Here is a 72089-nt window from a genome sequence, read left to right on the forward strand (position 1 = left end):
ACAGATGGAGGTTTTTGATGTACTTGGAGGTTTTTGCATCTGAACTCTTCATATATATATATATATATATATATATATATATATATATATATATATATATATATATATATATATATATATACAATTTTAAAGTTGATTATTAAATATATTTAATTAAAGTAGTTTTGACTTATATTGCGCAAATTTAATTATTAAATAAAAGAAACAAATGAGTAATTGAAAAAAAATGGTAATGTATCTTCTCTTTTGTTTAGCAACAGGTGGAATATCGGACTGTATTTTTCTGAATATAACTATATGGTTGTAGAAACTTTTAAAACACTAGTTTAGATCTTTTTATTGACCACTTTTCTATAAAAAAGTCTCTTTTAAAGCTTTCCATTTTTGTGCTCTGAAATTCTCCGCCAAAAAAAAAAGTCAATACAATAGACTGCTTTAAAATAAAAATAGCATAAAAATACGTATAAAATACGTGTAAAATTTATACAATTGTTATCCTTTAATACCACAAGTAGATAATTGTGTAGCCTTGTTAATTGTTTAGTGACAATTTAAAGTTACATGTTGCCTTTGTAGGTAGCCTATGTTAACGAAGTTAGATATTACTATTTCTATATAGCCTAACATTGCGTTATCCATTTTAGTAATGTCAATTAGAATAAAAATATCGACGATTATCCAACAACATACATGGTGCAAATTCGCCATACGCAGAAATTTAATGAGAAACCCTCAATCAAAAAAATGGCGTTTGCTGTTTGAAGTGAGCGGCGACAACACAATTCTTGGTTTGTTTTGGAAGACAACTTAATTGTTTAAAGTCCAATCCACTTAAATTTGTAAAAATGAATAATTTAACTTATTTCCTCCATGCTGTCCCAGTGCAAATCGTTTGTGTGGAACCCACCATTTTTTACAGTGAATCTCATCTTGTCATTAATGCCATTAGTCTGTTGCAAGTGCCATTAATGCGCGATTTATTGACTGAGTGCTTTCTGCGTGTGTCAGATCTGCTGGAGGAGATGGTGGAGAGCCGGGAGTGCGTAAACTGCGGCTCCATGTCCACCCCGCTGTGGAGACGCGACGGCACGGGACACTTTCTCTGCAACGCCTGCGGGCTGTACAGCAAAATGAATGGACTCAGCCGACCATTAATTAAACCTCAGAAGCGCATGGTAAGTGAGCACCGGCTCGACGAGCTACTCAACCACTCAATTTCCTGCCTATTTATTTCAAACAATAGCCAGAGGTTATCTGGGAACATCTTCACAGCTCTACTCCCATAATAAACGCTATTTTTATTGGACACGTTTGCAGGCGTTAAGCGTTTATTGTTTATATACTTGGGGGGAAAAAAGATACTGCGCACGTACTTTGTTTTATGTGATCTGCACCACAAAACCAGCAATGTGTCATTTTATTGCCTGACAACTATTCAAAATTAAATAAATGAATAAATAAATAAATAAATATTAAGTGAAATGGCCTTTTATTTTTCCGATTAAGTGCTTAGCGATGCATAATATTAATCAAAAATTAAGTTTTGATATATTTACAGTAGGTAATGTACAACATATTTTAATGGAACATGATCTTAACTTAATTTCCTAATGATTTTGGCACAAAAGAAAAATCTATAGCCTTCATTTGATGTTACAACGTACTTTCGGCAATTGTTAAAAATATACCTGTTCAACAAAAGACTGATTTGGTGGTCATATATTAAAAATAGAATATTTTCAGAAAAAATCATATTTTTATTGTTTAAATATTGATTTTTTTGATGACCCATGTAGCCTAATAAACAAATTAAAACATGGTATAGAAAAATTAACACATTTGACCCATACAATGTACTTTTGGCAATTATTTTTACAATATACCTGTGCAACATGAGACTGGTTTGGTGGTCACTTTTTAAAAATAGATCATATTTTTATTGTTTAAATATTTGTGGAATTGCTTCTAAATCAACACTTTTAACCCATACATTCTACTTTTGGCAATTGTCAAAATATACCTGTTTTATACCTGTCAATTCTGCTTTATACTTTATTATTTCATGAAAATAAATCTTATTTTTATTGTTTAAATATTTGTGGAAGTGATAATCCATCTAATAAGTTTAATCAAATAAAATATTGCGTATCGTCTAGAAAAATTAAGACTTTTGACCCATACAACCAAACCAATGGCGGTTTAAATGGCACACTGGGCAAACCACCCCATATACATCCCGCCCCGTTAATAATTTGTTATAAATATACTTATATTTCTTACAAATGAATGACATTACTATTATTATTATTATTATTATTATTATTATTATTATTATTATTATTATTATACTCTAAATCAGGGTTTCTGCAGGTTTCACCAAGGTAAATTTAAGACTTTTTAAGACAATTTTGAATGAAATTTAGGATTTGTTTTCAAATATCCCAGTTATAAAAGATTTTCACTTTCCCTATCAAAAAATGATAAAAAATTAATCCATTTAATAATACAGCAAGAATAATAATTTAATTAGAATTGTTTTTATTAATTTTCAAATATATCCATTCACAAACCCTATAACCCTTACCAAGAATAGAACAAAACATTACTGTCAATTACTCTAGTATATAGTATAGGTCAGGTCAGTATCCCTAGCAGTAAACAAATGAAGAACTTTAAAGCAAATGTTACTGTATGGAAAGTAATTAAATGCTGTATTTAAATAAAATGTTAAACGTTTTATATACATGAACAAAGAAAAAAATAAGACCTGTTTAAAAAAACACCTAACACAATATTTCAGACTTTTTAATGCCTAAAATATAGCTTTGGATATTTAAGAGATTTTAAGACCCCGCGGACACCCTGTAAACAGGTTAAATAACATAAATGAATGGACTGATATGCTAAGATCACTTTTGCATAAAATTTTGCATGAAAATTAATGACAATTCTATAGAATACAACAGAAATATGCTTTATGGAATTATCTGTTTTCTTAGACCCGACTCGTGGCCGAGAATTAATGTTATTATTACCTCCCTCCCTGACTCATTAACCCTCCTTTCTGCTTCATGCTTAGTCAAAATAAGATCACCATCATATTATATAAACTTTAGTTTTGTCGACTTGGAAAACACACCTCTGCATAAAAGTTACTCCGGTTTCACAGCGCATGAGCGGCGCATATTTTATTGAATCACATGTGAACAACCGGGATTCACACCGGGAGCAGAGCAGGGAATGGTTTGCACCAGCTTTGTTTTGGTTGCAGATAGAGAGTAATTCATTCCAGAATTCCAGAATTTTTGCATCGTCTTTCCGTGCTGCCCCCCAGCAAGATGCCACACTGGGCGATCGGCCATATTGCCCATAATCCACCACTGCATACAAGATACTTTTGGCTTTTGTTAAGCAAGACTGGTTTGATGGTTACATATAAAAAATATATTTAAATAAAAAAACGTTTTTTATTGTTTAAATATTTGTGGAATTGATGATCCATTTAATAAGTAAAATAAATACAATTATTCGACAATATTGATTTATTCCGCCAGTAATTGATCACAATAACACGATGAATGCATGCCTGGACACTTTTTAAAAAATATATAAATCGCTGTCAATTAATGTCATTGTAATTCCTTTTATCTCCAGTCTTCCTCCCGGCGGATCGGACTGTCATGCGCAAACTGTCAGACGAGCACCACAACACTGTGGCGCAGAAACGCGGAGGGAGAGCCCGTGTGCAACGCCTGTGGTCTTTACACCAAGTTACACGGGGTAAGTCATATTGGAGACACTCAAAAAAGCAATGTTTTCTTGGTTAACTTAATTTGTGTAGGGACAACTTGAAGGAATTGTGTGAATCCCTGTATGTTTTATAGTGTATTATAGCCTACCTGCTCTATTTCATGCAGGTTAAGAAATGGCTGACTTTAAAGCGTCAAACATCCTTGTATTTAACACCAACTTAGTTCTGTTTTATACATATGCCAAAATAATTGGCGGTTCATTCCACTGTGGCGACCTCTGATAAATATTTTACCAAGCCGAAGGACAATCAACGAATGAATGAATATGTTTTATGTTGATGGTTTAGCTTATTACACATTGTGAATATAGTTTCATTGCTAAATATCATGTGGAGAGACTCTCCCTTTGCTTTGAACATTTTTAAATGAGTTTAAGCTACTTTAGTCCTCACTGAGATTACTTAAACATTGTCGTGCTCAGAAATATCATGTCTAAGTTTCTTGTGCTTCAATTTTTAATTTATTATTATTTTTTTTATCTCCTTACTTAATAAATCCCCTTAAGGATGTATGCTTACTGTTATTGTACTTGGTTTGATACTATGTTTTACCTCTATGAGATTTTGTATTCTTTGTTAAAGTAAATAAAAAACTTCTGTTAGATATTACACAAAACAACATTTGTATTCAAATGATTCAAATGATAAATCAAATAACACTGTAAATGAAATCAATAGAAACCGTTCAAACAGTTTCCACAACAAATGCTATTAAAGCTTGTACACTTTCAGAAATAAAGGTACCAGATCTGCCACTGGGGTGGAGCCTTTTTAAAAGCTCATTTTTGTACAATACAAGTGGACGTTAGCATCTTTTTTTGTACCTTTAATGTACTGTGAGGTATTTAGGTAAAGTTGGTATTACACTTGCACAATCAGTGACAACTTGTGACATGCTCCCTATGTTGTTTTTTACCATGGTATTTTGAATATTCGGTCTGAAATCACATAGAAGTATGACCTGAAAAACAACATTAGCACTATTTATTTAACTGTGGACGATGTTGTACTTTGATTGTCGTTAACTGCTAATATGATTTCCCTATTTAGAATAGCGAAGACAACTTGATGATACAATTAAGGAGAAAGTCAGAATGTGTGAATATAAAACTAACTTGTCCTCAACCTGTGGTAAAAATGTGTACATTTATCTATTAATATGTTCCTTTAAGGACCTTTTGGGAACAAAAATGTACCTTTTGAAAAGTGACAGTGTATTTAAGAGTGTATTTATATGGTTTCTAGTTTATTCTGCATATATTTTATTGGTTATGTTGGCTTTAAATTCACAAATTCATTCAGACAACTTGTGACATGCTCCCTATATTGTTGTTTACCATGGTACTTTGAATATTCAGTCTGAAATTACATGCAAGATGACTCAAAACAACTTTAGAACTATTTATTTAACTATGAACAACGTTGTACTTTGATAGTCATAGGCTGCTAATATGATTTCACTTTTCAGAATTTGCAGAATCTGAACTTGTATAATTATGGGGAAAGTCAGAATGTGTGAATATAAAACCAACTTTTCCTCAACCTGTGGTAAAAATGTGAACATTTATGTATTAATATGTTCCTTTAAGGACCTGTTAGGAACAAAAATGTACCTTTAGAAAAGTGACAGAGTATTTAAGAGTGTATTTGAATGGTTTCTAACATATTCTGCATATATTTTATTGGTTACAGGTTGGCTTTAAATTCGCACATTCGTTCAGTGACAACTTGTGACATCCTCCCTATATTGTTTACCATGCTACTTTGAATATTTGGTCTGAAATCGCATGCAAGCATGACCTCAAAACAACATTAGCACTATTTATTTAACTGTGGACAATGTTGTACTTTGATAGTCATTAACAGCTAATGTGATTTCACTTTTCAGAATTAGTAAAGACTTCTTATCTGAAATGATATAATTAAAGAGAAAGTCTGAATGTGTGAATAGAAAACCAACTATTCCTCAACCTGTGGTAAAAAAAAAGTGCACTTTTTATGTATTAATATGTTCCTTTAAGCACCTGTTAGGAACCAAAATGTACCTTTAGAAAAGTGACAGTGTATTTAAGAGTGTATTTGAATGGTTTCCTGTGTATTCTGCATATATTTTATTGGTTAGGTATGTTTTAAATTCACACATTCATTCAGTGACAACTTTTGACATGCTCCCTATATTGCTGTTTACCATGGTATTTTAAATATTCGGTCTGAAATCACTTGCAAGTATGACTCAAACAACATTAGCACTATTTATTTAAGTGTGAACAATGTTGTTTGATAGTCATTAACAGCTAATATGATTTCTCTATTTAGAATTAGCAAAGACTTCTTATCTGAGATGATATAATTAAGGAGACAGTCAGATTGTGTGAATATAAAACCAACTGTACCTCAACCTGTGGTAAAAATGTGTACATTTATTTTTTAATATGTTCCTTTAAGGACCTGTTAGGAACAAAAATGGACCTTTTGAAAAGCGAGAGTGTCTTTGAATGTTTTCTAGTGGATTTTCGATATATTTTATTACAATTAATTGAATTTAACATGCCTTTAAGGGAATAAGTACACATAGAGGATCATTATAGATTCAGTTAAATATAATATAATCAATATATGAACAATATCATCTTTATTAAGGGGCATCATAGTGGCGCAGTGGGTAGCACGATTCGTTTGCATGTTCTCCCTGTGTTCGTGTGGGTTTCCTCCAGGTGCTCTGGTTTCCCCCACTGTCCAAACACATGCGCTACAGGTGAATTGAATAAACTAAATTGGCCGTAGTGTATGAGTGTGTATAGGTGTTTCCCAGTACTGGGTTGCAGCTGAAAGGGCATCCGCTGCGTAAAACATATACTTTATGTTATTTTATACTTTATGTATACTTTATGAATAGTTGGTGGTTCATTCCACTGTGGTGACTTCTGAAATAGAAACTAAGCCAAAGGAAATGAAATGAAATGAATATTTTAAACAAAATAACATCATGTTTTAGGTGCCTCGGCCCCTTGCCATGAAGAAAGAAGGCATTCAGACAAGGAAAAGAAAACCAAAGTCTTTGAGCAAAGTGAAAGGATCATCTGGTATGTTTAATAATGTTCATTTAAAAGCATTCCTTCATGTGTGGTCAAATGCAGATTAACTGACTGTAAAATAAAATGATCCACAGGCAGCAGCTCGGTCCCCATGACTCCAACTTCTTCATCGTCTTCTAACTCAGAGGAGTGCACAAAAAACAGTCCTTCGTCAACACAGGTGCCTGTAACATCAGTGAGTGTATAATCTTAGGTTTTTAAAATCCGCATTTATCAGCATGAAGTCTCATAATACATTCAGGATGAGTCAGAGGAGACAATATTCTATAATGACAAAAATGTGTACACTGTAAAAAAATATGACAAAAAGTAACAACAACAATTCTTAAGGGCACACTGTATTTTGATGGTCCGTTTGTTGAGTTTAAGTTACATGGCATCTACATGCTCAATAATTCTTATTAGATTATAAGTAGACTGTTAGGTTGGGGTTAGGATTAGGGTTGAGGTTGGGATTAGTGTTAGTTGACATGTACTTGCAAAGTTTCTTATAGTCAGTTAAATGTCTGTTAAAGGAGCAGTATCAACAATTATTAAGCAGACAGTCTACTAATACTCAAATAGACCATCAAAATAAAGTGTTACCATTTAACTTACTATTTTAGTTACTTTGACTGATGTAATTTGAAATGACTAGAAAAGTTAATTTGATTCAACTAAGAATTGTAAACTAAAAACTAATAAGACTAAGAAACTTCAACATTGTTTGTTTAATAACACACGGACATTCTCTGCTCTGATCCAGGTCAACTCTTCAACACTTGTGGGCCAAGTTGATGTCCCGGGCACGACCGGCTCCATGGTAAAGTTCCCCGGCCAGGAGAGCCTGTACACCAATGTAGGCTTGACGTCCAGCGCTGACGTGGCCAGTTCTGTCAGAGGGGACTCTTGGTGCCCCATGGCCTTGGCCTAAAGCCTGGCATCACGGGGACCATTCGCCGTCCTTCAGCTCTCTAGGGCATGTTTTTCGGTGTGTGTTGGTGATCTTGAGGCTGATTCCTTTCAAATACTCCACTTTTGTTTTGTTTTAATTCACCAATGGGAATACGGGACGTCCTTGATGGAGATTATCAATGCTTCTCTTGAGGATGACGCCTTAGAAGAGTCTACTTTTTTGGTACTTTTGGAGCACCGTCAGTGTTGGAGGAAGTAGATTTGTACATATTGATGCCAACGGATACTTCGGCTATCTGGAAACACACACGTGAGGTTTTTGATTGGATTGTGGTGATCTGAAGAGAGAGAGAGAGATAATAAAGAAATAATGATTGATCGTTCTGAAACTGGAAGATGTCAAGGAGTTCTTGACAAACGCAAACATATTTATGAAGCTACGGTTGTTCTAATAATGCATATATTTGTCAATAAAGTAATAGGACTGAAGCCTTGCCCTTCCTCTAAGATCTTTTTTGTTTGTTTGTTTGTTTGTTTTATAAGCGCGTGGACGTCGCTCACTAAACCTGCACGCCTTTTATGTGAAGTTTGAAAAGAAAATGCAAAAAAAAAAGCTCTTATAAGGTTGAACTGATTTGTGAACTGATTCGTGATGGTTTAACACAGGGTATCAAATTATTGAATCACGGTCCAATCAAGCAAAAGTTGTGTTCAGATTTTGTGTGAACTGTTTGTTTTTGAAAGTGTAAATCTGGCGTAGATGATCAGCAAAACATGAAAAATAAAATGATTATCATCCCATGTAGAAATCTAATTTATGCAAATTTATGCAAATGACCAATTTGGCATACAAGTTCGTATTTGGATTTTGCATTTACAAGATATGTCAAATATGCAACATATTTTTCAAAGATGAAAAAATGGGGCATATTAATTCATTTTCAGTTGGCTCAGTCCTTTATTTATTAGGGGTTGCCACAGGGGAATGAACCACCAACTATTCCAGCATATGTATTACGCAGCGGATGCCCTTCCAACTGCAACCTGACGCAAAAAGACACACACGTGTGTGTGTGTACGTATATATATATGTATGTATATATGTATATATATATATATATATATATATATATATATATATATATATATATATATATATATATATATATAAAGTGACATTTAAAGACATAATTAGGTTAACTAGGCAGGTTAGGGTAATTTGGAAAGGTATTGTACAACGATGGTTTGTTCTGGACTATTGAAAAAAAATATAGCTTAAAAAGGCTAATAACTTTGACCTTAAAATGGTGTTTAAAAAAAAATTAAAAACTGCTTTTATTCGAGCCGAAATAAAACAAATAAGACTTTCTCCAGAAGAAAAAATATTATCAGACATACTGTGAAAATTTCCTTGCTCTGTCAAACATCATTTGGGAAATATTTAGCAAAGAAAAAAATTCAAAGGGGGGCTAATAATTCTGACTTCAACTGTATATGCTCATTCCCAAAATTATTCATTCCTCTAGTAAATTCTGATATAATTTTCAGTTCAAATGTGTATATATATATTTTTTTTTTCAGTGCTTCTAATATGACATTTTTCTCAGGCACTTGTGGCTAGGTTCAGTAAATTTACTTTTATGTTGATGAATCGGGCATTTTTATCATCTGTAAGGTCAAAAAATTTCATAGGATAATTAATAATAAACATAGGAGGTTGAGAAAACTGCAAATTTTTTGCACATTTTAGATGGCATTTAGAGGTTTTTGTATCTGAGCTATATTATATTATATACACACACACACACACACACACATACATATGTGTGTGTACATACATGTACATGTACATACATATACTGTATATCTGTGGCTGGAAGGGCATCCGCTGCGTTAAACATAGGCTGGAATAGTTAGTGGTTCATTACATGGTAATGCTTCTTTTACATTATATATATATATATATATATATATATATATATATATATATATATATATATATATATATATATATATATATATATATATATATATATATATATATATATATATATATATACCGTGCTCAACATAAATAAATACACCCCATTGTGAAAATGAATATTTTTCTCTATTTCTCACTGAATATAGGTAATGTATTTTGGTGCATTTAGAGTAAACAGATTTTTAAATGTATTATTTATATTTATTAAAATTGAAAGTTAAAACAAATAAATTCAAGCACAATATTGCAAAAAAAAAAAAAATACAACACAATATTTCAACAAGTTTTTTTTTTTTTGCTTTTCTTTTTTTCCCTTTAAATTATTTATTATTTTTCTATAACATATAAATTTGGGTGTACTAGTTTTGTACCGTTATCGTAAGTTAGTTTGTTAGATAAGCTCCAGATCTGGCTTTAATACTGACTAATCTAATCTAATCTAATATATATATATATATATATATATATATATATATATATATATATATATATATATATATATATATATATATATATATATATATATATATATATATATTTCATTTTTGCAATATTTTGAAATATATGTTGAATATATGGCATAAATAAAAAACACGAACTTGTAATTATATGTCAGTGAGGTTGTATATATTTTCATTGATAGTTTTTCTGTATGGGATATCTTTGGTAGAACAAACGGCACTCAGGATTTCTTTTCTGATGCATATTTTGTTACACGAAAAAAAACTGCAAAATAATAATAATAAAGAAGAGGTTTTGCTGCAATGATTTTATTTTATTTTATTTTGGATGTTAAACTACCTAAAGCTGTGCCATTGATGTGTGTATCAGTGCACGCTGCTGTTTATGTTATTTCTGTCTTTCGGGTGTGCTACACCCCTGCGGTCGCTACTTCAGCGGATCCTGCTTTCACAATTATTGAATGTTTTAGAGAGTCAGTCGTGTGCCAGAATCCACCACAGTCAAAGCTTCTTGTATAAAAACCACAAACATAATGAACCACGACAGTCGTTAATGAGATATGAAAAACTCATTGGTGATTTACTGCCTGTTAAACAGTCAAACTACAAGCTTCCCATGTAAACATTTTATAGATTAAACCAGTGTTTCTCAACCACGTTCCTGGAGGACCACCAACACTGCATGTTTTGGATGTCTCCTCTGCCTGTCACTCCCATTACAGGTCTTTCAGTCACTGCTAATGAGCTGTTGACCTGAATCAGGTGTGTTTGGTTAAGGAGAACTAGTAAATGTGCAGAGCTGGTGATCCTCCAGGAATGTGGTTGAGAAACACTGGAGTAAATGAGCAGATGATGGAGACTTTTATTTTGGAAATGTTTTGTGTGTCATAGAGAAACAGTTTGCCGTTTTTGTGATTCTCCACCTTTATGACCTCTAGAATTATTTATTTCTGCATTGTGGTGTGTTTGTTTTATTTGAATTAACGTATTTGTATTTTTGGTTGTGTTTTAGTTTTGTTTTGGGGCTTAATTTCAGTTCTGATTATTAATTTAGTAAAAAATGCAAGATGTGTTTTCTTTTGTTATTGTTATTATTTTTTAGATCTTTAAGCGTAAAACCTTCCATTTATTATGAAAGGTTTGTCGTCCTCATCATGTGAACCACTGGAACCGCGTCATTTTGTAATTATGATGAATTTAATTCAAATTATTATTATTTTTTTGGTATTGTCAACAGCAGTCAGTAAGCAATTTTGATAACAATCCCTACTGTTTTCCAGTGTATAGAGTATTGAGAAGGATGTCAATGTTAGATTATTATTATTATTATTATTATTAACACTGGAACAATAAATAAGAGCCGTGACTAAGTGAATTGTGTTTTTTTCCTCTCATTTACCTTTAAAAGTTATCTATGCAATTCAATTATGTATATACAGTTGAAGTCAGAATTATTAGCCCCCCTTTGAATTTTTCTTTTCTTTTTTAAATATTTACTAAGTTATGTTTAACAGAGCAAGGAAATGTTCACAGTGTGTCTGATAATATTTTTTCTTCTGGAGAAAGTCTTATTTGTTTTATTTTGGCTTGAATAAAAGCAGCTTTGAATTTTTTAAACACTATATTAAGGTCAAAATTATTAGCCCCTTTAAGCTATGCTTTTCTCGATAATCTACAGAACAAACCATCATTATACACTAACTTGCCTAATTACCCTAACCTGCCCAGTTAAGCTAATTAACCTAGTTAAGCCTTTAAATGTCACTTTAAGCTGTATAGAAGAGTCTTGAAGAATATCTAGTCTAATATTATTTACTGTCATCATGACAAAGACAAAAGAAATCAGTTATTAGAGATGAGTTATTGAAACTATTATGATTAGAAATGTGTTGAAAAAATCTGCTCTCTGTTAAACAGAAATTGGGGAAAAAAATAAACAGGGGGACTGATAATTGCGGGGGGCTAATAATTCTGACTTCAACTGTATATATAGCGCGATTGTGTCAAAGCAGCTTAACATGGAAGTTCTAGTAGATTGTATCAGTGTCAGTCCAGTTTTCAGAGTTGAAGTTCAGTTTAGTTCAGTTCAGTGTGGTTTCATTTTCACACTGAAGAGCAAATCCATCGATGCCCAGCTCCACAAGTCCCAAACCAAGCAAGGCAGTGGCGTCAGTGGCGAGAAACAAACTTCACCGAATGGCAAAAGTGAAGGTAAAACCTTCAGGGCTCTTTTGACGATCCATGCGCAAAGTTCAAAGCGCAGGGCGCAAAAGCATTAAGGCCATGTCTGAATCCACTTTTGCAATTTTAAGGATGGAAAAATACTGCGGCGCATGGTCTAACAGGGTTGAGCTAATTCTCCTAATGAGTTACAGGTGTGTTTTGAGAATAAACCAATCAGTCTCATCTCCCATTCCCTTTAAGAGTCAGTTGTGTCGCACCACAGTGCATTTGCTATTTACACGGCGGACTTTGTAAATGGAAAAACTGAACACTTCACTAGTGAGAAAACAGTTAAACAGAGCGTCTGCAGCGCGAGGATAAGAGATGAGCCTCCTCGGTCTTTACTTTCACTTTCACTCTGGTAGATAGGGAAACGTGTTGTACGCACATCAATTAGCCTATAAAATTAATTGTGTTTGTTAAGGGCAAAGATTTGTTTCAAAACTATTTCTAAATTCAGTTTTAATTTCCAGCAAAGGAATAAATGAACAATATTAACGAAGTGTGCTCAAAAACCTGAGTTATATCCTAAAACACATGCTGTGCCCCATATGGTCTAAAACCTGACAGGTGGACAAATCTAAGCTTGTTTTTAATAAAACAAATATAAATATGCATATCATAAATAATACTGCTAATAATGATAGCATTATAAAAAAGCAAATTGTCATGAATGAACTGAAAAAGCCCCCCGAGATGAAGAGGGCATGAAGGCAGTGGTTTTTATATTTATGTATGCTAGAAAATGATATTTTTTGTAATATTTTAATTCTTTAATTCTTTTTCATTTGTAAATATATTTGTGAGGCCCACAAATAACTGCTCTGCGCTGGACTTTAGAGACTTGCTTTGATCTGGTCTATTGTGCAGTCGATTACAGTTCCTCAAAATAGCAGCGAGCCTGCAATGCGCCTCAACACGCCTCCTTTTTTAGACCAGAATGCCTAAGGGCGCACATATGAGTGCAAATGCATTTTAAACAAATAAGACTTTCTCCAGAAGAAAAAATATAGTCAGACACACTGTGATAATGTCTTTGCTCTGTCAAAAATTATTTAGGAAATCTTTAAAAGGGAAATAAAAAATTTAAAGGGGGGCTAATAATTTTGACTTTAACTGTATTTATATGTATGTATATTTTGCACTAATGGGCGGAATGGTGCTTTATTATTTAAATCTTATTAATCAAGGGCAAAATAATAATAAAAAAAAATTCTTGATTATTTTACAGGAGAAAAAAGCCACACCTTAAAGGGATAGTTCACGCAAAAATTAAATTCTGCCATTATTTACTGATCCTGAACTTTTGTTTGTTCTGTTGCACACTAAAGAAGATATTTTGAAGAATGTTGGAAACCTGTAACCATTGACTTCCATAGTAAGAAAACACATTCTATGGAATTCAACGGACACTGTACATCACACAGGACTACAAATCTCATTTGGGAGCATTCAGATGATCCCCTGTTCAAACTTTATATATAGAAGCAAAAGAATCATCCCTTGAACGACGACGTTTAAAATCGGCATTCCAATAGGCTGTCAAATTGAAATCAAAACGCGGTAACCCAGCTTATCCTTCAGTCTTCCACCCTGAATATTTAGATCTGTATGAAGGCAGACCCCAATATATCAGTGCTTTTGAAATTCATTTGAAACCCCACCTAAAGAATATGGGTGTTAATATGGAAAAGCTTTCCTCACCTGATTTAAGCCATATTCCTCCTTGGTCAGGGCCGGAGCAAGCTGAACTGCCACTCTAGGCAAAGGACGATCACGCCGCCCTCAAACCAGAAGTGATAACGAAAGTGACCGGTTAACACAGAGGACAGGGGGAGGGGGGTTTACGCAAATATAACTGAGTACCAGGGTGGTGAGGGAGGTCTCGCGGACGCCGCCCTCTCTATTCTGCCACCCTCTCTAATCTGCCACCCTAGGCAGCTGCCTAGGTCGTCTCTATAGACGCGCCGGCCATGTGCCTGGTGCAACTCAAAAATAAGAATCTTATGGAACTTAACCAAACAGAAGAAGCCCTTGACTCACCCAAATGAATGCAAACAAGAATTCAAACAAATAACAGACAGTCTCCCTCATCATGAACCCATATGCAGACGGATCAAAAACAGACAAAGGAGTAACAGCAGCAGTATGTTTTTAAAGATGATGTTTTTGGTACTCGGATTCGAGGAAGAAGCTCAGTTTACACCGCAGAAGCTTATGCATTAGACATGGCTTTAGAACAAATGGAAAGGACACAGCATCGTAACTTTTTAAGTATGATCACCCATAGTGTCCTCGATTATAAAGAAAATGGCAACACTAGAAAATCAGAGGTTCAACATTATCTTCTGATTGGATTCCAGGTCATGTAGGACTACAATCTGAGCTGCTTCCAATGCTTTTTAATGGGCTCACCTAACCCCACCCCTAAACCTACCTGTCATAGGGACGTCACTCCATTGAATGCATTGTGTCTGACATTGCATAGATGAGTGATGCAATCTCAGCTTGCATCATAAAGGCTGCATCCAGATCCTATTGGATGAAGCAGCAAAACAGGCTAAACTCCTTGAAAGTGACAGAATGTTTAATTCCTACTGAGGACTTGAAACCCACAATCAAAAACATGGCAAAGAGAATGGGACAACTGCATAAATAATAAATTACATGAAATTAACCCCCCAATATATGATCAAAGTGTCTATTAGATGTCGAATTGGACATTCTAGGTTGACTCATTTGTATTTACTGAATAATGAAGCACCACCTAAATGTACTTACTGCCACGCTGCTCTTACCATGAAACATGTTTTGTTGGAATGTGGAAGTTTGAATACCATTAGACCAGTGGTTCTCAAACGGTGGTACACGGGCTTCCTTCTAGTGGTACGTGGAGGAATCAAATATGTAATATGTACATGCTACATATAGTTCAAAAATTTTCTAACAATTATTTAAATAAGAATATGACATATAATAATATTCATTATATGACATATAGCCTATATCTCTGAGGTCCAGGCAACATTTTCAGGTGTTGATGAATTGTCTACTATATGTTCATACTTTACATTTAAATACAGCACTTTTTACCTTTTACACATTTGAATTTAAATGTTGACTTTTTTTAGTTTGTTTGCTTTTCACATATAAGCATAGTACAGTCAGTGTTAACGTTCAGACTATTTATGGATGACAGTAATTAATATTCTTAATAATTGGAATTAATCTGCCCTGTTTTTGGACTGTGCAGAACTGTAGCTGCTTCACTGGGCTTACTATGCCACTGTATTTCAATACTGCTCATTATTGTGGTACTTGGAGAGACATTTTTTTTCTGAGGTGGTACTTAATGTAGAAAGTTTGAGGACCACTGCATTAGACAATTTTTTTTATAAGGAGAGTACTTTGATGGACATTTTTAAAAAGGTTCCTGCAGGAAGAGTTTTAAATTATTCATCAAACATTAAATTGAAAAATCTTGTTTAACTTTGAATATATTTTTGTATGAATTTGATCTATTTCTATTTTATATACTTTTCTAAGTACCTTTTTTATTGTAATACGAATTTGTTTTTATCATGTAATATTTTATGTATATCCGTTTGGCCATGAAATAGCCATAACTTGCTGATATTGAAATTGAAATAAATAAATAATAAATAAATATGGAATTCAACAGTTACAGGTTTCTAACATACTTTAAACTATCTTCTTTAATTTTCAACTGGAGGAAAAAAAAGTCAAACATGTTTTGAACAAGTCAAGTGTGAGCAATCGATGGCAGAATTTTCATTTTTGCCTGAACTATCCCCTAACAGACACATTTATTTATTTATTTATTTATTTTTGGTGAACGTTCTCTTTAAGGCAAAGCTCAGCCCCTAAAAGTGAATGATTGCTTGATGTGAACTCTGACATTTGAATGTGCTGATCTTTGCCTCAAGGTTGCACTTTGATTTACAACTGATTGATGACGTCTCGGCTCAACAGATTGGAGTCCCTGATGTAATTTCTTGCACTCTTTGTGACAATGGTGAGACAAACAAACAGACAGATGTTTTGACTTAATTACACATCACTATCAGCACTTGTTTTGCTAAAAAAAAATCTGAATGCAAAACTTTATAGCACTCATTTATTCACTTTTCAAAAGCTATTTGAGCTTCTTCTGTAAACGAAAAAGGAGATGTTTTGATGAATGTTAAAAACTAGTAACCATTGATTTTCATTCATTCATTCATTTTCTTTTCAACATAGTCCTTTTATTAATCTGGGGTCGCCACAACTCCTATCAAGCGGTGGACGTCTTCGTTCTGATTGCTTGCCGCTGAACTGCGTCATAGCTCATTACCATAAACTTTACTTGATTTTAACTCTCCTCGACGCCCACGCCGGAGAAGACGCGCCACGCTGCTCCTCGCCTCTCATTGAAAATGAATGACTTCCGGCTACTGTGACGCTCTCGCCGCTTTCTGTGTGAACGTACGGTAAGGACAATGTTATTTCGACATCCAGTAACAACGTTGGATGACGTTGATATTTTGCTGATTTTAGGTTGTTTTGGAAAGTAACCAAAATCCAACGTCTTGCCAACATCTTAAAACTACGTCATATTGACATCAAATGCTGACATTTATTTGTCAGGTATGGCAACCAAAATTCAACATCTGATAGACGTCATATTGGTAACGTCCACACAACATCAAGCTGTAACATCACTGATATTTTGTGTTGGAAAATCTGTCCAATGTTGGACATTGACGTCGGTCTGATGTTGTGTTCCGAGGTCAACCCCATTTTCCTTTCCAAACAAAATGCAACATCCCACAATGTTGGGGTACAACGTCAATCTGGCGTCATGTTGACGTCCTGTGTCTGCTGGGATAGTTCAAAAATTCATTCATTCATTCATTTTCTTGTTGGCTTAGTCCCTTTATCAATCCGGGGTCGCCACAGCGGAATGAACCGGCAACTTATCCAGCAAGTTTTTACACAGCGGATGCCCTTCCAGCCGCAACCCATTTCTGGGAAACATCCACACCCATACACTACGGACAATTTAGCCTACCCAATTCACCTGGAAACCAGAGCATCCGGAGGAAACCCACGCGAAGGCAGGGAGAACATGCAAACTCCACATAGAAACACCAACTGAGCCAAAGTTGGAACCAGCGACCCAGCGACCTTCTTGCTGTGAGGCGAACGTGCTACCCACTGCGCCACTGCTTCGCCCAAATTGAATAATGTCTTATTAAAAACCCAAAGTCATGCTTGTTAACATTAGTTAATGCACCGTGAGTTAACACAAACAACTTTATTTACATTAACTAACATGAACAAATACTGTGATAAATGTACTCTTCGTTGCTTGTAAATGTTGGTCAATACATTAACTAATACAAGTGTTACCAATTCTTTTTTAAAATCTTAACCTTTTTTTTTATTAGTCTCTTTTCTCGCACATGGTCTGCTTTCGTCAGTTGCAACACCACAAACTCGCATTTCCACAGAGCAGAAGTGTCTCCCTGCTGCCCTTTTGAACCACATCTGAACCACCCTCTTTCCTTCAGAGAGAAGTACCAGCCACAACATAAAGCTCAGTAACTCAGAAGCACACACCATTAATAACAGCTTTGGCACGGGCCGACAGAATTCACTTAGACCTCGGCAACGTCACATTACATTCCAGCTCCTCTAGTCCTGTCACCTACTGCTCCAGCGCTGATGAAGATTTATCCCGATGCGTTCTGGTTATCTGCCCGGGCTCTATGACGGATCGCTATGAGGGTTTATTGGGGGGCTGGGATCTCTGAAGGAGTTCAGCAAATTCTTCTCTTTGTGATTGAGGGCGGGGATGTGGCTGCGTTTGCCAAGTGAACTTTAAGTAGTACATGGTGGTATTGCATCTGACGGATGCAATCCCTTTATTAATCTGGGGTCGCCACAGCGGAATGAACCGCCTACTTGTGTCTACTACTAGCATATGTTTTATGACCCTCCAGCTGCAACCCGTCCCTAGGACATATCCATACACACTCATTCACACACATACACTAAGGACAATTTAGCCTACCCAATTCACCTGTACCGCATGTCTTTGGACTTGTGGGGGAAACCGGAGCACCTTGAGGAAGCCCAGGCGAACACAGGGAGAACATGCAAACTCCACACAGAAACGCCAACTGAGCCAGCTGAGGCTCGAATCAGTGATCTTCTTGCTGTGAGGCGAACGTACTACCCACTGCACCACCGTGCAGCCCCATATGAACATCACTCTGTCGAACAAACCGTTTTTTACATAAAGATTTTAGTTTAAATACCTGAAAATTACCGTGGCCGACAGAGCTTAACGGGCTGCAGTTAAGGTACACTGTAAAAAAATAAATCCGTAAAATTTACGGTATGAAAGCGGCAGCTGTGGTTGCCAGTACTTTACCGTAAAAACACGGTACAAACCGTAAAAGTAATTTTTCATTATACGGTAAACTACCGTATTTTATTAGTTAATAGAGGTAATATATCTGTATTTTGAGTGATCAACTTCTACACATCTTTTGTTACACAGTTAGACATGTTAGCAAACCCACATGCAGGTGGTGATGAAGAAGTTACATAATTAACCAATGCTCATCACAAACAACATTTCCCATTAGCAGAAAAGAGTGTCAGCATATTGAAGGTGCTCAGTGTCATTCACACAGCTACTAAACACCAGTGTGGTAACACGCATAAAATTAAAGTCATGAAATAAACATTGTTTATCAACATTAGATGTATTATAAATCTCTAATGTACATAACTGATGGGGAAACAACTAAAAAGATCCATAATAATGTTAACAAAATGCATAAAAAGTGACGTGCCATGCAGGGAATTCTGGGAAAGTCAATGTACGGTTATTCGCTGTATATATTAAGTAAACATATCGTTAACCAGGTTACGGATTTGTAATGTAGCATTTTTACAGATTTTTACCGTTGAAATCACGGCCATTTTTAACAGTGTACAAATGAAATAAAAACTAACCATATGATTTTGTTAGCTCACATTCGCTTGAATCGCACGTCAGGACGTCAATTTGCGTCTTTGCATCGACTTAACATGTAAATCACTCTCGCATGGCGCTTCATCTGGTTCTTATGTGAATGCAGCATAAGGCTGTAATCTCTCCCCATACTCTTTTCCCCCGATCTTTCTGAATGAAATGCCTACTTTACCACATCCACAGCAAAATCCAGTGAGTAAAATCTACTCAGCTCAGAGAGTATTTGGTCCCTCTTTATAGTAAGGTTAACTTTATTTTACTTTATAGTAAGTAAGGTTAGTAATAAGTAAAGCTGCTGTTTGTGTAGTTGATAATTGATCAAGTTGATCTTCTGCTCAGATTTTGAGAGATTCAATCTATTATATTTCAGCTGATTTCATTCAGGCTGTAATTTCATCTGAAGTCAGTTGTAGTTTTGAGTTTCTCTTCTGTGTTCCTGCTTAATAACAACAGGTGTTCATTATCAGTCCTCAATCATCATCTCATCAATACTTTTCATTGTTTTATTAGCCGAAGTAACATTACCTCAATTCAAAGAGGGACCAAATACTATCTATACAAATAAAAATACAAATACTAGTAAATTTTACTCAGTGGATTTTGTCCAATCAGCGCACAGAAGAAAAGACAAGCCACACCTATTATTTTCTCAATGAATATCCTGTTTCTCTAGGAATCGCTTCACTAATACAAAAAAAAAGGGAAGTTACGGATAAGTTTTACGAAAACTGTGACTGTTATTTTTTTTTTATCGATTGTGACGCAGTACCTTGAAAAAATGAATATTAAATGAGAAAACAGAGGGCGTGGCTTGTCTTTTCTACTGCAAGCTGATGTGTATACTAGTGGTGTAAAGTAACTAATTACAAATGCTCAAATTACTGTAATCGAGTACTACTTTAGTAAGTAGTTTTAAAAATGTGAACTTTTACTTTCCCTTGAGTACATTTTTACTGCAGTATTGGTACTTTTACTCCACTACATTCCTTCAACCTGCAGTCACTACTTCTTTCTTGTCAGTGGGGATTAGAAAAATCAGTCTTGTGATTCCTGTCCAGTCAAATCACACATAGAAGGTAAATCACATCATAATGAACTCCCTTAAGACATGGGTGATTTATAATTACAGCAAACTGTTTGGAGGCATTAAAAACATCAAAGAAGATGTCTAAAATCTTTACATGCATTGACCAAGAGACTGTTTAGATGCATGTCACTGATGAGATGACGGATGTTTACTGTATGATGACCGAAATGGCCTTAAACATTAACATAAACATTGGCAGGACACAAGACGTCAAAATGACGTTAGATTGACGTTGTACTCCAACGTCGTGGGGACGTTGCGTTTTGTTTGGAAATGAAAATCAGGTTGACATCAGAATTCATCGTCAGACTAACATCAATGTCCAACCTAAAATCAACCAAATATTACCGTCTAATGGTGTTACAGCTTGATGTTACCACTATGACGTCAGTCAGATTTTGGCACGATGCACGCTCGCGAGAGGCGCGATCGAGACGTGAAAAAGAGCACATAGTGGCCTCTCGCGGATTCGCGAAAACAAAAACTGCATAAATACGTACCTCCCGGGACATATCCGCAGGGCTACGTTTCCAGAATGAGCCTGGGTTAGACATGTCTTATGACATTGTGTGCCATCTGGTAACAATAACTAAATGCACTACAGAATGTTACGTTTACACACACATCCACAAATTACATGTAAATGCATCAGCTTTTCCCAGCATAATACTTACTGCTCACTACTCTTTAGTACTTTTGAAAGGTCTTCTTTTTACTCAAACTTTGAGTAATATTTACAACAGATACTTTTACTCGCTCTACATTTTTAGACAAGTAATGGTACTTTAACTGAAGTGTAAATTTTTAGTACTCTCTCCACCCCTGTTCAATTCTACATCAAGGTTCACTTTGATTTAAGAGATCTCTCCAGCTGTCACTACCATCTTTTACTTATTTTACTACATTTGCATGTCCTGGCATTACCAAAAGCAAAAAAAAATAAAATAAATTATGCTCCCGTAAAGATCTGTTCAATGCTTATTAGAAAAAAGCATGTAGTGCTCAAATATACACACAGCATTACTCTCAATATGCCAGCGCTAAAGAATGTTCCTGCTCCAGCTTACAGATGAGGACATGGTCTTCACAATACCACACATGCTCTGAATATTTCTTAGTCTGTGAACTTGTGGAGTGCCTTCGTTTAGGACAAGACACAGTGCTCCTACAAATAAATACACTACACTGGGAAACAAATCAGTAAATTAGCGGTTTTCTGAATTTTGTGACTCATGTTTTTATTTATTAATGCTTTTAAATTGCATTGTGGGACACTGATCTTTCTTCCAAAAACTTTTATCCTTGAAAAGTTTGAAAAAGGGAGCATCGCAGTGGCGCAGTGGGTAGCACGATCGCCTCACAGCAAGAAGGTCGAGGCTGGGTCAGTTGGCGTTTCTGTGTGGAGTTTGCATGTTCTCCTCGTGTTCGCATGGGTTTCCTTCGAGTGCTCCGGTTTCCCCCACAATCCAAAGATATGTGGTACAGGTGATTGGGTAGGCTAAATTGTCTAGTGTGTGTGTGAATAAGAGTTTATGGATGTTTCCCAGTGATGGGTTGAAGATAATAACATATGCTGGATAAGTTAGCGGTTCATTTCGCTGTGGCGAACCCTGATTAATAAAGGGACTAAGCCGAAAAGAAAATGAATGAATGAATGAATAAATAAATGAATGAATGAATTAATGAATGAATGAATGAATGAATGAATAAATAAATGAATGAATGAATGAATGAATAATTGAACGAATGAATGAATGAATGAATAAATGAATGAATGAATGAATGAATAAATGAATGAATGAATGAATAATTGAATGAATGAATGAATGAATGAATAATTGAACGAATGAATGAATAAATGAATGAATGAATGAATGAATAAATGAATGAATGAATGAATGAATAATTGAATGAATGAATGAATGAATAATTGAATGAATGAATGAATAATTGAACGAATGAATGAATAAATGAATGAATGAATAAATGAATGAATAATTGAATGAATGAATGAATGAATAAATGAATGAATGAATGAATTCATTTTCTCGTCGGCTTAGTCCCTTTATTACTCTGGGGTTGCCACAGCGGAATGAACCGCCAACTTATCCAGCACGTTTTTACGCAGTGGATGCCCTTCCAGCCGCAACCCATCTCTGGGAAACATCCACACATACACACACTCATACACTACGGACAATTTAGCCTACCCAATTCAGCTGTACCGCATGTCTTTGGACTGTGGGGGAAACCGGAGCACCCGGAGGAAACCCACGCAAACGCAGGGAGAACATGCAAACTCCATACAGAAACGCCAACTGTGCCGAGGATCGAACCAGCGACCTTGTTGCGTGCTTGAACGTGCTACCCACAGCTCCACTGCGTCGCCTGAATCAATGAATAAATGTGTAAATTCAAAACACATTTCATAAAGGCACGCATCCAAGTCATTTGGGGAAATATTTATGATTTTTACTCCGAATTCACACATTGTGTTTTGAATTCACCAATTGGATCTTGTAAATGTGAATTGTGTGAGTTTTGCTTTCGTAAATGTATTATTTTTGAAACTGATCTGGCTGCGTATGATAACAAAACTTTATTTTAAAGAATAGGAATCTCGTAATCAACACTGAATGAAGATTTAGCTCCTCGGTCTGTGCAGTCCGGCGCTGAACTCTGTGTTTGGACAGTGAGTAAAAGGGTCAGTGTCACCCTCTCCTCTCTCTGGGGTGGAGTTGAAAGTCCGGTCCGTGCCAGAGTAAACATGGAGGAGGTCTCCAAGCCTGAGGCTGTTTGAACTGGGTAAAGAATGGTTTTCCCTGAGGAGGAGTTACCCAACGCTTTAGTGAGGCACTGTCTGCTTTAACAGCCTCCGGAAGAGATGCGATCACTGACGCAGACCATCTAGTAAAATCCAGCCCAATTTCCAACTGATCTTTCCCTAAACAAACAGGCCTGCTATTCAGAAGAGGAAATCCTGTGGATATTTCCTTAGGAATATGTGTAACAAATTTCTGTTATCAATGAATGATTATATGGTGGAATCTGTTGGGTTTTCTGTTATGACGTATTATTAATGTGCTTTTTTATTCAATGTGTGACGAAATCTCAACTGAAACAGGAAAAGGGGGTGGGACATACCCACTTTATTAGGTACACATTATTAGTATCAGGTTGGACCCTCTTTTGCCTTCAGAACTGCCTTAATCCTGTGTGGCATAGATTCAACAAGATACTGGACTTATTCCTCAGAGATTTTGGTCCATATTGACATGATAGTAGCTGCGTCCCAAATGGCATTTTATACACTATGCACTCATGCACTATGTACTTATGCACTTACACACTCAACAGGACAGTATATGTATGTAGTGGCATCCCAAATGGCACACTAATGTTTTTTTACTAAGCGGAAATTCAAACCGTTTCCCTGATGACGTTTGACGATTGCCAAATCAGTGAAATAAACGACCGAATTATCAAATAATACCTGCCGTGAGTATAACCGCATTCACCATCGGGAGGTGCTATAATCACTATCATTGGAGAATTTTGCTTTCACTATCCAAAATAAATAAAGTTATCCAACATGTGCGTCCGATAGCTCCGCCCCTTCTGCTACGTAAGCAAACCTGCGGTCGTTGAGTGCGTGAACTGTCCATCATTCCACACTTCAATTTAGCGGCTGAATGAGTGCATCATCCTGGTAATTAAAGTGCACTTATTATTTTTAGAGTCTTCAGTGTGAACACACTACTTACACTATTTATACTACAAAATGGCGTAGAATAGTGCACAAGTATGCGATTTGGGACGCAGCTAGTGTCATGCAGTTGCTGCAGATTTGTCAGCTGCACATCCATGATGCGAATCTCCTATTCCAGCACATGCCAAAAGTGCTCTATTGGATTGAGTTGTGGTGACTGTGGAGGCCATTTGAGCACAGTGAACTCATTTTCATGTTTAAGAAACCAGTCTGGGATGATTCGCTAAGAAGAAGCAGCCATCAGAAGATGGGTACTCTGTGGCAATAAAGGGATGGACATCGATAACAACAATACTCAGGTAGACTGTGGTGTTGACATGATGCTCATTTGGTACTAATGTGCCCAAAGTGTGCCAAGAAAATATCCCCCACACCACTACACCACCACCACCAGCCTGAACCGCTGATAAAAGGCAAGATGGATCCATGCTTTCATGTTGATGATGCCACATTCTGACCCGACCATCTGAATGTCGCAGCAGAAATCATTTGACCAGGCAACGTGTTTCCAATCATCTATTTTCTATTTCGGTGAGGTTGTGTGAATTGTAACCTCAGTAGCTGACAGGAGTGACACCGGGTGTGATCTTCTGCTGCTGTAGCTCATCCGCCTCAAGGTTGGACGTGTTGTGTGTTCAGAGATGCTCTTCTGCAGACCTCAGTTGTAACGAGTGCTTATTTGAGTTACTGTTGCCTTTCTATCAGCTGATACCAGTATGGCCATTCTCCTCTGGCTCTGTAAACCCTAGAGATGGTTGTGCGTGAAAATCCCAGTAGATCAGCATTTTCTGAAATACCCAGACCAGCCCATCTGGCACCAACAACCGTGCCATGTTCAAATTCACTTAAATCACCTTTCTTCTCCATTCTGATGCTCGGTTTGAACTGCAGCAGATCGTCTTGACCATGTCTACATGCCTAAATACATTGAGTTGCTGCCATGTGATTGGCTGATTAGAAATTTAAGTTAACAAGCAGTTGGACAGGTGTACCTAATAAATTGGCCGGTTAATGTAGATATCCTTGAAACTTACATCTAAAACCTTGTTTTTAACAGTATGTTACTGTGTTTTAAAGTTGCATTGTGAAAATGACTGTACATAGTTCTGTAAATACATATACAGTGATGGCAGCTTAAAGACGCATCAAGTCACATGCATTGCTCAGGGGTGAGTTCTTCACAGACTTCAACAAAGTGTCAAAATCTTGATGGCTCTCGGAGTCTTATCTATCAAATCTGAGCTTTATTTTGTATTTTCTATATTGGATTTAGGTCAGGTGATTGGCTGGGCCATTCTAGAGCTTGATTGAAAGCATTGAGATGCTGCCATTGGCTGATTACAAATTTGCGAGCAGTTGGATAGGTGTGCCTAATAAAGCGGCCAGTGAGTGCAGATATCCTTTATAACTAACAGACTGAAACTAACATCTAAAACTGTTTCTTTTAATTTCACATTTAATTCTTTTAAATATCTCCAATTTCTTTGACAGAAAAACTCTTTTTTTGACGGATAAGAGCGAGTGATTGAAGAAGACGCAGGAAGCTGAGGAATTGGTTCTGTTTTTGTTTTCGTTGCTTCTTTACAAATGTGGAAAATGAGGAAGTGCAGAGGAAGGGGAATTCAGATCAGCGCAGAAAGATCTAGGTATACAGTGAAACACGAGGGAAGGGCAAAAGTACAGGTCCTTAGTCTTGAAGAACGGAAACGCACGCATTAGTCATAACTGACAACTGACTCCTGCATGGCCTCCAATAATGATCTGGAGGATGTGACACGCACACTTCCACCAGCTCTGCCTGCATGGGCAATTGCGTATAGAATTTGTCCCATGGGGAATGCTAACCGTCCCATTAGCATTTATTCGATTAGTGTTTTTCTTTTCTCTCTTTCGGGAGTCTTCAAAAGAGTGACTGCTGAAAAATCTGATGTAGTTGTGCTCGTTAAGTCATCTTTTTTATTTTTTTACAGCAATGTAATTTGTGTCAAAGCAGCTTTATAAAGAAGAAAAGAAAACATTTTTTCAGATTGTGGAAGATATTCAGCATATCAGCTATTCAGCAAGTATTAATTACACAGTATTTATCTGTAGGATAGTTATGCAGTCTGTTACTGTGTTTTAAAGGTGCATTGTGAAAATGACTATATTCTACAGCATTGGCTCTCAAACTTTTTTCCTCAAGTACCACCTCAGAAAAAAAATTGTCTCTCCAAGTACCACCAAAATTAGCAGTATTGAAATACAATAGCGCAATAGGCCCAGTAAAGCAGCTACAGCTCTGCACAGTTAAAAAACGTGGCAGATTACCTCAGAAATATAGGCTATATGTCATATGACATATTATATACATCATTTTTGATATATTTTGAAAAGTGTGTAGCATGTACATGACATATTTCATTCCTCCGCGTACCACTAGGAGGAAGCCTGCGTACCACTAGTGGTACACGTACCACAGTTTGAGAAACACTGTTCTACAGCATTGGCTCTCAAACTTTTTTCCTGAAGTACCACCTCAGAAAAAAAATTATCTCTCCAAGTACCACCAAAATGAGCAGTATTGAAATACAATAGTAGCCCCAGTAAAGCAGCTACGCCTCTGCACACTTAAAAAAATGTGGCAGATTACCTCAGAAATATAGGCTATATGTCATATATGGCACATTATATAGATCATTTTTGATTTTTTTTTAATGCGTGTAGCAGGTACATGACATATTTCATTCCTCCGAGTACCACTAGAAGGAGGCCTACGTACCACTAGTGGTACACGTACCACAGTTTGAGAACCACTGTTCTACAGTAAAGATATAAACACAATTCTGTAAATACATTTACAGTGATGGCAGCTTAAAGATGACTCTCATATGGAGAATGTAGTCACATGTAATGCTCAGGGGTGAGTTTCTCACAGACTTCAACAGAGTCAAAATCTTGATGGCTCTTTGGGTCTCGTCTATCAAATCTCAGCTTTATTTCGTATTTTCTCTTGGATTCAGGTGACTGGCTGGGCCATTCTACTGCTTGATTTTCTTTCTCTGAAAGCATCTGAAAGTTTCCTTGGCTGTGTTTTGGATCATTGTCTTGCTGAAATGTCCACCTGGTTTCATCTTCATCATCCTGCTAAGGTTGGATTCATGTACACTGAGGAAGGGCAGAGGGCTGCTGAAGAACTACTGAGAGATTTCAGCTGCTGTCTGGCCGTTCACTGCCTTTCTATACCTTCCTTTCTTCGTGTGTTCAAGACTTTTTTCCGATGTCATTTAATTTTATTACACATAACTTAATTTGTAAACTAATTAGATTTGTTTTCTTTGCATATATGGATTTCTTTGGTTGCAATCAACATCTGGTGAAACACCTTGTTTTCTAAGAAAAATGTTGACATTGAATACTTATTTTCTCCACTGTACAATTATCCTGCATCAGCATTTAATCACGATTATATGCCATATTATGAAGAAATTATGTTTCCAAGCGCAGATTGAGAGCTACATTGGCAAACACACAACTTTATGATGATGTTTGTACAGTTGAAGTCAGAATTATTAGCCCCCCATTGTATTTGTTTTTTATATATATTTCCCAAATGATGTTTACAGAGCAAGGAAATTTTTTCACAGTATGTCTGATAATATTTTTTCCTTCTGGAGAAAGACTTATTTGTTTTATTTCAGCTAGAATAAAAGCAGTTATACATTTTTTAAAAGCCTTTTTACGGTCAAAATTATTAGCCCCTTTAAGGTATATATTTTTTCGATAGTCTACAGAACAAACCGTCATTATATTAATTACCCTAACCTGCCTAGTTAACCTAATTAACCTAGTTAAGCCGAACCAGCCACCCTCCTCCTCCTCCTTCTTCCCTAAACCCAAGCGACGATTTACAAAAGCCGTCGAGAAAAAGAAAAGCCCTTGTACGATTTTGACCGCGTTTTCAGATTTCACCGTATTCTCGGCCCGTTACGAACTTGTTCGACTTAGTGAAGTTTATTCATAAACTAATTTCGAGAGGATCACGTGCTTATGATTTATCACGTCCAGTCTCGCATTTGCTAATCACTAGTCTTCCAATCATATGAGCCCTAAGGCACCATAAATAGTCTAAGTTTTCAGTTCACTTTATCTTCGTTTGGAAGAAACCCCCCTCCTCCCCTATTCTCCTCCTTTACCTGTAATTGGGCGGCACGGCGGTCCAGTGGTTAGCACTGTGAACCACACAGCAAGAATACTGCCGGTCCTAGTTCGATAGGACCGGTGAGTGTTTCTGTGGGGAGTTTGTATGTCCTTCCCGTGTCCGCGTGGGTTTTCCCCGGGCTCTCCGGTTTCCTCCCACCATCCAAAGACATTCAACATACTTAACAATCAAGCTGGTCTAATTCCTTACGTTCCCTTAGCTACAGCGGCAGGGGAGTTCTGAGATCCACCGAGCTCAGGCTCCCTTCTTGCTCTGCCAACGGGAGGAAGCCCCGGGCTCGAGGAGCCCTTGAGCTCGGGGCTCTCTCCCGGGACAGCATGCCAAATAAGCTTTGTAAATCATCAGCTAAGTGTGAACTCTTGAAATTTTTGGATTCTGTTTTTTGTATTCCCTGATTTCTGAAACCACTCTTCTATAGACTCGAACCCGGTTGTTCAACGTGGCCGGCTTCTCCTCCTCCAGGCCTCCGCTCTGCCGACACAACACGACAAGCTAACCGGACAAACTGGCTGTGGCGGAAGAACCCTACACATGAAGGAGGTCAGCCGTCAGCCCAGCTGGTGAGCGTGAAGAGGAGCGCCGTCACACCACCCTGTAGCGTTCGCTTGAAAAAACGAAATGCAGCCATAGGTACCTCAGGCCACGTATATTGCAGTCTCCAGAAACGTCCGCGTGGCTACGTGTTCAGAATGAGCTTGGGTTGATAGTATTTGTGGTGATTGAGATGCAGTCCAAACATATGCTGTGTAAAGTGAAGTTTATTCATAAACTTATTTCGAGAGGATCACATGCTTATGATTTATCACGGCCGGTCTCGCATTTGCTAATCAGTATCTTCCAATCATATGAGCCCTAAGCTACTATAAATAGCCACAGTTTTCAGTTCACTTTATCTTCGTTTGGAAGAACCCCCCCTCCTCCCCTATTCTCCTCCTTTACCTCTGATTGGGCGGCACGGTGGCCCAGTGGTTAGCACTGTGAGCCCCACAGCAAGAACACTGCCGGCCCTGGTTCCACAGGACCGGTGGGTGTTTCTGTGAGGAGTTTGTATGTTCTCCCCGTGTCCGCGTGGGTTTTCCCCGGGTTCTCCGGTTTCCTCCCACCATCCAAAGACATTCAACATACATAACAACCAAGCTTTGTCTAATCCCTTGTGTTCCCTTAGCTACCGCAGCAGGGGAGTTCTGAGATCCACCGAGCCCAGGCTCCCCTCTTGCTCTGCCAACGGGAGGAAGCCCCGGGCTCGAGGAGCCCTTGAGCTCGGGGCTCTCTCCCGGGACAGCATGCCAAACAAGCTTTTATAAATCATCAGCTAAGTGTGAACTCTTGAAACATATGCAGGATAAGTTGGCGGTTCATTCTGCTGTGGTGAACCCTGATTAATAAAGAGACTAAGCCGAAGGAAAATGAAATGAAATAAATCTATAGAATTTCTTACGGTGATGTTGTCTTCTAGTTTCAGAGTTTTCTAGTTGTGTTTTTCCTCAAAGATTGCCCATTGCAATGAAAACAATGTTGTTGTTGTTTTGCTTTCTCAGCATTGTGCCAAACTAGACAAGCTATTTCCGAAAGCAAACACACGCTAAAAGCGTGAATCATAGATTACAGTCATCTGTGACTAAAGTCTGAAGTCTCTGACCACTTTTAGTTTGGAAACGTTCTCACAAGTCAAAGTTCAGCAGTTTGACAATCAGATTCACAAGCGTCTGTGTTAGCAGTCTCTTTTCCCAGTTTCCTTTTCACCTTTTTCCCTCTTATTTCAGAACAGTGTCTGCGAGCCGCCCCACTAAATCACGAAGCTCATTTAAGTATTTTCTCCGAATACTCCAGACATAATCCAAGTTTTTGCAGGGGTTCAGAGCGAGGTCACCGCTATCTCTCCTCTCCCACTAGCTCAACAGTCATCTCACATCCAAGAGGCTTGGAGCTGAGTTCAACACTTCGGTCTATGGGAAACTGTGCTCGCCGCCAATTGCAATACTTCCCGGCGTATTTCTGTCAAAGCTCAGGCCTTTTCAAAACAACACAATCACTGAACTCATTGGAGCCCCATTTGAATCAATTACCTATGTGTCAACAAAGCAAATTCTAATCATTCTTAGCAGGGGAAAAGGGGATTGTTGTCGTATGCAAGCCATGCATGAGCAGCAGAAAATGAGATCAATTAATCAACTCAAGTTTGCCTTTATTTCATATGTTCATGTGTCGTCATCAGTGCTGTGCTAATAATAGCTTTAGTCTGAAATATATTATTTAGTTGCTGAAAATGAAAAGGTTGACTAAAGTCACTAAGGCTTGTTTAAGCAAATCAGTGTTGTGGAAGAAGCTTCATGCATTTATTATAAGATTTTAAATGCAATATGGCTTTATTATTAGACAGAAAGAATAAATTATGATGTGGAAGTAAACGAAATCAGCATGCATGGCTAGTCTATTTTTGGACTACTGTTAGATATTTGTTGGATATTCTGATAGTCCAAATTTTACCTGGTTTTAGATGTTGCCTTGTTTATCCTGCTGAAAAATCCAGCTTAAACCAGCCTAGGCTGGTTTTAGCTGGTCAACCAGGCTGGTTTTAGAGGGGTTTTGGCCACTTTCAGGCTGGTTTCCAGCCATTTCCAGCCTGGTCTTAGCTGGTTAGGCTGGGAGATGACCAGCTAAAACCAGCTTGACCAGCCTAGCAGGCTGGGACCCCAGCCAAAACCAGCTATGTCCAGCCTTAACCATGCTGGTCAAGCTGGTTTTAGCTCGATTTAGCTGGAAATGGCTGGAAACCAGCCTGGAAGTGGCCAAAACCCCTCTAAAACCAGCCTGGTCGACCAGCTAAAACCAGCCAACCAGCGTAGGCTGGTTTAAGCTGGATTTTTTAGCAGGGTAGACATCTATTAGATGTCTTTTAAACACAAAGGGCCCTATCATACATCCTGCGCAATGTGGCGCAAGGCGTGGCGCAGTAGTCTTTTGGTAGTTTCAGCTTGGCGCAAGAGTGGTTTTGAGGCGTTGCGCTACGCTGTTTAAATAGCAAATGCATTAGCGGTCATATGTGCACCCATAGGCGTTCTGGTCTAAAAAGGAAGGCGTTCTGAGGCGGACCGCTGGCGCGTTGCTATTTTGAGAAACTATAATAGATTTTTCATTAGACCAAAACTAACCCGGTCTAAACTCCAGCGCAGAGTTGCGCCTCGCTTACACACAACTTAATACGCACAAGAGAGCAATAGGCAAATATCTTTACATATGAAAAAATTTTAATATTACGGATATATATAGGATATAATAAGAATATATATAGAATATAAATATAAAGGTTTAAAATATTACAAAACATATTATTTTCTAGCCTACATAAATATGAAAAATCACTGCTTTTATGTCTTCTTCATCTCGGGAGGCTTTTTCAGTTCATTCATAACAATTTGCTTTTGTATAATGTTATTATTATTAGCAGTATTATTTATTATATCCATATTTATATTTGTTTTATTAAAAACAAGCTTAGATTTGCCCACCTGTCAGGTTTTAGACCTGCATGTGTTTTAGGATATAACTCAGGTTTTTGAACACACTTCGTTATTATTGTTCATTTACTCGTTTGCTGGAAATTAGAACTGAATTTAGAAATAGTTTTGAAATGAATATTTGCGCTTAACAAACGCAATTAATTATTTATAGACTAATTGATGTCTGTGCCTAAAGGTTTCCCTATCCAAGAGAGAAAGTGAAAGTAGATCCATTATCTCTCATTCTCACGCAGTAGATGCTCTGTTTAACAGTTTTCTGTTCAAAAACTGTCAACTGTCTGTTAGTGAAATGCTCAGTTTTTTCACTTAGACTTACTTTACGTCCTGTAAAAGCGAATGCGCTCTTAAAGGGAATGGGAGATGAGACTCTAATTGGTTTATTCTCAAAACACACCTATAACTCATTAAGAAAATAAACTCAACCCTTTTAGACCATGCGCCCCGGCGCAAAGCGGATTTTCCCGTCCTTAAATTAGTAAAAATGCGTTCTGACACGCCCTGTAAGCGTTTGCGCCCTGCGTTTTGCGCTCTGCGCATGGACCGTCAAAATAGAGCCCAAAACATGCTTGCTGGGAAGTATCTATCAGCTTCCGGTGCCTAGAATTTCAATCATTCCTTCATTTTCCTTCAGCTTAGTCTTTATTTTAGAGGTCACCCAAGGGCGTAGATTTAGGGTGGACAAAAGTGACTTGTCCCCGCCATTACCCACCGATATCCACTGACGCTACCTACCGAGTGCGTCTAAGTTACTGAGAAATGCAGAGCTTTTTTTCTCTCATACGCCATGCAGCATCAAACATTCCTTTAAAACTGCACTCTTCCAGCAGTTCCTCACATCCAATATCTCGTTTGTCACGGGGGGCATGAATAAATTGTTCCTTGAAAGTAAACGCAAAAAAGCCAAACTGCAGTTAAAATCCACAAATGAATAATTTGTCAAATAATTTGATTACTGATGTCCATGTAAACAGTCACTGTCTTTCTCCCCCTGCGTCTGTGTGTTTGTTTTGCTTCTGTAAAATCAATGCTTGCCCAAACGTAAACTCCCATTTTTTATCCAAAACCTTCCCTCAGGTCACTCCCACCTAATCAGACCTGGACTCACCCCCTTTCCAGACTTTTTCCAAGCCGGGAGGGTGTGGAAACAGGAGGGTTTCGTGGCCCTTTAATACAGCATTTCCAACACAATCTCATGCTTTAGTGGCTAATTCATATGAATTCGTACAATCTAATTCGTACAATTTAGAACGATTTGCTCACCACCCAATGACGGTTAGGGTTAGGGGTGGTGTTAGGCGCCACGCCTCCTTTTTAAAATCGTAAATTTTCGCACGACTGAACTCCCCCCACTAAACTGACCAAACGTAAAATACTAATGTTTCCTTGTGAGATCAGGCTGGCATTTCTTGTGCAATGTGTAAATGTTAATTGTTTTGAAAACATTGCCATGTACATGTGAAACTTTCTAAACATTCAAAGGAAAACCATTTCAGTTTTTGACTGTATTTATTGTTGGGTAAATGTAAACTAAGGGTGCTTTAACACCTACACTTTTGTTTCGGAACGTATCTCGTTTGCCCAGTTAGCGCGGTTCGTTTGGCATATGCGAACAGGGCAATCGCGCTCTGTTCCGCGCCAAAGTAATCGCTCTGAGATCGCTTGAATGAGGTGGTCTTGGCTTGATTGAAACGAACCCTGGAGCGGTCTATTAGAGTGAGAAAGCGATCCGATCCGAGCGAGGTTATATCACAGTGTTTTATGGATATGTAATAGGCTTACGGCTATATGAAGAGAGAATTATGAGTAGGGCGGGAAGTTTCGCGAGTCTCTGGATGCCCGCAAATGAGTGATGATCTCCCGGTAATCTCGCGTCTCCCTCCCGGTCCTCAAATAGGCATCGTCGCGCACCTTTCTCACCCCTCCCCACCGCATCTCTCCTCAGACACGTCGCGCGCGCACCCTGTCAATCACCACCAAACCACCACCTCTCCTGACAGCTTAGCGGTACGCTGCAAAATAAACCCTGACACTCTGACCAATGTGAGGAGAGTTTACTCGCACGTGACTTGTTTTAGCTCTTTTGGTCCGATTAGAAACTTTGCAGTGTGAAAGCGAACCGCTCCAAGAGCAAAGAGCAACAATGTAACAATTGTAATCTCTGTTTCGGAACAACTGAATCGATTCACAGGTGTGAAAGCACCCTAACTCACCAGAGCCACTACATGTTTTGAAAAATCTCTTGAAATTAAGATTTACAATTAACAATTTAGATCTTAGTTTCAGTCTGTTGTTTTTTTAAGAATATCTATTAGCTAGTGTGCTCTAAAATTGGCATTTAGAAAATATAAAACTGATATAAACATCAAAACAGTTCGTCACTTCCGCCTAAATGGATCAACAGTTTGTTTGACATCACCTCATACTTCAGTTTCTCATCAAATCTTCAGACCAATCAAATGCTCTCTAGTGTTTGACATGATCCGCCCCCTTTAAGACGCTTCTCATTTGATGCGCTTGAGTTCAACCACTCTCATTGGCAGAGCTGTGATAAAACAAAACACTATTGGCTGTTTTTTGAAAAGGGGGAGGGGCTACTATATGCCCCACCCCCTGCTCATTGTTCAGTTGAGATTACTTCAAACATTGATTAAAAAATGCACATTTCAAAGCACTTCACGAGACCTTTAACTAGTTCATGAGCTGTTTAAATCAACTCTACAAGCAAACATGAGGGCATCCACTGTGCTCTGCTTACACACTTTTATCACAATGCCAATTACACAAAGAGCAGCTGTGGTTATTTGTGGCTGTAGCGATAGTGTCTGTGTGTGAGAGTTGTTCTAGGACAGCCTTTCTAAGCTATCAGCAGTCCCCCAGGAGCCAATAATAAACTGATAACAAGACAAGAAGCCAGAGTAAATCAGGGATGACGTAAGGCAGGATACAGTTCAGATAGAAACAAGTCAGGAACTATAGCAGGACATGGCAGACAACCTAAAGTTTGCTCACTTCTACAACCCTCTACACCAGGGGTTTTCAGTGTCTACATTAAAAGGTCCAAATCTGAATTTTTATTAAGGACAAATTTACAAAGGGCTGGAACAATTGATATTACATACCTTGTTTTTAATAAACATCCATAACATGCATCACGAGTCAACACTATTTATTCTTTAAAGAAAGTATAATTTGCAGTTAAAACACATTAAATACAATGCAAATTATATTATATTAGTGGCAAAACCACTAATATAAGTGCATTCTTGTACAAAACACAGCAAAAGGTAGGACCAATAGTATCTGGATGCAGCCATGATGACTGCATGCCTCAGAGATGCAATGCCAGACACAACGCACATCACTGTGAGGGGTAGGGTTAGGTGTGGGCATTAAAAAAGCATTGCATGCAGCTCCGATTGCAACTGCAGACCTCTTTCAAAAGGTGAAAATACAAAAGGTGTGTAATGAAAACTTAGTTGTTGTAGGTTTTGCGGTCCTTATATCTGTATTTTGTGGATACTACCATTTAAAATGTCCATGTTTCACTTCATAGTGGCGTTTCACATTTCCACTCTTTACAACACCAATTGTCTCATTACAAATCCAGCAGAATGTGTTTGTGCTGGATTGTGGCAACATAAACGTATACTCATCTGCCTTTTCCGTGAGACCGATATCTTCATCCATTCAAATGATCGCTTTGTTGTGGTGTGTTAAAGCTGGCGCGTGCGCTTTTAGCCCGCTTGATCATGTGACGCCTTGTATGATCATTGGATGTCATGACAGAGTCACACAGAAAAACATTTAATATTTTGCCTTTGATTGTTATCGACCTATATATATTCATTAATTTGTTTTCTTGTCGGCGTAGTCCCTTTATTAATCCGGGGTCGCCACAGCGGAATGAACCGCCAACTTATCCAGCACGTTTTTACGCAGTGGATGCCCCTCCAGCCGCAACTCATCTCTGCACAGGGAGAATGCAGGGAGAACATGCAAACTCCACACAGAAACAGCAACTGAGCCTAGCCGAGCCAAGGATGGAACCAGCGACCTTCTTGCTGTGAGGTGACAGCACTACCTACTGCGCCACTGCATCGCCATATATATTATATATATAAATATATATATATACATATATATAATATATATATATATATATATATATATATATATATATATATATATATATATATATATATATATAATATATATATATATATATATATATATAATATATATATATATATATATATATATATATATATATATATAATATATATATATATATATATATATATATATATATATATATATATAACATATATATATATATATATATATATATATATATATATATATATATTATATATATATATATATATATATATATATATATATATATATATATATATATATATATATATATAATATATATATATATATATATATATATATATATATATAACATATATATATATATATATATATATATATATATATAACATATATATATATAATATATAATATATATATATATAATATATAATAATATATATATAAATATATATAAATAATATATATATATATATATATATATATATATATATATATATATATAAATATATATATATATATATATATATATATATATATATACACAGCAAAATATGGGGACCCAAAACAACTCTATGGGTGTTAATTTCAACACTTTGAAAGTGTCTCATGGGGTCCACTCAAAACAGAGTTAAATCAACACTTTCAAAAGGGTTGGCACATTGACACCGAAGTAAGGGTTAATTTTAACTCTGGGCAGAGTTAAAAAATGTAACTATATTTAACACCGCCTGGTGTAATATATTGTTATTTTATTCAACTCTCTTGAGTGTAAATATGGTAAAAAGGTCAAATAGACTGTAAATTACAAAATGAAAAAACATTTTATTTGAAAACATTCACCACTTCAACAATTCATTTAGTTTTTTAAAATGCAACAATGACAAATATGCTTTAAATGTTTTATTAGTACAGACAGTATCAATATGTATGACCAGTGCTCAAAAAGGCTGCTTCAGTCCTTTGGTCCAAACTTGATGTGTTATCAGAGCAATTTGAAAGTTCAATATAGCGTCACTCATAGTTTACTTCTGAACTCATAGTTTTCTTGTGAAATTACATTTTAAACTTGGCGTGCAAATCTTTCACTTCGGGTGTTTCCTTGGTCCTCCATATCAAACACAGCAGTTTAAATGAAGGTATAAATGCTGTAAACTTGTGTGAAAACAAACTGGAGCAAGGAAATCTCATCAAGCATGTCCTGTGAATGAAGTGCTTCCCAGCCACAGGATGACCTTTTTATCCATGACGATGTAGCAGCTGCTGATCACTCGTCTGGTGGTTCCTGATGCACAGATATAGGGTGATGCTCATCTAAGAACTCTTCAAGACTCCAGCATGACTAAGAAAAATGTTTAAAAAACAAATTGCAATCAAATTCTATGATATATTTAAAAGAACATTTAAAGTAAATAAAACATTCAAGAAATCTAAACTCACCTTTTGAAAATCTTCATGATGATCCACAACTTGACTCTCCCAGCTGGTTGAGGTGACAGGATATGGAAAAGTAGAAAAAACACATATATCACTGTTGGATCTCCAAAAACAATTAGGTTAACCACTATGACTAGAACTGGAAAAACAGGCAGCTGTCTGTCCAGAATCCTGAATTTAACACAACACTTGGAGCAAAATTTAGAGGAGCTTAAAATCTTTTATATCATTTAGTGATGCTGACTTCCCCAAAATAATGGCCACAGTGTAAAAAATATTCATAAACTTCATAAACAACAGTTTTCTGTAAGTGTGTGCGTGCGTGCGCGCGTGCATGTTTCTTTACCAGATTCAACTTGTTAGGCCCTTTCAGGTCCAGTATTGACGCCACCTTTACTGGAGTCTAGCAGATGTTTCAGGTCCAAATATAACCTAAAATATTAGGATAAGCAGAAGTGTAAAGTAAAGAGCAAAACATTATTTAAGTAACAATTCACCCACAATACAAAACCTATCACCTTCATGTCATTTGTTATTCTTTAATGCTCTAATACCCTCTCAGCTTATGTTGAACAAATACAGAACTTTATCAAACATACCTTCATTATTATCACCACATATGACCAAGAAGGTGTGCTTGGTCATTTCACCAACTCTGGAAATACACCATCCGTCTCTAATCAGCCACCGTCACAGGGTCTTGTGTTATTGTATAGAGAACTGTGGCTGTTAAAAAAACAACAAAACATTAGTATCTAACACATATGCATAACCTTCAGATAAAAAGGAGAGATGAACATCACAAAGTATGCCTCACACTTTTTCACATATCTTTTGATTCAGATGTTGATTATTGATAATAAATCTACAAATCAAACCTGTATCATCATTAGGCTGCTCAAATATGAATCAGTTGATTAATTTTACAGACAGGTGGCTGTTTACAACGCACTAAATTGTCTTTCATAAAACGGAAATGTTGTGTACAGTACTTGCTAAGTTTAGCCTATAGTTTTAAGCACAATATCATGCGGGAGAAAAAGCTTGACTAAGATGTTCCTGACTACATAAATAGCCTAACTTACTAACGTCAGACATCCCGAGTTGGAAAAAGTAATTTTCGGGGGATACAGAGTTGATTTGCGGAAGGTAGCGGGAGAGATGAGAACCTGAAGAGCAACGGGATGAGGTGCGCGCGACGTACCTAAAGAGCGGTGGGGGTGACTTGCGCACGACGTACCTGAAGAGCGGTGGGGGTGACTTGCGCGCGACGTACCTGAAGAGCTGGGAGGGATGCGGTGGAGAGGGGTGTGCAAAGTGTTTAATGACCGGGCGGGAGACGCGCGATTTCCGGGAGATTATCATTCATTTGCGGGCATCTAAGTTACTTGGGCATCTGGGAGTCTCTGTGCATTTGCGGGATAACGTTAACGTTAGTCCCGCAACTTCCGGGAGAGTAACCTTAAATGTCTGAGAAAGTGCAAACGCGGTCATTTAAAGACATTAATGTTAACATTCCGACTTTAATGGTTGTCAACGCTTAATATTATTCAAGCGTAGGTTATCACGCGAGTCTAAGAACTAACGGTACGTTATATGGACGGCCACGAATGAACCAGTTTAAAAGGGCCGCGGTGTTTAAAATAACCAAATTAACGTACACGAATAACAAACAATCATATGTTTTAGTCAGGAAGCCTTTTACAAGTAAGCATATGTTCATTTACTCACCAGACATGTTTTAGAAACTCTCCAGAGCGTATGGAAACCGTCCTGTGTTGCCGTTAGCATCCGGGCAGAGTAGGCTAGGCTGCTCCGGGGATTCCCTCGCTAGTTTGCTTCGAATTAAAGGAGAAGTGTCGATTTTATTTTACAGATGGGTAACAACGCACAAAATGGCATTAAGCGTGACAGAAATGTGTTGAACATGTACATTTGATGTTTTTATGCACTATGTATGCGTGAGCATATATAAAAACATTCTTGAAAAGAAGTCAATAGTAATGCAGTTAAGCTAGATACACAAACGACCATGAATGAACCGCAGAAGATTAAAATTGTCACTCCATTCTAAAGTTATTAACTTAACAATATGTTTACAACTGTATTTCATTAAAGAAAGTCAGTAAAATACCTTAATTTAGGTAGTTTGACTCACCAGTTGCTGTTCTAAACCTCAGATGGAAAATGGCGTCTGGAAAATTCTTCAGTGACTGGGGCTGCATGAATTCCCGGATGTTGGAAATAACACCACCAAGTGTTGAAAAGATAACTCCTTGATTTCGCATTGAATAAAATCAATTCTAACTCTTATTATATTCATTTATCAAAATCTAACTCTTTAACGTCAACACTTTACTCTGAAATGCTTCAACACCGAGAATTTAACTCAGATGAATTTGCTGTGTATATATATATATATATATATATATATATATATATATATATATATATATATATTGGATGCAAAAAACAGTGCGTGAACTTTGTAGCAACATTGTGTGTGACTCATCATTGTAACTCCACAACAAATACATCAAATAATCATTGGGAAAGTTCTTACTGTAGTATTTCTCACAAACGTTACTGAGATCTGCTTCCTTCATGTCTGTGCTGATGATCTGACGCAAAAGAAGCAGAGATTGATTCACACTCTGTCAGACACATGGGAATGGTAGCCTGGAATAACTCGTTTTAAAGGTACAGGCAATAAAAACAGCTACAATGTGTTCAAAGCAGAACATCCTAATGTTCTGAAAGCTATAATAAATAATCTGATGTGTGTTTATAGCTGCAACTTTACAGACACATTCTGAAGACACAATAAATCGTAAATCTTGAAAAAGGGGTAAAATAGGTGCCCCGCAGGGGTAAATCTTTTAATTTTAAGACACAGGCATGAGTGTTTTACATTTTCTGTAAGGCTTCTGTTTTGAAGATTTTCAGATGCTTGCTTTAGCAGCAACATTTCGTTTTGTTTTTATCCCAAGACCAAAAATACAGCCTTTTCCTGGATCCTTACTGAGAGTGACCATGCAGACCTCTTGGCCAAGGCTGCCTATTAATTACCCACTGGACTTTAAAATTTCCTGTTTTCCCCTCCTTAATTAGGCTAATCTGCCCTGAACTTTAAAGAGAGGAAATACCTAGAAATAGTTCCCAATTTTCAGCACGTTCAATTATTTTGTGCCGAGTAGCAGATTGCATCAAACCGTGTCCATCGACAGTGCTTGATCGCAGGGGGAAATGATGTCTGTCATTTCTTCCTCCGCCATGAAGGGTAAAATGTGGGAATTTTTCAGAAGGAACAGCGCCTGCCGTGGGCATGGCCAGTGCCCAAGCTGTACGTGCTCAAGGTCAGGGCCATCCACCATCAATCTCGGACCATTATGTTTATTATCATTACTTGCGCTTACTCACTGAGCACAGAGAAGAGTTGTTGACTTATGCTCCCGGTTACTTTTCAGTAAAAGTCTCACACTTTCAGTAAAGGTTCAGCAAGTGTGATGGGCGAAGAGAGACTTTCCTGTGGAAAAAAAGACTTAGTTTTGCCAATATAAGCTTTATGAACGTCATTTCTCCTACTAGCAACCTTCCAAAAGCACCTGTCTGAATAACATATACCTAGGGCCAGATGGAATCTGCGGATGTTTTTTGCTATTTCTGCGGAAAATTTTGGTAAAAATCTGCGGATTTCTGTGGAATGATTTTGGGAGTATCATAACTAAAACTTTAATATGGGAAATATAATACCTTTTTTACTTTTATTTAATGTTTAAAATGCAAATCCAATTAGATTCACTTTATGTGGTAAAAAAAAGTAAGTCTCTTATATAATATATCTACTAAGACAGAAAATATTAGGAAAAACAAGATTAATTTGCTTACCCCATTGGCAGATTATTTTGCTTGTTTCAAGAAAAAACTCCCTTAATATTGGGATATTATTTCTGAAAACAAGACAATATATTTTGCTTGCCTAGAAAATGTTTCTTGATATAAGAATTTTTAGATATTTGGACTAGAAACAAGACAACAAATCTAAGTAAGAAAAACATTTTTTGCAGTGCGCGCGCAGATTCCTTGTGGGCCTACATATACCTTGCAGTAAGGCAACCCCAAACCCCAAGTTGGGACAGTATGGAAAACGCAAATAAACAAAGAAAGTAGTGATTTTTAAATTTACTTTGACTTGTATTTAATGGCTGACAATATGAACACAAAATATTTCATGTTTTGTCTGGCCAACTTCATGTAATTTGTAAATATTATGCCTGTAGCCAGTAAGGGTTCAGGTAGTTTGAACGAAACGTCCAGAATTTGTCCTTTTATTTATTTTATGTAATTTAATATTATATATTTATTATATAATTAATATAATATATTTATATTCAATATCATATTATATTTTGGCAAAATAATCGTCTTCTAGAGGCCTTTGCCTTTCATATAAGCCACTTCTGATACCAAATGATCAACTAGAAGTCCAGTTATTATCTGTTGTTCCTAAAACTTGGAAAGGTGACAAGACTTTTGTCAGGTAGTGTACAATTTTCTTTGTGTGTGTGTGTTACTAAATTAACAAACATCTACTTTTTGTATTATTTAAAATTTTAGTTTTTATAAATATTATTTTTGTGTCTGTCCCTATGTTCTGGACAACTCTGTTACATCAGTTATAAAAAGCTTTTAAAGCCCCGTTAGGAAAAAACATGTGACTAGCACCAAGGCTGCGTACAAAACCGTCTACTGCTCAGTAGGTACTGCATTTTATTTTAATTGTATACTCGGCCATTTGAAAAGTACATTCTATACAGTATGAACGTTAAAAGTATGAATGGAATTCGGACATACTACATCCGCCATTTTGTCATAGTCATGTGACCTACCTGCCTCAATTGCGTCGCTTAACTCCCATTCATGAATTCGCTCAGGGGGCATTATGGGATAGCGCAGCGTGCATGGGATTTACACTCCAGAATCTCGCCGGAAGTAGTAAGTCATCCCGGTCCTTCTCGCATACTGATTTTCCAATTCTATGAATTCGGACATACTACTCGGCTCGCATACTGATTTTAGCGCACTATATAGTATGGAAGAATGCGGTTTCGGACGCAGCCCAAGTGATGACACTTCCTCTGGAGGGAAACTCTGGAAGGCATTGCGTCGTGTCGTTATTATTTTCTAACTTTCTCACATTTGTGATAAATGTTTAGCAAGCATCAATAGTAGATTAATCATTTGTCAACTCTGTTATTCCGATACTTCTAACTAAAACACTAATACAAATGCATACATTTTTGTTTTCTGTTTAGCTTGATATTAGCATGTTGAGCTAAATCACAAAATGGTGGAAAATGTCAACTATAGTTGTGTCTCATTTCAGAGGCGTCCTTTGAAGGTTAGTCTTTCGAAGTCCGCACAGGCCAAACCGAGCGTTCAGAGGACAGATCTCATCACTATTTTTTTCTGTAATAAATTGTGTAATGGCGAGGCAGTGGCGCAGTAGGTAGTGCTGTCACCTCACAGCAAGAAGGTTGCAGGGTCGCTGGTTCGAACCTCGTCTCAGTTGGCGTTTCTGTGTGGAGTTTGCATGTTCTCCGTGCCTTCGCGTGGGTTCCTCCGGGTGCTTCCAGGTGACCTCTAAAAAAACGTCTGCTAAATGTAAATGACAATTAGTTACAGATTTAAATGTTCCCTATATCACATTTTTTAAATTTAATAATAGATTCGCTAACTTTCCTTCGACTTGGTCCCTGAATTATAATTAATCGCAGCAATGGAATAAATCACGCTTCCAATCACAATTATGAATTTAGTTTGCTGTAATTTGATAATTTGTTGTACATTTACTGTATATCATTCCAGTTTAAAGAAATTATACGCACAATTCTGGATTGAGTAATGTGGATTTTGCTTACTCACGTGAATCAGTTTGTGGTTGTTTTCGAGGGACTGTAGCGTAATGGTCAGAAAATATGTTAATGTGTCCAGGAAGAGAGGCCAGCCTCTGGTGCACCCTCCTCTTTGGCTCACCACAGGAGAAAAAGGTTAAATAAATGTTAGTGGTGTGATAACCCGCCTGCTTTCTGTAGGGGGGCAGGCAGACTTTAAGAGGCGGCGTAACAAATGTCACAAATGTTCACCACAGGACTGGATATTCACCATCACCGTTTCAATTCTGGCAGCCCGCTCTGTTTTTGTACTTCTGAAAACAGAATTTTGATTTATATCACTGATAATATAATCGTAAATTTTCACTAACAATCTGCAAAACAGAAATGGCAAACAGCACATTAAATTAAACATGACATTTTTAAGATGAAAAAAAAAATTAACTGTGGCTGCTGACGGGATGATTTAGTCTGTGGTCAAAAAAGAAAAGAAAACTGTAGAAGAATGGTAATAATATTGACCCTAAAATGGGTTTAAAACAATTATAAACGGCTTTTATTCTAGCCGAAGTCAAACAAATAAGACTTTCTTCAGAAGAAAAAAATATTATCAGACACACTACCTGAATATGTTATGCATCATTTGGGAAATATTTAAAAAAGAAGAAAAAAAAATCACAGAAGGGCGAATAATTTTGAAAAAAAACTATATGTGTGTGTGTGTGTGTGTGTGTGTGTGTGTGTGTGTGTGTGTGTGTATGTATGTATGTATGTATATATATATATATATATATATATATATATATATATATATATATATATATACATATATATATATATATATATATATATAAATCATTCATTCATTTATTCATTTTCTTATCGGCTTAGTCCCTTTATTAATCTGGGGTCGCCACAGCGGAATGAACCGCCAACTTATCCAGCACGTTTTTACGCAGCGGATGCCCTTCCTATCTCTGGGAAACATCCACACACACTCATTCACACATACACACACATACACTACGGACAATTTAGCCTACCTAATTCATCTGGAGCACCCGGTGGAAACCCACGTGAATGCAGGGAGAACATGCAAACTCCAAACACACACACACACACACACACACACACACACACACATATATATATATATATATATATATATATATATATATATATATATATATATATATACATACACAAAACAGTTCTGTCTGGTTCTCAAATCTGATTGGTTGATAGCTGTGCGATATTCTGCAATATCAGAACTCCTACAGCCTCTTTACCCTTTGTGTATTACTCCGCCCACATACAGCCAGCAAAAAAGCAGACACTACAGATGTAAAGTTTAAAAGATGCTTGCTCAACTGTTTAACTGTCAGCTTATGATTTAAATCCGGAAGAAAGTAGTTCCTCAAACAAAAGGGTTTTTGAGACTCTCCATGTTTGATTTTGTTTTTATATACACAATTATGCCGTCAAACTGTTGTATAAACGCAATATCACACTCCTAGCAATGCGATATGGCTGTATATCGGCACTGTTGGGGGCACCAACGCACGCCTCCCACCAGTGCCGATATACAGCCATATCGCACTACTACGAGTGTGATATTGCTCATATATATATATAAAATTAAAAGTAACTAAGTATCTAATTACTTGAGTAATTTTTTCATAAGGTACTTCGAGTTTTTTACTTGAATAAAAATTTCCGCAAGTCTTTGGACTCTTACTTGAGTACATATTTTGGATACTCTACCCACCTCTGCTTGTTTGTGACATTATCATGCATGTCATTGACTTTGCAAAATACAAAAATACATATTGAGAGTCAAATCATTCACTGAATTGTAAGCCTGTAGGAATGCAGAATTCAATAACTCAATACCCTATATCTGACTAAAGTCTTGTCGCCTATTCAAGTTTTAGGAACAACAAATAATTGATCATGCCTTCATTTTAAATGATTTAATTAGAACAGTGAGGTCTGACTTTGCTTAGACAAAAGTCTTGTGACTTAAAGTCACGGTGCAGTGGAGACAGAATGAATATTGTGTCTGACTCCATCATAAGCTTTGATGACTTCCAGACTCCCAGAGTTCATTAAGATCCTTTGTATTCACCTTCAAATAACCTCAAATATGCTCAATATAGTTCATGTCTGGTGACCGGGCTGGCCAATCCTAGAGCACCTTGACCTTCTTTGCTTTCAGGAGCTTTGATGTGAAGGCTGAAGTATGGAAGGAGCGCTATCCTGCTGGAGAATTTGCCCTCTCCTGTGGTTTGTAATGTAATGGGCAGCACACATGTCTCCATACTGAATGTAACCCCAAACCTTGTTTTTCCTTCACCAAACTTGACTGATTTCAGTGAGATTTTTTGGTCCATGCTAGGTTCCAGTAGGTCTTCTGCAGTATGTGTGATTGGGATGCAGTTCAACAGATGATTCATCAGAAATATCTGCCACATTTCCAAAAGATCAACTTGAAGTCAAGTTATTATTTGTCGCTCTTACAACTGAGATCGAAGACAAGACTTTTGTCAGGTAGTGTACTTTTATTATTATTTTATGATAACTGAAGAACAATGCATGATTCAGGAAGCAGAGACAGTCAAAAATAAGTAATGGGAGTCTTTAAATTAATATTTTCAAGACAAATATCCCTAAATATACACACAGTTATTTTTAGCTTGATATAATTTGTGTTACTATGGAAATCAAATCAAATCAAATCACTTTTAATGTCACATCATCAGCAGCACGTGTGCTATGATGAGTGAAAAGCTTAGGTGCCGGCTGCAGACAGTACAAAATACAGATGCAAAGGTGCAGAATACAACAACAGTGCAAAATTGACAGCGATTTGTACAATGAATAGGTGTCCACATAGTTGTAGGCAGTATTGTTTCATGAAAGTTCTTGCCTTTGAAAAGTAATGCAAGGTTTATCTAGGAGGAGCAAAATGTACCCGCAATCGCCCACATGTGTACACACGCGCGCACGAATGTGCAGTAGCCTAGCATAACACAACATAACATAAACATCACTCTAAATCAGTTTCAACACATGGACGCATTGCTTGGCTGCCTGGTCCCGAACAGCCATTTCACATTTAATTCCTCGCTCTCCACTGGGAGTCATAGAGAACATGAAACAGGAGGATGATTTCGCCACAGTGAAGGATTCTCATGTGCATTTACGTCGGCCTGCTTTTGGAATTAACAGCAAAACTCCCCTCTCCCACATATCCCGTGCAGGGACATTTCTTTCTCTGATTTATCACTCACAAGCAAAAAAAACAAAAACTATGGTGGATACCAAAATAAATAGTGGGTGTTTTAAATAGACAGAATTACAGCGCTTTCAGATATTGCTGTTCTCATATGTATGAAAATGAGGACAGTACGCCTAGTGACTCAAGCATTATGTACATCAGTTTAGTTTGTAATCCCAGCCCAATGTCACGAGTAAACGCAACTGTTTTGCATTTTGTCAGTTTGGTGGCTAACTGGTCTCAAATGGTCTCATTTTAAAGAAAACCCTTTTAATTTTCATAAAACACTATTGAAAGTTTAAAATCTCTGTATATGTTGTCTGTTATAATAAACACCTAAAAATAGGTGCTTTTATAAAAAAAAATTTATAAACTCTAATTTTAAAGTGTACCTTTTAAGTGGTTTAGCGTGCTGTAATTAATGTTGGTGGTTCCTGCACATGTCTGTAATCATAAGAAAAAAGAAAATATCTCTACCATAATCTATGCAAAAGTTATTGTAATCCAACTGATGAGAGGTGCTGTACAAGCCACAGGGAGCGATCATTGTTTTCATATTTCACTATTTCACTATTTACTTTTGTTTGATCAAACATAATTCACTGTGTTTGGACCACATCAGATATATAAAAGGATTACTTATGCACATCACCTTAAAAACAGAGGAGAATGGCCCTGAAGCGCACAGCATAAGGTGAGAGATGACAGCTGTCTGTGCTATCTGGGGCTGCTTATTGATCAGAAATGTATTGTTTTCACTTCTGCGCCATGGAAACACCGTGATTCATTCGACAACTGTTTGATATGTGAATATAATTCAGTAAAAAGAATGCTAGAACTGTATGAGCACTGGCAAGAGCTTTCATTTGAGCTATAACTTGTACATGTGTCATATGAAAAATATGAAAATGAACCAATGTAAAATACCCAGCTCGGGTATCCAAAATACTGTGTATTTAAGTATAAATAACTTTTGTACATTAGAATAAAAACCAAAGTGATGCATATGTGCATCAAATATTGATTCTACACTTTCAAACGAAATGACTTACGGGGTCTGGTGCAATGCTAGCCCTTTAAATCTTAGAGCGAAAGTCGATGACGTCACGGACCCGGTACTGAGTCTATAGGTTTTTAGCACCAACATACTTAAGTAATGTTGAAGTATATATATATATATATATATATATCAGTATACTTCGTCTAGTATGCATACTAACATCGGTGTACTGTTATTATGCTCCCAGCAGGCACAGAACGTCAACATGACGTGTTTGTTTTGAAGACAAAATGCAGCCATATGTAGTTCTGGCTACATAATTGGTTCTCTCCAGAAATGTATACATCTCAAACTATTAAATTTTTGCATTTAAAATGACATAACTGAGTTAATAACACAGAATGACATAAGCAGCCTCAGCAGTCTTCATAATGCCTGTGTCTTGCTGTGACACTCACCTCTCGTGTCTTTTCCACTATGCGTCCTCTTGCCTTTGTTTGGCTCTGCTCCTAAACCCCCGTGTGAGGTCCACTTCTGCAGTCTATTGCAGCCCGAGCACTTCAGCAGAGCCTCCTGCATGGCTCGGCTCCAGGCGTTTACTGCCCAGGTCCCTAAAACATCAATGATTTGTTTATAATTAGCCCTGGCACCTCTTTGCTACTTAGAGAGTACTTGTTTTTCAAAAGGCCAGGGGGGGCTCGGTTGATGGATGGGTTGAAGGTGGTTGTGCAAAAACCTAGGGAGAGAGTCTGGAGCTGCGGCGTAGCCCGACACATTCCTAGCAAGCCGCCCGGAGTCGAAGCTGACAGGGCGATAGCGATAATAACCAAGCGGAGATAGTCTTCTGGGGCTGCGTTCAGTCACTCAATTGTCCATATGCACTGTAAAGGACAGTGTTGGGTGTAATTAGTTACAAAGTAACTAGTTAATGTAATTAGATTACTTTTCGGCAGAAAAAGGGGATTACTTTTCATTTTCAGGGAATTTCAAGAGTTAGATATTGCTTGATACTAGTGCTAGGTTTGGCATGCTGTCCCGGGAGAGGACCCTGAGTTAGGAGATGATTGACCCCAGGGCTCCCACCTGGTCAATTAGTATGAAAGAGGGTCTGAGATCGAGTAGTTCTAGAGAGCTAGGGCAAAAGGGGGCATTGAGGCCGAGGGGCACTCTAAACTCACAAGGGAGAAACCTGGTCTAGTAAATGACATGAAGGCGAGCAGCCCAACACAATCTCACGGCAATTCGTAACTTTTTGATTTAGTGGCTGATTACTATGAATTTGTACGATCTAATTTGTACAATTTAGTATGATTTGCTCATCCCAAGTTATTAAAATAGGCTTAATAAATAAATAAAATCACGGTGGTGTTTTTACGAATGCCAGCCGGACAGTTTCACGTAAAGAAACCCACTTACGATGGCCTAACGCAAATCATTATTTTTACCTTTACAATAATAATTATTAATTAAAAGTTATATAGCCTATTGAGTTATATGACTTTTGTGTTATTCATACCAAAATGTAACAGTAAACTTCTTTCTTTTTTTATTTAAGGTAAAAAGACAGACCATGTATGTATGTGTGTGTGTGTGTGTATATATATATATATATATATATATATATATATATATATATATATACATATATATATATATATATATATATATATATATGACATATATCAGGTTCGTAGCCAGCCTATTAAAAGAGGTGGTTCTTTTTTTATTTTCAGATATTTGCAGATATTCGGGGTTTAAATATTGCATTTTAATGAAATTTTAAGCTCTCTCCCTCTCTCTCTCTCTCTCTCTCTCTCTCTCTCACGATAGATAGATAGATAGATAGATAGATAGATAGATAGATAGATAGATAGATAGATAGATAGATAGATAGATAGATAGATAGATAGATAGATAGATAGATAGATAGATAGATAGATAGATAGATAGATAGATAGATAGATAGATAGATAGATAGATAGATAGATAGATAAGCTTGTCGGATCGTTATTATTACCACACTGTTTGATGCAACAAAAATATTTTCTACACATTTGTCAAAGTGCTTATCATACTATTTTTTGTTTACAAAAATTGTTTATTTACAAGTTGTTCCAGTTTTATTTATAATGTAATGAAATTAGAAGTTTAAAAATTAAAAAAATATTTTGGGTCAAATACAGGGTTCAGTGTTTGATCAAATATGCACAAACCCACCTTTTGTGTTGTCTGTCAAATTTTTAACCAAAAGATTGTATTTGTCCATATTTGGGTCAAATATGAGGTTCAGTGTTGGGTCAAATAAGGAAAAACACATCTTTTTTTGTTTGTTACATTTTAACCCAAGAATTGTGTCTGTCAATATTTGGGTCAAATATGGACAAATCCACCTTTTTTTGTTGTTGTTTGTCAAATGTTTAACCCAAGGATTGTGTTTGTCCATATTTGTGTCAAATATTTTGGGTCAAATATGCAGTCCAGTGTTGGGCCAAATATGGCCAAACTCACCTTTTTTGTTTATAAAATGTTTAACCCAAGGATTGTATTTGTCCATATTTAGGTCTAATATATTTTGGGTCAAATATGGAGTCCAGTGTTGGGTCAAATACAGACCCAAACCCAACCATTTTTTTCTTTGTTACATTTTTATTGCAAGGATTGCATTTGTCCTTATTTGGGTCAAAATGTTGGGTCACAAATGAAGTCCAGTGTTGGGTCAAATATGGATAAGCCAACTTTTGTTTGTTTGTCAATTTCTGAACCCAAGGATTACGTTTGTCCATAGTTGGGTCAAATATTTTGGGTCAAATAGGGGTCTAGTGTTCAGTCAAATATGCACAAACCCTATTTTTTGTTGTTGTTGTTAAATTTTTAACCTAAGGATTGAGTTAGTCCATATTTGACCCAACACTGAATTATAACAAATGCAGGAGAAGAGGACCCGAGAGGAGACAGGGTGCCTTAGCCTGGCAGTCAGGAACGTGTATGCTCACTGGATGCTCAATTAATAAACACAGCTGTTTACATCAAGACGTGTGAGGTATAAATACACTTTGTGTGGTCCCTGAGGTTTACACGGCTGATGGGGTAAAATACATCTCTGCGCCCTCCTCCGATTGTTTACCAGCAAGGACAATATCCATGGGAACATTACACACACACGCCGTCAGCGTTGTAAATGAGCACACCTCTGGACAATTCATCAGCGAGTATTTGGGACGTTTAACAGGATGATGTTTGGAGCACGTCACCTGAGATGGTAAATGCTTTTAAATACATCATATGATATTTACATAGCTCAACTCGGTGCTCACTCTGTAATAGTGTCATATTGCATGGTCAAGGCCATGGAGACACGAAACCAGTGTTGGGCAAGCTATTCTAAAAATGTGACTAACTATTGTCTGAAATCTCAGTGGTTAGTACTGTCACCTCACAGTAGCAGTAGACGTTGTTGTATTAGTTGTAGCAAACGCTATAGTAGTATCAGTAGGGGTAGTCTTTGTAGTAGTATCAGTATTAGTAGACATTGTAGTAGTAGTAGTCGTGGTTGTGGCTGTAGTAGAAGCAGTAGTAGTTGTAATAAAAGTAACTTTCTGTAGTAGTAGTTGGTGTAGCACTTGTGATTTATTATTATTGTTGTCAGTTATTACTGTTGTCCTTTCTTTCTTTTTCCTCTCATTTTTACTATCATACAGTAATAAGCATTGTTGTTACTCCCTACCTCTGACTGGTTTCTTTCTATATGTTTTATTTATATTTGTGACACTTGCTTCATTTATTGACTGTTATTGTTCCTTATGTATGTACTCTGACCTGTCCACCAAGTAACCTTTACATGCATACACACACTCACACGCGCACACTCACGCACATACCAGTACCTGACTATATTGTTGTTGTTTTTGTTTGTTTTTGTTTCATTGCTTTGTATTTGTTATTTGTTGATGTTTTCTTGTATTTGTATGATTTTTGCATATTCTAATAAAAATAAAAAAAAGTACTGTCACGTCACAGCAAGAGGGTCACTGGTTGGAGTCCCTTCTGGGCCAGTTGGCATTTCTGTGTGGAATTTGCATGTTCTTCCCATCTTAGCGTGGGTTTCCTCTGGGTGCTTCCAGGTGACCTCTAAAATAGAGACTGAGCTGAAGGAAAACGAATGAATGAACAATACCCTAGATAAAAAGCTAAATGAGCAATACAGCATAACGCAAAACGTGTTTATTACATGCGCACAGGAATGCCTCAGAAATGTCTCAGAAGTTTGCAGTTTATGGAGAGTAAAGTGTTCATTTGTGCGTCATAAAACATTAACATTTACATTTCTGTAGGTCACTGAAATCTCCATCTTCAGCAGCTGAAAACTCAATTGACTGATGGCTGCTTCTCACTTAGGGCTGCTTATGCTAATGAGGAAGAGATTATCACTAATGGGAGGGGCTTTCTCACTCTGATGTCACGTACAAAGGGAGAACGTCAATCAAAGTGCTTCAAGTCTGATTATTGTCACGTTAAGCGTGATCAAAACAATAACAAAAACGGGAACAAAAGATTGCGGATCCAAGTGCAGAATTTTAATATATTAAAGTGCAAAAACCCAAAAGTATCAAAGTGCAAAGTAACAAACAAACAAATAAAACAAGAAACTAAGACAGTTAAACACGAACTAGACTTTAGCAAAAATACAAGAACAGGATCAGGAAACAACGAACTAGGAATACAAAACTTACTGAGTACTGGGACAAGAGAGACAAGGAAGACAACGACGCGATGACAAACAGTGGTTGAATGACTGAATATATAGTCCTGGTAATCATGGAGATTGGAGACAGCTGTGGTTGTAAATCAGTGTAGATGACAGACCGGGTGTGTGCGCGAAAGAATGTATGGAAATGTAGTCTTTTTGGGCGCTGTAGTTCCACTCAGTGTCCATTGAAGACATCCCAAGTCTCCCGGAAGTTGTGGGAGTATACATTTCTGGAGAGCGCCAAATACATTCCAGGAGCTATGTTTTTTGCAGTTTATGTTTTCACGAATTCAGACCGCTGTGTACGCTTTTTCAGATTTCAAATTTCTCTCGCTGAGTTTCATTCGCTGCTTCTGTTCTCATGTAAATCCACCAAAGGCCGCTGTTGACTGACTGATCACCAATTCCCCCACCCAAGTTTTTTTTTGCAGTTTTTGTTTTCACAAATCCACCAGAAGCCGCTGTGTATGCTTTTTGAGATCTCAGTTTTCTCTTATGAGTGCTATTCGCGCTTGGGGTTCTCACATAAGGCCGGTGTCAACTGACTGTCGACCCTAACTCTAAAACTGACTGACTGACCAATCCTTCCACCTACCTCCATTCCCTAAACCCAACCAACATTGTTTTCAAAAGCAATTAAAAAAAAGAAAAGGCTGTTCTGTGGGCTGTTCTGTGGGCACAAATGTCTTGTTGATACCAAGCGTCAGAGGAGAATGGCCAGACTGGTTTGAGTTGATAGAAAGGCAACAGTAACTCAAATATGCAGAAGAGCATCTCTGAATGCACAACATGTCCAACCTTGAGGCAGATGGGCTACAGCAGCAGAAGACCACACCGGGTGACACTCCTGTTAGCTAAGGACAGGGAACTGAGGCTACAATTCACACAGGCTCACCAAAACTGGACAATAAAAGTTTGAAAAAACATTGCCTGCTCTGATGAGTCTCCATTTCTGCTGCCACATTCAGATGGTAGAGTCAGAATTTGGCGTCAACAATATAAAAGCATGGATCCACCCTGGTGGTGGTGTAATGGTGTGGGGGATATTTTCTTGGCACACTTTGGGCCCATTAGTACCAATTGAGCATCCTGTCAATGCCACAGCCCACCTGAGTATTGTTGTTGACCATGTCCATTCCTTTATGACCACAGTCGACCCATCTTCTGATAGCTACTTCCAGCAAAATAACACACCATGTCATGAAACGTGAATCATCTCAGGCTGATATCTTGAACATGACAATGAGTTCACTGTACTCAAATGGCCTCTACAGTCATCAGAGCTCAATCCAATAGAGCACCTTTGGGATGTAATGGAACGGGAGATTCATATCATGGATGTGCAGCTGACAAGTCTTTAGCAACTGTGTGACGCTATCATGTCAATATGGACCATAATCTCTGAGGAATAATTCCAGTGGCTTGTTGAATTTATGCCACGAAGGATTTAGCCAGTTCTTAAGGCAAAAGGGGTCCAATCTGGTATTAGTAAGGTGTACCTAATAAAGTGGCCGGCGAGTGTATAAACATAGGTAATAATTATTACTCTGCAAGAACACGACAGAACTCATTTGCAACTATTGGCCAGATTTACTGCGCCTGTATCAATACATGTCAAAAGCTAATGACAAATGCATTTCATACCTAATGGCACCAGTTTGAACCCTGTGTCTACAAATCCTGCCCAGGCAATTCCTTAATGCACGACTTTGTTTGTGTTGCCATGTAATCCATGTTCCTGTTTACTCAGCAGTGGTTCATATCAAAATAAGCTCTCTTTGATTTCCTTTAAGAATACGCTTGAGTATTGTTACCGCTATATACAGTACACAGTATATACACACACACACACACCAATATGGTTTATATATGTATGACTTATTTCCATTTTCGTCTTTCTAAACAGACGCCTCATGTTTCACCTGTCGTTGACCTCTTACCTGTAGATGCCCTCGTGCTCCCTTTCATCTGTGTGTGTGTGTGTGTGTACAGTACAGGTCACATTCAGACACACACACACCCTCACACCTTTTCTGTGTGTGACGTCGTGTTGCATACAATAGTCTGTATTCCAGCGCTGTCTGACGCTTAATCAGGGATTAAACATTAAAGCGCTGCAAGTGTGAGGTAAATACGTTCAGGCTGTAGTTGTAAGCTGCGGCTATGAGAGTCAACACTGGCCTTTTTCAGCCTGCCATTGAATGTTTGCTGTGTTTCTAAGGAATGAGTGCAGTGGGAGGCTAGACAGACTCCCTATAATGGTGTCAGTAATGTCAGGAGAAGGGCAGGAAAGTGGGTGGAAAGTTTCAGATGTGAACAATTCTGTTTAAGTGCTTTGTGATGCCGCTGTTAGTCATATAGTTTGTTATAGAAGGAGTAATATTACCATAAACACATTCAATATTGTTAAGTATATTTGATTTAGTATTAGTCAGTGGTGTAAACTAACAAATTACAAATACTCAAACTACTGTAATTGAGTAGTTGAATTGTAATTCACTAAGTAGTTTTAACATTGTGTACTTTTACTTTCCCTTGAGTACATTTTTACTGCAGTATTTTTACTTTTACTCCACTACTTTCCTTCAACCTGCAGTCACTACTTCTTTCTTGTCAATAGGGATTAGAAAAATCAGTCCTGTGATTCCTGTCCAATCAAATCACACATAGAAGGTAAATCGCATCATAATGAACTACCTTAAGACATAAATGTCCAACGGCCAACCTATTAACCAAATATCAATGACATTTGATGTCATTATTAGACTTCAAAATATCATTGTCATTAGACGCGGCTAAACATTGAATTTTTTTAACCTAAATCTAACCTAATATTATCGTCTTATGCTGTTGTGTGCCTGCTGGGCAATAACTAAATGCACTACAGAATGTTACGTTTACACACACATCCACATATTACATGTAAATGCATCAGCTTATTACAGCTTAATACTCACTACTGTCCAATACTGGGTGCGTTTCCCAAGCAATGACATAACTCGTGGCTGAACTATCACAGTATGATGCATCATTTGGGAAAATAAGGATGTAGTGGCAAGTTTTTTTTCCAAAATCATAGCTTCTCTGTTGCAGATCGTTTGAACTATGTTAGTTATAACTTAAAACGTCCATAATGACGCTCTAAACGGGGTGGAGCACCTACTCCATTATAGAAAAAAATTCATAATATTTTGTGTGCAAATTGTTTTACATGCACACACATTTAAAAAATGAATCCATTTTAGTAAAAACATGCACTCATTTTCCATATTAATTTAAATGTATGTAAATGGCATGTATAGGGCCAGTATGTTTTCTATACAAATGTTATTGAATGTATTCTAATCTCATATATAAATCATCACAATAATGGTTTTAATTTATAGTATGCTATTTGTTAGGATATATATAAAAAATTCTACTTAATATTAATAAAATTATATATATATATATATATATATATATATATATATATATATATATATATATATATATATATATAGTTGATAATATTGATAATAAATTATATATATATATATATATATATATATATATATATATATATATATATATATATATATATATATATATATATATATATATATATATGGTCAAGCTGGTTTTAGCTGGTCATCTCCCAGCCTAACCAGCTAAGACCAGGCTGGAAATGGCTGAAAACCAGCCTGGAAGTGGCCAAAACCCCTCTAAAACCAGTCTGGTTGACCAGCTAAAACCAGCCAACCAGCCAAGGCTGGTTTAAGCTGGATTTTTCAGCAGGGTTTACAACTCTGAAAAGGCTCTGGGAAAAATGGTCACATTACTTGGTTGGAAACGTTCACTTCAAAACAGCCTCTGGTATTATAACGTCAGTTTTATTCCAAAAGATTTGGTTTCGAAATGTTCATGTTGACAGATTCAAGAGAGAGAAGTTGAAAAATTCCCATAACATTTGGGAATCGGGTTTCTGGTGTGTCGCTAATGTAGTGAAAACTCCAGCAGAACACCCTCACAGGAGCTTTTGTAATTCATTATCAAAATTGGAGATGAAACATGACTTCATTCAGACGCTGAAATATTCTCTTTTAAAAGCACTCATTTATCACAATGACAATTAAAAAATCTATTATATAAATATACCCTCAGCGAGCCCGAGTAGTGGTTTGTACACTACCTGACAAAAGTCTTATCACCTATCCAAGTTTTAGGAACAACAAATAATAACTTGACTATTATAATATAATAATAACTTCTAGTTGATCATTTAGTAAAGGCCTCTAGATGATGCTTATTTGACCAAAATAAAATATGATCATGCCTTGATTTAAATTCTTTAATTAGGACAGTAAGGTCTGACTTTGCCTGGACAAAAGTCTTGTCACGTAACAGAAATAATGTCCAGTATAGAATATAAAGTCATGCTGCAGTGGGTTCTTGCAGAACTCCCAGAGTTCAAGATCCTTTGGAATTATCTTCAATGCCTCCTCCTTCATCTAACCCCAGACATGCTCAATAAGGTTCAAGTCTGGTGGCTGGGCTGACCAATCCTGGAGCACCTTGACCTTCTTTGCATTTCAGGAACTTTGATGTGGAGGCTGAAGTATGAGAAGGAGCGCTATCCTACTGAAGAATTTGCCCTCTCCTGTGGTTTGTAATGTAATGGGCAGCACAAATGTCTTGATACCTCAGGCTGTTGATGTTGCCATCCACTCTGCAGATCTCTCACATGCCCCATACTGAATGTAACTCCAAGAAATTTACTCCAAGCTGTGCCACATTAAACACATTTTGTACATATTTTGTACATATGTCCTATATTTTCTGTTTGTTTTTAATAAAGAGACTGTTCAATTATAGGTTGTACGAACTTTTTAGGCCATCAAAGCTGGTATAGTGCTTAGGAGTTTTGCACAGCACTGTATATTGTGCCATAGTGGGCGACAAAACAAAAAAACATTTAATCTTGCCAATCTTGCCAAAATATGTCACACTGTTTGACAGACTCACCTCTTAAGTACCACCAAGGAGCAGGGGTCTCAAACTCAATTTACCTGGGGGCCGCAGGAGGCAAAGTCTGGGTGAGGCTGGGCCGCATAATGATTTCACAAAAAAAAATCCTCAAATGTCATTATTAACAGTTTTAATTATTTCTTGTGAACATGTGAACAAGTGTCCTGAACATTAATAGAACATTGAGTGAAAATTATGAACAGTTCTTCTGAACATGGCATCTTTTGCCTACTCTTTCCTGCCAGAGACTTGACAGCGCTTCTTCTCACAAATCTGAACCACATTTGGCTTTAGAGCGGAAGCAGTTGAGACTCTCAGTATGGCTTGGGGGAACTCACTCAAAACTTCCATTCCCTCACACCTAAAAAAAAGGCGTATATATGTATAAATAAAACACCCCCACCCCACTCCAGTCACATCAGTCTGTACCAGTCTGTATCTACCTATATTATATATAAGATGCAGGCTGTAGCTAGGTAGGTGGCAGGCTGCAGATAGGTAGCTAAGTGGCAGGCAGGGGCGGGAACAGCTTACCTTGGTTCTGGCCGGCGCGAGTTTCCTCCTAACACTTCCCGCCCGTCACAGCGTCTAACAAAGGGGCGGGGTGCGTGGTGGCGTCACCGGCATCCCCGCCCCTTTGTTTACACGGCGGGCGGGGAATGCCAGTGACCGCTGTGTACGGATAGAATCAGCGGAGCGGGGAGCGCTCTCTCTCCCCGCTCCGCTGATTCTGTCAGTGTACAGCGGTCGGCGCGGGCCACAAAATATTGCACTGAGGGCCGCAAATGGCCCGCGGGCCGCGAGTTTGAGACCCCTGACCTAGAGGGAGAGCATTCACAACAAACAAATGTATAAACTGTAGCTGCAGTTAAAGTTAAATCTAAAAGCAGATGAGCAAAATAAACAGCAATCCGAAGCTTCAGTTCATATTGGCCAGAAGGTCGGAATTTGGCATGAACAACATTAACATTTTACACATTTTCTCTCACCTCTTGGATGTTTTTTGCCCATTACGGATACATTTGCACAGCCTTGTTTTAGGAAGGTAAATCAGGATAAACGAGTGTGTTGACGACGTTAAACAATAGTAGGTTTGCTCCTGGGCACTCTAAACACTTTGGAGTCGTGCATGTGACATTTATCAGATGCTCAGGGAATGGTGTTGTTTTACCAGGACCACAAGGAGGGGTCAACATGTTACCCAGATCTATTATCCATATCTAAACATATCACATTTGCTAGTTTTCATGATTAAATAATTAGCCTAGAAGAGAGGAGAATGTAAAAAAATATGCCTGCTATAGAGGAGAGACTCCAGACCCGGAGTCCCGGGGCAACAGCGAGTGTGGATTTTGGATGGTGGACGAATTACTAGTCGTGAGGTAAGCATCTGTTGTGTTGCTATTGGCCAGAATTATCCTGAACATGCTTGTTCAGTGCTTAGTATCACATGGACTTCATAACATTGCTGTTTGTTGGGTTCGTCCTGTCCTAGGAGCATGCTTTGATAAGCTGAGTTAAAGACTAAGCATGCCAAGCTTTTATCAAATTATAATAGTTTTTAGCTAATGACACCAGCGTGAACAAATGAAGGAATTCGAGTAAGTAAATAGTGAGGTAGTAGCTTCATACTGTGAGTGCTACACAAATGTTCATATAAGGGTAAATTGGTCGAATCTCTGAGCTTCTTTTTGCAGTTAAACATAGAGGAAGGTCATTTAAAGAAGTTGCTAACCAAATCATTGACCATTTATAATTATGGTATGGAAGTCAGTCCCTACTATCAACTGTTTGGTTACCTAAATTGCTCTAAACTAAAGTGATGCTTCTGATGTGCAGTTGAAACCAGAAGTTTACATACACTGTATAAAAAGGCACACAACCATTTTTTAAAAGGTCAGATGTTAATGTGACTAAACTTTTGCTCTTTTAGGTAAGTTAGGATTATCAAATGTGTTTCTGTTCTGCTTAATATCAGAATAATGACAGAGATATTTTTATATGTCTGTCCCTTGTTATAACTTTTCTCTAAAGTCAAGTTTACATACAATAAGATTATTCTGCCTCTGAAAAAGCTCAGATGATGATGTCAAGGTTTTGGAAGTTTTTGACTGGCTAATTGACAACATTTGAGTTAATTGGAGGCACAACTGTAGAATGGCATTTAAGGAAAACCTCAAACACACTGCTTCCTTGTGTGACAACATGGGAAAATCAACAAGTCAGAATCAACAACAAAGCCAGAATACAATTTGCTAAATGACACTGGGAAAAGGCTAATGTTTGGAGACATGTCCTGTGGCCTGATGAAACTAAGATTGAACCGTTTGGCCATAATGACCAGTGTTGGAGGACCAAGGGGAAAGCTTACAAGCCTAGAAACACCATCCTGACTGTGAAGTATGGGGGCGGCAGCATCATGTTGTGGGGCTGTTTTGCTGCAGGATGGACTGGTCCACTTCACAGCATAGATGGCATCACGAGGAAAGAACTTTGTGTAGCAACAACTCAAGACATTAGCCAGGAAATTCAAACTTGGCCACAAATGTGTCTTCCAAACAGACCATGACCCTAAGCATACTGCCAAATTAGTTAAAATGTGCTTTACGAACAACAGAGTGAACGTTTTGGAGTGGCCATCACAAAGCCCTGAACTCAATCCTACAGAAAATTTGTGGGCAGAGTTAAAAAAGCTCATTCGAGCAAGACAGCCAACAAGTCTGACTCAGTTACACCAATTCTGTCGGGAGGAATGGGCCAAAATTCCTGCAAACTATTGCGAGAAGCTTGTGGAAGGATACCCAATACATTTGACCAAAGTTATACAGTTTAAAAGCAAAGCTAAAAAAAAAATACCAAGGAAATGTGTGTAAACTTTTGACAGTCTAGAAATTATAGAAAAATTCTCAATTTTTTTTTCTCTCATTATTCTGGCATTTATCAAATGTAAATCATTTAGGTAATTCTAACATACCTAAAATAGTAAACGTTTAGTATGATTTACCATCAGATTTTAAAAAGAAGGCGTGGCACCTAACCACAACCCTAAACCTAACCGTCATTGGGGGATGAGCAAATCGTACTAAATTGTATGAATTAGATCGTACGAATTCATACGAATTAGCCACTAATTCAAAAAGTTACGAATTGCCGTGAGATTGTGTTGGTACAACTGTCACTTTCTATAACATGAATTATTTTTTTTCCTGAGGGGGGATTTTGAATTGACGGATGGGGCCGGATCAAATGGTCTCACGGTCCACATACGGCCTGGAGGCCGGACATTCCGCACCCCTGAGCTAAAGGGTTAAATAATGTTAGTTGTGTTGTCTGCAATGAAACACAAGTCAAAGTAAATTTAGAAATCACTACTTTCTTTTTTTACTTGCGTTTTCCATACTGTCCCAACTTGTTCTGATTTTGGGCTGCAGTACAAAACCATAGGAGCCATCAAGATCACTGACTAGGTTTCCACTACACGAAGATTACACTTTGTCTTGCTTTGTTGCTTTAGAAGTGCTGTTGGACTTTCGAGACCTTGAGAAACAGATCTCCACACTCCAGCGCCGAGTATAACATTTCAAAACTTGTCAGAGCTCACACACGGCCAAATGTGGTGATTTGTTCCACTGCCGGACCCATTTCATGATTTTCCTCATTTAATTTGAGCTCGTTAATTTCCCACGTTGTTCAGAATACTCTGCGATCAAGTCTATAATCTCCCCCAGAGCGCAGTTCATCTCGCGTATAACATCTACAACTAACTACACTCTTCCTCCTTGTTATCACTTGGGGTTTGATTCCAGGTGGTCAAAAGAGCAAATGAAACACAGTCACCTCTGATGAAGCTACTATTTTAGTCTCACTGTTTTCTTGGAATGCACTTCTTTTTGGCTTCGAGATGAACTCCCTTTTGAGTTAAATCCCTTTTGAAAGGGAAGGTAAGATAGAGTGCAGTCAGCAGAGCTCCACTGCATTGTGACTTATCAGGCTACGGTGCTTTAAATAAACTCTATCAAGCAGATGCAACCGCTGAAAGCCCAATTAGGTTCACTTCAAAGCAGCGTTTTCAGTACTTCCTGTTGGCATTTCAAGTTGTGCCAGTGCTTTCATCTTGTCTTGCGTCCCCACTGATCTCAGCTCATAGACAGAGTCAGGAAGTCATCGGGAACGCCTGGCACAGTAATGTTCCAGTGGCGGCAAGGCTTGGTATATCAGTAGCCTGCATGGGAGGAGGATTCAAAAGAGAAATTCTGTGATTTTCTTGAAGATTATAGAGTCAAAATCTTTAAAGGGCACCTGTGGTGAAAAATCTACTTTTCAAGCTGTTTGGACAGACATGGGCTCTATTTTGACGGTCCATGCGCAGAGCGCAAAACGCAGGGCGCAAACGCTTTCAGGGCGTGTCAGGACGCGTTTTTGCTAATTTAAGGACGGGAAATCTGCCTTGCGCCAAGGCGCATGGTCTAAAAGGGTTGAGTTTATTTTCTTAATGAGTTATAGGTTAGTTTTGAGAATAAACCAATTAGAATCTCATCTAATCCCATCCCCTTTAAGAGTCAGCTGCGTCGCGCCAAGAGCGCATTCACTATTTACAGGACGTGGTTTACAGTCTAAGTGGAAAAAATGAGCATTTCACAAGCAAACAGTTAACAGTTAACAGTTTATTAACAGAAAACTGTTAAACAGAGCATCTACTGCGTGAGAATAAGAGATAAAAGATCACTTTCACTTTCGCTCTTGGATAGGGAAACCTTTACGCACAGACATCAATTAGTCTATAAATAATTAATTGCTTTTGTTAAGCGCAAATATTCATTTCAAAACTATTTCTAAATTCAGTTCTAATTTCCAGCAAACGAATAAATGAACAATAATAACAAAGTGTGGTCAAAAACCTGAGTTATATCCTAAAACACATGCTGTGCCCCATATGGTCTAAAACCTGACAGGTGGGCAAATCTAAGCTTGTTTTTAATAAAACAAATATAAATATGGATATAATAAATAATACTGCTAATAATAATAACATTATACAAAAGCAAAATGTTATGAATGAACTGAAAAAGCCTCCCGAGATGAAGAAGACATAAAAGCAGTGATTTTTCATATTTATGTAGGCTAGAAAATAATATGTTTTGTAATATTTTAATCCTTTATATTTAAATCCTATATCTATTCTTATTATATCCTATATATATATCCGTAATATTTAAATGTTTTCATATGTAAAGATATTTGCCTATTGCTCTCTTGTGCGTATTAAGCAGTGCGTAAGCGAGGCGCAACTCTGCGCTGGAGTTTAGACCGGGTTAGTTTTGGTCTAATGAAAAATCTATTATAGATTCTCAAAATAGCAACGCGCCAGCAGTCCGCCTCAGAATGCCTTCCTTTTTAGACTAGAACGCCTATGGGCGCAAAAATGAGCGCTAATGCATTTGCTATTTAAACAGCGTAGCGCAACGCCTCAAAACGACTCTTGCACCAAGCTGAAACTACCAAAAGACTACTGCGCCACGCCTTGCGCCACGCTGCGCCGGGTGTATGATAGGGCCCCATGTTTGTAGGTATAGTGTATAGACCAGTGGTTCTCAAACTGTGGTAGAGCTTCCTTCTAGTGGTACGCGGAGGAATCAAATATGTCATATATACATGCTACATATATTTAAAAATGGATCAAAATGATTTGTATATGAATATGACAACGCATAGCCCATATACTATATGTTAATACTTTACATTTAAGTACAGAAGTTTTCTTTTTAATTCTTAAGAACAGTAACCTACCATTTTTAACTTTTAAATGCACATTTTTATTTAAATGTTGACGTTTTTATTTTTGCTTTTTTTTACATATAAGCACAGTACAGTCTTAACGTTCAGACTATTTATAATGTTTAAAGTGGCTGACAATAAAAAATATTCTTAATAATAGTAATTAATCTGATACGTTTTTAAAATGTGCAGAGCTGTAGTTGCTTAATTTAGTCTACTACGCTACGTAATTCAATACTGCTCATTATGGTGGTACTTGGAGAGACTATTTTTTTCTGAGGTGGTACTTGATGAAAAAAAGTTTGAGAACCACTGGTATAGACCGTCATATTGGGGTGATATAAACACACCCAGTCCTTTTTTTTTTCAATTTAAAACAAAATAAAACTTACAAATTTAAAATTTCAATAAAAACAGTGGACCAATTGGAGCAGTTTTGAGACCGACCCCAACTTGACGTAGAAATGCGGTCCCCCCGCCCACCAATATTGATTGACAGGCTCGCATTACCATATCCTCAGTTTGTTGTTTCACGTCAGCCATTTTCAGCGTGTGAGTCAAAGCGATGTCACTAAAGAAGCCCTGGCAATTTAGGGGCCCTGCGACGGGAAGCCATACCTCTCCCCCATCCCACCCCAAATCCCCTATCCCCCACATCACCCCCGTCTCCAACGCTCTTCACTTTTTGATTGCCCCCCACATTCTTCACTTTTGGCGGACTGGAGATGCAGAGAAGAGTTGATGGGGTTTGAGTCCGGCGAAGAAAAGTTCCAGTAAGCAGGTAAGACAAAAACAACAGCCAAAAAATTAAATAAACAAGTAAATAACTGGGTGAGAATGTGGTCAAATCTGAAAATGTGGTAAAAAAAATTTGACATCCGCGAAGGCTTTTCTTTTTCTGAATTGCTTTTGAAAACACTGTTGGTTGAGTTTAGGAAAGTGGGTGATCGGGTCAATCGGTGCTTTTAAAACACTATTGGTTGGGTTTAGGGAAGGAGGAGAGGGGTCAGTCGATCACTCATTCAGTCAGTCAGTCAGTTGACAGCGGCCTCTGGTGGATTTATGAGAAGAGCAGGCGCAATGGCACTTGCGAGACAAATTTGAGATCTGAAAAAGTGTACACAGCGCCCTCTGGTGGATTCGCGAAAACAAACTAAAAAAAACATACCTCCTGGGACGTACTTGGCGCTCTCCAGAAACATATATAGGGCTACGTTTTCAGAATGAACCTGTAGTAAAAGAGCTATAGGCAAAATAAAGTAATGTTTACAGTTTTTTGGTGAACAGATGTCTTCTTGTAGTCATTGATTACAGTTAAACCATTGTAGCTCTACTGAATGTTTTGACAATTTTGTTAATTCCTTTTCTAAACTTTGAACGTCTCTGGACCCTTGCTGTCTATGGAGGATAAAAGAGCTCCAGAATTTCATCCAAAAAAAAAAAAATCTTTATTCCTGTTTTGAAGATGAAAGAAGGTCTCAGGAGATCTCAGTGAGTTATTAATCACAGTTTTTTCCTTTTTTTAAATTTTTTTTTTATATAGCACATTTCATACACAGTGGCAATTCAAAGTGCTTTACATAAACAAGAATAAAAGAAACAAGAAAAATAAAAATAAATTATAAAAATGAGTAAAAAAAAACATAAAAACAGGTAAAATGTGATATAAAAGAATGAAGAAGAAGAGGAAAACATAATAGTGCGATCTGTCGGCAAAGTGCTCATACATCAAAGGCACAGCGAAACACATGTGTTTTCAGTCTTGATGTGAACGTGCCTAATGTTGGAGCACATCTGATCATTTCTGGAAGCTGATTCCAGCAGTGAGGGGCGTAGTGGCTGAAAGCTGATTCACCCTGCTTTGACTGAACTCTTGGAACTTTTAGTTTATATGATCCTAAAGATCTGAGTGATCTGTTGGGTTTGTATTCAGTGAGCAAATCTGTAATGTATTGAGGTCCTAGGCCATTTAGTGATTTATAGAAAAGTAATATTACTTTAAAGTCTATTCTGAATGTAACTGGCAGCCAGTGTAAAGACCTGAGGACAGGTGTGATGTGCTCTGATTTCCAGGTTCTGGTCAGAAATCTGGCTGCAGCGTTCTGGATAAGCTGCAACTGTCTGACTGTATTTTTAGTAAGACCAGTGAGTAGTCCATTACGGTAATCCACCCTACTGCTGATAAAAGCATGAACAAGTTTCACTGCAAACAAAGCATTTGACTGAACTAACACTTCTGAACTAACAGCATTTGACTGAACTAACTAAGAGCTTTAATTAGCTCTTAACTTGTGGTCATAAAAAAAGTCATACAAAAAAAAACAAGAACACACTATCCTTCAGCTTAATTCCTGATCCATCAGTGGTCGCCACAGCGGAATGAGCCACCAATTACTCTGGCATATATTTTACCCAACGGATGCCCTCCCAGCCACAACCCAGCACTGAGAAACACCAATACAAACAAGAACAATAGAAAAAAATGGTATTTCAGGTGAAAGTATCCACTGCTTTTTCCTTTTTAGTATTAAACAAACAAAAAAAACAAAACTTTTCAGAAAATGTCATTTGAAACGTTAAGAATTCCCTTCTCCGACAGCCACATGGTAATTGTTAATGAGTTTTTAATGTTCCCCCGCTGCAAGTGAAAGCTTCCTTTGGTCGCTCTTGGAGCAGCAGCCATGAGAAACTGCTGATGGAGTGTTTTGGAAAGTTCTCCGGCGTCGCTGTCACACGTCTCCATCCATTAGTCCGGCAGGCCGAGGGGAAATGAAGCGGCCCATCATTGTGTGTCGGCTGAGCCTGGGAGAGATTGCGGGGTCGGAAGAGGTGTTAAAAAAACGTTGTGGTGCTGCCGTAGAGGAAAGCGGCGGCTCCACAGGGCTTCCCTCCACACGAGAGCCTGGTAACAGAGGTCTGTGGACACCCATAATGTAATAACCGAGCATAATGTAACAAGCACTCAATTATAATTGGAATGAACAGTTCATAATGTCACACTTTTTAAAAAATGTTATCAAATCTTACTTCAGGATATGCAGCGTGTTTTAACTCATAGTTAATTGTTATTAACTAGTCTTTGCTACCATGTTGTTTCACCTCTCATATTTTATTCAGAAAATGTACATTCATTCATTTTACTTCAGCTTAGTCTCTTATTAATCAGAGGTTGCCACAGTGGAATGAACCGCCAACTTATCCAGCTTATGTTTTATGCAGCGGATGCTCTTCCAGCTGCAACCCATCATGGGGAAACACCCATGCTCTCTTACATTCACAAACATACATTCATTCATTCTTTTTTCGGCTTAGTCCCTTTATTAATCAGAGGTTGCCACAGTGGAATGAACTGCCAACTTATCCAGCATATGTTTTATGCAGTGGATGCCCTTCCAGCCACAACCCATCACTGAGAAACACCCATACACTCTTACATTCACACACTCATACACTACGGCCAATTTCATTCATACATTCATTCATTTTTCTTCGGTTTAGTCTCTTATTAATCAAAGGTTGCCACAGTGGAATGAACCGCCAACTTATCCAGCTTATGTTTATGCAACGTAAGCCCTTCCAGCTGCAACCCATCACTGGGAAACATCCATACACACTTATTCACACACAAACACTACGGACGATTTTCATTCATTTATTCATTTTCTTTTCGGCAAAGTTCCTTTACTTTACTGGGGTGGCCACAGCGGAAGGAACCGCCAACTTATCCAGCATATGTTTTGCGCAGTGGATGCCCTTCCAGCCACAACCCAACACTGGGAAACACCCATGCTCTCTTACATTCACACACATACATTAATTTATTCATTTTCTTTTCGGCTTAGTCCCTTTATTAATCAGAGGTTGCCACAGTGGAATGAACCGCCAACTTGTCCAGCATATGTTTTATGCAGCGGATGCCCTTCCAGCTGCAACCCATCACTGGGAAACATCCATACACACTCATTCACACACATACACTATGGACGATTTTCATTCATTCATTCATTTTTTTTTCCGGCTAAGTCCCTTTACTAAACTGGGGTCGCCACAGCGGAGGGAACCGCCAACTTATCCAGCATGTGCTTAACGCAGTAGATGCCCTTACAGCCACAACCCAACACTGGGAAACACCCACTCTCTCTTACATTCACAAACATACATTCATTCATTTTCTTTTCGGCTTAGTCCCTTTATTAATCCGTGTTCACCACAGCGGAATGAACCGCCAACTTATCTAGCATGTGTTTTAAGCAGTAGATGCCCTTCCAGCCGCAACCCAACACTGAGAAACACCCATACACTCTTACATTCACACACTCATACACTACGGCCAATTTCATTCATTCGTTGTCTTTTAGGCTTAGTCCCTTTATTAATCCGGGGTCGCCACAGCGGAATGAACCGCCAACTTATCCAGCATATGTTTTACGCAGCGGATGCTCTTCCAGCTACAACCCATCACTGAGAAACATCTATACACACTCATTCACACTCGTACACTACAGACAATTCAGCCCACCCCATTCACCTGTACCTCATGTCTTTGGACTGTGGGAGAAACCGGAGCACGAACGTAAGGAGAACATGCAAACTCCACACAGAAACGCCAACTGACCCAGCCGAGGCTCAAACCAACGACCTTCTTGCTGAGAGGCGACAGCACTACCTACTGCGCCACAGTGTCGCCCTACAGCCAATTTAGTTTACCAAATTCACAGTCTTTGGACTGTGGAAGTACCCGGAGGAAACCCACGCCAACATGGGGAGAACATACAACCTTCGAATCACCAACCTTCTTGCTTCTTGTGCTACCCACTGCGCCACCGTAATGCCCTATTCCATATTTGTTGTAATGAAATGTTCATGGCATTATGATGCGTTGGATTTACTAAGGTACGTGGTTGCAAACAAAATTATTTGTGGCGAATTTAAATAATCAAACGAAGTTGAACAATACTAGATTAAATTAAGTTGTTTAAATTCAAACCAAATAAACTGCTTGCAACAATTTAGCAAGAATCAGTGTGCATGCGCTCCCTTCTGCCCTCTCACTGACAGGATCTGCTCAGTGTCCTGCTGCTCAGGGTCACGGCCCAGCTTTACCAACACACACTTATCTTCCGTGCATCTGCCGGGGCGCCTGCGCAGTCAGTCTGTCTCCTCAGCCGGCTGAGCTCTCTTTCCTGCAGGGGGAGAGGGACAGATTGGAGTAGGGGGGTTATATGTAGTGGGAAACCAAGGATCCGGACCCTGCCAAGTCGCTGAGCTACATTGGAAAACACGAGCTGCCTCCAGGGTAACGGGCCCACTTCTGAATTTCGACAAACAAAAATAACTCCGGCGACTGGATATACGGCCATTCTTCACTGTTTTTTTTTCTATCTGTCAGCCAGAATTCCCAGAACTGCTTTCTTCTGGAACCTGGAGTGTCTTTGAGGACTTTGCTAATTTGCTTTACTTCATACGAGCGAGTGAGAAACTTAATAATGCTGTTTTTGCCTTGGTTATTTATCATTTCTCCCGACCTTTGAGTGACCAAATGGCGAAGCTCAACCCCGGCCCCCTTTCTGTGACTTATTTCATCATTTGAGCGGCGTATGATTAAATTCTCATGACCTAATGCATTGTAGAATGCCTTGGAACTGAAGTTAATGTTTTTTTTTTGTCTCAGTCTTTTTTTGGTTCTACTCCCACCCTTTCTTCAGCAAAGCAAAGGGAGAAAATGACAACTTCATTAGAAAGGGAGAGAGAAGCGGGAAGGCGAATGATTGTAAGCGGCGTTGATGGAGGGTAACTCAAGAGAAGCTCTACCTGCCAAAAGCACGTCTGCCTAACATTTAACCCAGACGAGAGAATTAAGAGATGATGTATGGCGGAGAGTGTGCTATGTGATGGGCGGAGCGCTGTGAAAGGCTTTATTGGGGTCACTTTTTTATTCACACATTTGCTGCTTGTTCAAACTACTTATTACAGTGGCTTGAGAAAGCCAACATACTGTTATACTACATAAACTTATTATTCTTTTTCTGAGACCACTTTCTATATGCATCTCCTCCTAGAGCGTTCATACTACAACCACCAAACTAACCACACAGCAATGCCTTAGCAACCGCAGAGCAACACCTTAGCAACCACCTAGCAACGCTTTAGCAACCACCTTGCAACACCTTAGCAACCGCCTAGCTACATCTTAGCAACCACCTAGCAATGCCTTAGCAACCACTCAGAACATCCTAGCAACCACCTAGCAATACATTAGCAACTGCCTAGCTACACCTTAGCCACCACCTAGCAATGCCTTAGCAACCACTGAGAACACCTGAGCAACTGCCTGTCAACATCCTAGCAACACCTAAGCAACCACTTAGTAACACATTAGAAACCGCCTTGAAACCACTCAGGACCCCCTAGCAACATCTTAGCAACCACCTAGCAATGCCTTAGCAACCACCTAAAAACAACTTGGCAACCACTTAGAACACCCTAGCAACACCTTAGCAATCACCAAGCAATGCCTTAGCAACCACTCAAAACACCCTAGTAACCGCGTAGCTACACCATAGCAATCTCCTAGCAACACCTTAGCAACCACTCAGAACACCCTAGCAACACCTTAGCAACCGCCTAGCAACACCTAAGCAAATGCATAGCAACACCCTAGCAACAACCTACCAACACCTTAGCACGATATATATATATGCATATATATTTATATATATATTTATATATATATATATATATATATATATATATATATATATATATATATATATATATATAGCTAATATTTCTGACTTTTTGACAAAATTGTTTTATTGACTGACTTATACAAAATCTTTAATATTTCTGCCCATTAATGCATTGAAATGTTTTGTCGTAATTAGGTGTTTGCATACAATTTCTATAAACAAAACAGATCAATAAAACTGCGCACTTTATAATAATCTGATTATATGATATATGCCACCGATCAAACTTTTGGAGTGTGATCAACTTGGATTTCACTCTATATGAAGCTCAGGAATGCCACGAACAGGGTAGAAAAGGTCACTTGCTTCATGTTTCACGATGTGAAATACAAGTTGGATAAGGCAGAGGATCAAGCCATGTCAAAAAGAAGACCACTAACCACAGACTGGCCTGCATTTGCCAAAGCCTCTCTGACAAGACACTGTAGACGGAGCCATAAAAGCCGTAGCACATCACTCTGGGCTCATCCATTTTACCCTGTTAACCCTTCTCATTACCACAGTAAAACATCTGCTCTGCTTCACTTTCACCTCAGCAGGTCTTGCTGGAACATCCAAGCACGTCTAAACTTTAACTAGTCTGCTAAAATATGTTTATGGTGCACCGTATGATCAGACGTCAGGTGATGATGACGGTGCATTGCATGTGATGATGAAAAAAAATTATACGTTTAGTGTTTCTGCATAACGATTGCAACTGAAACTGTGCCCTAATGAATGATTTGTTTCCTTTCTTTTATTAACCCAGTTGTTGGGTCCATATTTGACCCAAATCTAAATAAAAAGTGAAATAGAGCTCAATTAATATGTTTTATAATTCAGTGTAACAATAGAGCACTGGGTTTTAGAAAAGGGCATAATAAAATGTATTATTATTATTATATAATTTACTATAAACTATAATATTATGGCGGTTCATTCCACTGTGGCGACCTTTGATAAATAAGGGACTAAGCCGAGAAGAAAATGAATGAATAAATATAATATTATCTAATAATAAACATATATTTCCCAGTACTGGGTTGTGGCTGGAAAGTGCATCTGCTGTATAAAACATATGTTGGAATAGTTGATGGTTCATTCCGCTGTGGCGACCCCGGATGAATAAAGGGACTAAGCCGAAGAAGAATGAATGAATGAATATATACTTCCCAGTATTGGGTTGTTGCTGAAAGCGCACCCGCTATGTAAAACATATACCAAAATAGTTGGCGGTTCATTCCGCTGTGGCAATGCCTCATAAATAAGGGACTAAGCTAAAAAAAAAAGCTGAATGAATGAATATAATATTATATAACAATTAATATATGTTTCCCAGTACTGGGTTGTGGCTGGAAGAGCATCCGCTGTGTAAAACGTGCTGGAATAGTTGGTGGTTCATCCCGCTGTGGTGACCCCGGATGAATAAAGGGACTAAGCCGAAGAAGAATGAATGAATAGAATAAATATGTATTTCCAAAAAATAGGTTGCAGCTGTAAAAGCATGTGCTGTGTAATACATATGCTGGAATAGTTGGCGGTTCATTCCACTGTGGCAACCCCTCATAAATAAGGGACTAAGCCAAAAAGAAGCTGAATGAATGAATTTAATATTATATAATAATTACTATGAATTTATCAGTAATGGGTTGTGGCTGGAAGGGCATCCGCTGTCTAAAACATATGCTGGAATAGTTGGTGGTTCATTCCGATGTGGCGACCCCGGATGAATAAAGGGACTAAGCTGAAGAAGAATGAATGAATGAATATATATTTCCCCAAAACAGGTTGCAGCTGTAAAAGCATGCGCTGTGCAATACATATGCTGGAATAGTTGGCGGTTCATTCCGCTGTGGCAACCCCTCATATATAAGGGACTAAGCCAAAAAGAAGCTGAATGAATTAATATAATATTATATAATAGTTAAAATATATTTCCCAGTACAAAGTTGTGGCTGTAAAATAAAATGATAAAAATACAAAGATAAAAACAGCAGAATTTTGCGAAATTATA

General features: G+C 37.8%; 1 protein-coding gene and 1 long non-coding RNA gene across 11 annotated transcripts in view; one reads left to right on the plus strand and one right to left on the minus strand.

Annotated features, from left to right (window-relative positions):
- Nucleotides 1–8601, plus strand: part of gata6 (GATA binding protein 6) — a 10939-nt gene extending 2338 nt beyond the window's left edge. For 3 of the 6 annotated variants that reach the window (XM_073920750.1, XM_073920747.1, XM_017358958.4), the window contains exons 3-7: nucleotides 1009–1175; nucleotides 3655–3780; nucleotides 6807–6894; nucleotides 6981–7066; nucleotides 7652–8601. In XM_073920750.1, the coding sequence (XP_073776851.1) occupies nucleotides 1009–1175; nucleotides 3655–3780; nucleotides 6807–6894; nucleotides 6981–7066; nucleotides 7652–7819 (635 nt within the window). In that variant the 3' untranslated portion in view covers nucleotides 7820–8601. Of the gene's footprint in view, nucleotides 1–1008; nucleotides 1176–3654; nucleotides 3781–6806; nucleotides 6895–6980; nucleotides 7082–7651 lie in introns of all 6 variants that reach the window. The other 3 variants (XM_017358955.3, NM_001326364.1, NM_131557.2) reach the window with 3 other exon arrangements.
- Nucleotides 8602–37014: 28413 nt separating this feature from the next.
- On the minus strand, nucleotides 37015–48417 carry LOC137487664 (uncharacterized). Of its 5 annotated transcripts, XR_011006323.2 has the most exons (9): nucleotides 48277–48417; nucleotides 43570–43852; nucleotides 43167–43299; nucleotides 39803–41170; nucleotides 39376–39482; nucleotides 38244–38370; nucleotides 37991–38076; nucleotides 37648–37690; nucleotides 37015–37549 (listed from the first exon to the last, which is right to left on the minus strand). It is a non-coding gene; the product is annotated as an uncharacterized lncRNA (long non-coding RNA). The 5 variants fall into 5 exon arrangements; XR_011006321.2 differs by having other exon boundaries at nucleotides 39803–43299; XR_011006322.2 differs by having other exon boundaries at nucleotides 39803–43302.
- Nucleotides 48418–72089: the final 23672 nt, after the last annotated feature.

The sequence above is a fragment of the Danio rerio genome, chromosome 2 (genome assembly GCF_049306965.1).
Source record: "Danio rerio strain Tuebingen ecotype United States chromosome 2, GRCz12tu, whole genome shotgun sequence".
NCBI lineage: Eukaryota > Metazoa > Chordata > Actinopteri > Cypriniformes > Danionidae > Danio > Danio rerio.